At 39.3% G+C, this 70,852-nt stretch overlaps 4 protein-coding genes and 1 long non-coding RNA gene across 8 annotated transcripts; 3 read left to right on the plus strand and 2 right to left on the minus strand.

The window, feature by feature from the left end:
- Nucleotides 1–3,615: 3,615 nt before the first annotated feature.
- On the plus strand, nt 3,616–24,648 carry LOC149118284 (uncharacterized). The gene is made up of 3 exons (XR_016208290.1): nt 3,616–3,890; nt 4,303–4,338; nt 22,556–24,648. It is a non-coding gene; the product is annotated as an uncharacterized LOC149118284 (long non-coding RNA).
- LOC110045679 (fibroblast growth factor 17-like) lies at nt 4,335–13,173 on the minus strand. Of its 2 annotated transcripts, none has more exons than XM_020751287.2 (5): nt 12,872–13,173; nt 12,588–12,636; nt 12,301–12,478; nt 10,192–10,295; nt 4,335–7,049 (listed from the first exon to the last, which is right to left on the minus strand). In XM_020751287.2, the coding sequence occupies exons 1-5, from the start codon at nt 12,970–12,972 to the stop codon at nt 6,600–6,602; spliced, it is 882 nt and encodes a 293-aa protein (XP_020606946.1). In that variant the 5' UTR covers nt 12,973–13,173; the 3' UTR covers nt 4,335–6,599. The 2 variants fall into 2 exon arrangements, with proteins under 2 accessions (XP_020606946.1, XP_020606945.1); XM_020751286.2 differs by having other exon boundaries at nt 12,579–12,636.
- A 756-nt stretch (nt 24,649–25,404) lies between the features above and the next one.
- On the plus strand, nt 25,405–32,429 carry LOC110045680 (fibroblast growth factor 18-like). The gene is made up of 5 exons (XM_020751288.2): nt 25,405–26,326; nt 26,496–26,535; nt 26,627–26,789; nt 28,192–28,298; nt 30,453–32,429. The coding sequence occupies exons 1-5, from the start codon at nt 26,274–26,276 to the stop codon at nt 30,900–30,902; spliced, it is 813 nt and encodes a 270-aa protein (XP_020606947.2). The 5' UTR covers nt 25,405–26,273; the 3' UTR covers nt 30,903–32,429.
- Nucleotides 32,430–38,333: 5,904 nt separating this feature from the next.
- On the plus strand, nt 38,334–52,586 carry LOC110045681 (fibroblast growth factor 18-like). Its single transcript, XM_020751289.2, has 5 exons — nt 38,334–38,720; nt 38,825–38,924; nt 39,009–39,177; nt 45,493–45,596; nt 51,301–52,586. The coding sequence occupies exons 1-5, from the start codon at nt 38,623–38,625 to the stop codon at nt 51,574–51,576; spliced, it is 747 nt and encodes a 248-aa protein (XP_020606948.1). The 5' UTR covers nt 38,334–38,622; the 3' UTR covers nt 51,577–52,586.
- A 5,377-nt stretch (nt 52,587–57,963) lies between these two features.
- Nucleotides 57,964–68,284, minus strand: LOC110045725 (uncharacterized). 3 transcript variants are annotated; one of them, XM_020751347.2, is made up of 2 exons: nt 67,982–68,284; nt 57,964–59,284 (listed from the first exon to the last, which is right to left on the minus strand). In XM_020751347.2, exon 2 carries the CDS (start codon nt 59,133–59,135, stop codon nt 58,377–58,379), a length of 759 nt encoding a protein of 252 aa, XP_020607006.1. In that variant the 5' UTR covers nt 59,136–59,284; nt 67,982–68,284; the 3' UTR covers nt 57,964–58,376. The 3 variants fall into 3 exon arrangements, with proteins under 3 accessions (XP_020607006.1, XP_089149452.1, XP_020607005.1); XM_089293326.1 differs by lacking the exon at nt 67,982–68,284 and adding an exon at nt 62,213–62,233; XM_020751346.2 differs by lacking the exon at nt 67,982–68,284 and adding an exon at nt 59,472–60,765.
- Between the last annotated feature and the right edge of the window lie 2,568 nt (nt 68,285–70,852).

Below are 70,852 nucleotides of genomic sequence, written 5' to 3' on the forward strand. Positions count from 1 at the left end.
CATATGCGTTGTAGAGAACTCAGCAAGTGCAAAACCGAGGCAGACACAATTGAACAGTCAATCGACAAAAACGCGCTCTTGCAACCGATTTTCTCCAGCTTTTCACTTTTTTTAGCCTGATTTGTACCATGAAAACTGAACAAGGGAACACGATAATACTCTCAGCGGTTCTTATCAAAATTTTATAAAATTGATTTTTTTTTCCTACAGTGTTAAAATTTAACTGAAAGAGTAAATATATTGTGACACGATTCCCACAAGAAAAAGTGTCAACTAGTTACGTTGTGAATGTATTTGACACATTTTGTTTTACAATTTACCTAATTTTTAGCTCTCACCCTTAACCTCCTGCCATGTTAAAGGCAGTCTGCTGTGGATAGCCATGGATCATCTTCAGCTCGTAAATATAGAGGAGGGTTAAGCTAAGAACGACCTCTTCCCACTTTCAAATTTTAGATGTAGCCATTTCTTGCTTTCACATTTAGTAAGTATGTAAGGAAAATAACCGCACCCTCAGCTGCCTCTCTTCTTCTGCTAACTGGCCGCTCATTGCGTTTGGCAGGAGAGTTGAGCGTGACAACTTGGTACTATTATTAAAAAAAAAGGGAATTGAGTAACTTACTGACTGCCTGTAATAACCAAAGGGCTAGAGTAGCCAGGCAGCCAATTTAAGTAATAATATATTTATGTACACAAGTGAAAAATTGTGACAAAAACAAGCAATTTTTAAAACTTCATTTAAGAAACCTTTAGAAAACTGATATCTTACATACTATTGCTTTAGTGCACCTGGCACCAGGTCACTTCTTCAGTTCTGTTTCTTTTTTTCCTTTCATCAAAATGCGTTTTTGTTTGGAGGTGAAAGGTTTTTATCCGATAACTTCTGGGAACTGGTTCACTCTTTTTGAGTGGGGTGGAGAGAAAGATATCACGCAGAAACCTATTATCCTTTGATGATGTGATGTCTGTGGAAAATGTACCTCCCAGTTATCTTCTTTTTGTTTTTTCAAATTGCAAGCTTCTAGCTTCTAAAGTTCAGAGCCCCTCTCCCTCACCCTTTTTCTCTCTGATACGACTCGCCTGTAACAGTCTAGTTTGAACACCAGTCCGCTCCTGGTCCGCTCATATACTATTCAAGCAACACCAGTTGCTATTCCAGCGTTCCTTTGGTTCGATATCGAGTGTTTTAGTATTTTTTTGGTTACTTACCAGAAAGAAGATGGTGTTCCATGTTCTCTTCGAAAATAATACGTGCTCAAAGGTGTACGGAAAAAATCGCCATAGTGGACGCGCGAGCGCAACGTAAGTGCGTTCAGCAGTTTTTCTAGACCTGAAAAGTGCATCTTTTTTTAGAAAACATAAGATCTCCATCTTTTATTTGGTTTAGAATATAGCATGAAAAAGCGAAAATATTTACAACTGAGAAGGGCGCTGATTGCTCCAGCAACACAACATCCCGCACATACGTGCTATATAACTTTCAACCATTTTATCTATAAAAAAAAAAACCTAATTCTCGGGCAGCTCCAGTAGCGAATATACAGCAGCTATATTTTAAAGTTATGTGTTAACAGAGATATTTAAAAAGCTGGACAAGAGTTGTAATATTCTATCCATACTGGTAATGTTAGCGTCGCAGAATTGTATGTTTGCTGTGCAGGAGGAGAATATAGGGAGCGGCTAATATGGTTCCGGCCTGTATGAGAACGTTTTAGTATATTTATTTATCAGTAGTAAAACTAGCAACCTTTGTGGCATTATAGGTGTTGAAAATGGAATCCGTAAAATAGGGTTCCCACTCCACTGATAAGAAATCAGTGGGGAATAAGGGATGTTGTGTGTATAACAATAAAAAAAATTTAAGAAAATGAAATGTTAATATTAATGGTTAAATTGAGCGAGTGACCTCTGTAACACAGCACTCTCCAGCTCAATTACAGATTAAAAGAAGTAAATGAAATGAAATGAAATAAGGAAATGTTAATAGGTTAACCGAAAGCAACCATAAGTGTGAGATGGTATGATATGAAAAGCAAGGGGAAATAGGTTCCTTTAGGTTAGGTTCGGGTTTGGGAAAAGAGTAAAAAGGTTTCTTGGGATTTCTTGGGGTTAGTTTTAGGTTTGGGAAAAAAGGCAAAAAAGTTTTTTGGGTTAGTTTTGAGTTTAAGAAAAGGGTAAAAAAAATTTATTGGGTTTGTGTAAGGTTGGGGAAAGGGTAAAAAGGTTTCTTAGGGTTTGTGTTAGTTTTGGGAAAAGGGCAAACAAAGTTCCTTAGGGTTTGTGTTAGGTTTAGGTAAAGGGCAGAAGAGTTCCTTAGAGCTTGTGTTAGGTTTCGGGAAAGGGACTAAAAGGCTCTTTAGGGTTTGTGTTAGGTTTTGCGAAAGGGGCAAAAAGATTCCTTAGGATTATGTTAGGTAATATAGCTTTGGGAAAAGGGCAAAAAATTTTCTTACAGTTTGTTTTAGGTTTAGGTAAAGGGCAAAAAGGTTCCTTAGGGTTTGTGTTAGATTTAGGTAAAGGGCAAAAAGGTTCCTTAAAGTTTGTGTTAGGTTTCGGGAAAAGGACAAAAAAAAATTTCCCCTAGGGTTTGTGTCAGGTTTAGGTAAATGGCAAAAAGGTTCCTTACGGTTTTTGTTAGGTTTCGGGAAAGGGGCTAAAAGGTTCCTTAGGGTTTGTGTAAGGTTTCGGGATTGGGGCAAAAAGGTTCCTTAGGGCTATGTTAGGTTTTTTAGGTTTGGGGAAAGGGTAGAAAGGTTCCTTGGGGTTTGTATTAGGTTGGGAAAAGGGCAAAAAGGTTCCTTATAGGTTGTGTAAGGTTTGGAAAAAGGGCAAACAGGATAGATGTTGGTTGAAATTAAAAGTGCAGTGTATTGTTGGGGCTAGGAGGTGGGGATTGTAGACAAAAATCATTTAAAATAAGATTGAAAGATTAGTTGCTAAATTCTGCACTAACATTGAGGGACCAACAAACTGCAATGCAGCCATGTCAACCACAAGGTAGTACAAAAAAAAAAAAAAAAAAATGATAATAAATAAAATAAATAAAAATGGTTGGTTAAGTGTTAATCGGTGTGCAAATGTTGAGGGACCAACAAACTGCAATACAGCCACGTCAACCACAAGGTTGCACACAAAATAAATAAATAAATAAAAATAAAAAACTAAAATAAAAATAAATGAAAAATTGAAAAGTTAATCGGTGTGCAAACGTTGAGGGACCAACAAACTGCAGTGCAGCCACGTCAACCACAAGGCAGCGCACAAAGCAAAAAAAAAAATTTTTAGAAAACCTGAGTGTAAAATAGTGCACTAACTGTTGGAGGTTTGATGAAGGGTATCATAATGGTACAAATAATTTAGGGGTTTGTATGGGTGCTTAGGGTGGGGTGATAAATTTTCTCTAACAGAAAAACAAATATTTTAGTTGTAAATATGGTGGTGTTATTTAAAGGGATTAGCTATATAGGTTTGTTTAAGCTGTGTATGCAACATGAGAATATGTAAAATAGGGGTTGACTGTAAGATAATATAGTTTGGGTAGTGGGCATATATTAAAAAGTTAAGTTTTGTGTATAAGGGACAGTATATTTGGTCAGTTGGTTGTTATTATTTTCGTTTTGGTCTAATAAAAAAATGTAGCCACTCAGTGTTGTGCAAAATTTAATATAGTTGATGTAGATTGTGGTAAATCAGACTGTTCTATGTAATACAAATTTATAAGTGATTATGGATTGATCGAATCTCTTTTCTCTCCATTCAGATAAAGCCACTGACCATGGTGAATGTCAAAATAAAACCAGATGTGGACCTTGGAAGTGAGGTTTTGTACAATGAAATCAATGTGCCTCGCTCTCTTTTCTCCTTTGGAATGTGAAACCCAATGTTGAGAGGTTAAGATCCATTTTGCAATTGTATGTTTGCTGTGTGTATAGGGAGCGGCTAATATGGTTCCGGCCTGTATGAGAAGAGTACTCAGGGTACTCCTCACACGTCCGCCCATGACGTTATTTGAATTTTGCACCTACTGCGAAGCAGGCTGTACATTCATAATCACTATGTAATCCGATGAAAAGTATTTTTTGTCCGTGAAATTCTTCAGGACGTGAAGAAGGGAATCGCTCTGTGAGTGATAACCTTAAGTGTAAAATTCTCTTGACCACGAAAAGCCTCGCTAATGAGCCTTGTCTGGAGTCCATTCTGTTGGTGACTTTGCGCAAAACAGCGCTCAGTACGTGTAGTACAAGTTTCGTATGTCTGTAGAGCGTGATTACAGTGAATTGATTATCATTCCTTTCTTTTAAGGTGGTGACCGTAAGAAGTTAGTTACACAAAAGCCAGGTATTATGTCTTTTTATTTTAAGCGTTCTCTTCTGGGCAATCGGCTGAAAAGCTATTTTTACATTATATTAACATTTTTATTTTTACACGGGCCAACATGGAGAAGTGGACTCAGTCCTAACAGATCATCTTTGCTCAAGCATAGTTAATAGAGGGAAATAGTTAAGAAGCCCAGTAAACATCAAAGAAGTAAACAAACAGGCTAAGATTTATGTTGGAAGGTCCTTGACATCTTTTGTTTTAAGCTCATAGACTATGCATGAATTACATAATCGAAATGATTCTATTGGTTAGTTGTGTGAGCACACGTAACCACCTTTTGTATTTTGCCAGGTTTTGTGCAGGGTCAACCCCCAAAATAGCCAACAAAAACATAGAACAAAGAACCTCGCCAGGTTTTATAACCTTTTCCCTTTATTAACTATGACTCAAGTGCGCTACTGCTCAACAAATCTCTAAAACGGTAGTACCTTATGTAAAATATGTTTTGAAGCTGTCCGCCAGTTCGTGGGTACTTGCGGCTGTCTATTGCGTTTAAGTTCGTTTTGTTTTTACTTCAAAAAATGCAACTTCCATGGCGTCATGTTAACAGAACTCTTGAGTTATTTTGTGGTCGTAACCAACGTAAAGCTTTGCAGTGTGCTGGAAATTATATATTTTCATAATACGAATAGAAGAACTCTTGTCATGATAGTTACAAACAACTCGACACCGAGCTTAGGAAGACAGTGGTTGGGCATTGAACGCAATCCCTTTTAAGACTTCTAGAGCCTCTCTCTTACTGGTTGGCTGAAGTTCTGAGAAAGTGAAGTTACGTTTCAGACGTCTTAAAAGACCTGGAGGGGTGTTTTCTAAAGTGTTCTGATGATCAAAATGCGCCCACAATATATTAGGTTCATTTTTCGGACATAAGATAATAATACAACTATTACTAAAATGATATCGCTAATTCAACATTTTCTTGAGCCTAACATTCCTCACCCTCCCCTTTCCCTCGCCATGCATTTCTACATCTATATTTAAGAGATAAAAGTTTCTAAACTTCATAGCTTTTTTTTTCATAGGACTCGTGTTGAGTAACCTATCTTCTTGAATGAGTGCGTGAAAGACAAATAAAATTCCGTAAAGATTATTTCCTAACACGAGAAATAAATAAATAAATATATACGCTCTCATATATCTGTCCTTTTTCGATATTCAGTTTATATATGTGGTACTTAAAAGATCACGTTAATGTTGCACAAACCTTCAGAAATGCTGACTTTTTTCGGCTCTTACTTATGAAAATGAGACGCGCAATTAAAATTTAAAAAATAAATGCACCAAGTAAAGCAAAGTGGTCCCAATTAATTTATAAAGGCACTAAAATATGCCTACCTTATGCTTTGTTTAAGAAGCTAGAATTTATGGTTATCCAAGTTTTAACAATTACAATTTTTTACATAGTTATAGTTAATAGTGTTATTTATGGTGTTAATTACAGCGCACGAAATTTTAGGTGTAAAGTTTTAGGTGTATTTACTCTATATTTAGGTGTAAATACTAATTTACAAATGTAATCTTTCAAGATTTCGCCCAGACCAAAAACTTGCCAGATTGATTTTTCACTGATTTGAATGGAAGCTCGAAAAAAATTCAAGACGTTTCTGTGGTAGGCCAAAGAAAGCAAAAAAGTACACCTGCTAGCATTAAACCATTCAACTACTAAGTTGATTTACTGTGTTTAAGAAAAAAAAAAGTTACTTTTATTCTTTGTCGCCAACATTTTTTTAAGTAATAAAAATAGCCTGACTAAGCTCATTTTTATTCTCAAACGTCAGTCATCTATGAAAAGGGTCTGCTGATGGTAAAGTTAAAAAAAATGTGGTCAAAAGGACCTCAACCCTGAGATGAACATCAAATTTCTCCTTAGTGTTCTTGAAACTATTTTTATGATGATCCTTTGGAGTTTATGCTTTTCAATCGGAGCGTGAAATGACGTCCCAGTTCACCATTGCACTGTTTCCTGATTACTCGCAGGTCCAGATCAAACGTTCAACTTCCCATGAGACGAACTAAACTGAACTTAGTCTCATGTGAAGTTCGACGTTTTTCCTGGGCCTCAGGACCTTATTTTAGATCCTACTTCTAACACTTCAAGTGAAACAAACAAACAAAAAAAAACCATCACCAGAATGAGTGCTTGTTGGATGACGTACTGCTAACATTGAAGATTGGATGTTGATCTTTCTTAGTTTCTTAACTTATTTTCAGTATTCTATCTATAGTGTCTTAACAGCTTTCGTAGGGGTGCTACTTAACTCTGTTGTGGTTGTATTTCTCGGCGAAGCTGTGGTCTTTGAAGAGTTCGTCTTAGAGGCATCTATTCTCTTTCTCAACTTGCGCCACCGCTTGAATTCTTTCCAGGTCTTAAACGACACAGTGATCTTCTCAGAAGGTTGCGTTTTTCGGTAAAGTTCGATTGTGGTGCCTCCCTTTCTCCTGTTGATCTTGTACTTTCGTGCTCTGTAAAGCCTGATGTTTGATGCTCGTTCTATGAACTGCACAGCCTTGACTCCTCCGGATTTCTCTGTCTTCCGCACCTGCCTTGGTCTCCCTTTTCTGGTAAAGGCCACGAGGCTGTCGTTGTATTTGACGGAGCTGAATTCTGTATAAGCGTTTTCAGCGACGCGATCCGTGAAAAAGCAGTTATCCTTCCACTTACCCCGCGCCTGTTAAAGGATATATCAATGTTAATGCTTTGATAATACCATTCAGTCAAATAAATGGTCGTTCTGCGTTAAATCACTGAAACTCTGCTACGTGGTAAGATGCGTTCACATGCCAAGGGGCCCAGAGAGCTGCAGCTACCGGTTTGGGGGCGCGGAAGCGTATTGTACTCTCCTTGGGTGTGACGTCCCAAATAAATTTGGCGGCCCATTTAAACAACTGCAGGTGTAGTCTTGGAGCAGAAGGCCCCTATTTCCTTTGCTTAAAGTGTAAAGCAAAAGAAATAGGAGCCGTCTACACTCAGGTTTCTGCAGGTGGAGAAACAAAACGAGGACAGTGACATGCAAAGTGGCTCGCACAACGTAAATTCTTGTCAGTAGAGTTTGATGCATTGACGATTAGAACACTGCACCTCCCAGAAAGGACGTATCGTGATCACGCAATTTTCTTCGTAAACCAAACTTAAAAATAGCAGTTTATTTAGAAATTAAAAAGATAAAACATTTATAGAATATATCTGGTTAATCCTGTCTTAAATATCTGCAAAAGAATAAAACATTTCGCTCCTAGGCAGTATGATGGATTTGCGATCATTTTGACCGCTCTTCTCAGCGATATTACAATTGCTGTTTGATACGGCGATGATTCTGGGTATTCATTTGTATGTCTTATCATAACAGGACAAGTTCAATTGCTAGACGGCAACAGCGCAGCATTGTACTGCAACAGGCTCCACTCCAAGAAAGATGCGACCGCCACAAAACAGGGCAAATAATAGTCAAACTCGAGCCTTGACTGAGCTGTGTGTCGGACATCACTTAGTATTTTCAAAAGTAGTATGTTGGAATTTGTGTATTTGTTTTTCTTTCAGTAACCATGGCTACATCAAAGAATAGCATAGCCCGCCAAAAGAGCCGTTGATTTGTCTACTGACAGCTAAAAGCTGGTAGTTTTGCGAAAATAATTTTTCAATTCCTTTGGCCAACCAGCCAGAATTCCATCACTCTGTTAAAAATGCGTGTTACTAGTTACAGACGACAAATGCTGCTATTAATGCTGATTCAAAATTGTGTTATTTCCTTTAGCAAACTATCACGCATGGTAAACACCTCCCACGCTTAAAAGTAAAAGGAAATCGGCATCATAAGAGACATTAAAAAGATTAACTCAGTGTACAGCGGAGATTTTGCGGTACCTAAATTGAGCCGTTTGAACTTTCCGGGCGGTGCTTTCTGCCTATTGTGTAGAACTGTTGGCTTGTTTGAATGCACTGGTTTTATCTCCCGTTAAGGTTGCCCCAACTTCACGCTGTTTATGTGGGCAAACGGGCGTGATTTCAAACTGATTTCGTCTGTGTCGTGTTGTGTTTGTGTATTTCGAAGCACGAATTCGGTGTTCAGACTTACAGGCCCGGACAGGTATATGAAAATAATTCCTCCTTCTCAAAGATGATTTTCAATGCTTCGTAATTCTGAGCCAAGAAACTGCAAAAAGAATGTCTGTGTAATCACGTTATGGTTAGAATGGCGGCAGAATCTATCTACCTACCTGTCCTGGGCCTCTGGTGAATTACTAGTGAAGGCGAATAAATCATAAAATTTCAGTTTAAGATACAACGATAACAAGTATAAAAGCTGACCAAGTTCAAACATGAGGCTGCTGTTGAGAAAAAACTTGAAATGCTTTAATTTGCAAAAGACAGTGTAGGAATTTGTCAGCAGTATGAAGATTTTTTAGATTTCTTTTTCAGTTACTAATGATTCTCAGAGTGAAACCTCTGTGCTTTAGGTAAATCGGTAAATGTCGGCTTTAGAACATGTTGGAATTAGGGTTGGACAATTGGTTCACTAGTTCATTCAACCTTAACACTCGCTACTACATTTGCTTTTATGCTTGTTATTCTAAGATGATGACGATATTTTCCAGGCGATCTCGCTGCTTCTAACTACCGTCATTGCTTTAATTTAATGTCGTAATTTCTTTCACGAAGGTCTCAAAACTGCCTATTTTCCGCTTAAGTTTCAACAAATTAACTCTTGCAAGAGTCGTATTAATTAAATGCTGGCTCCATTTTCTGCGAAAAGTACTTTACAGACGCGACCCTAATTGCATTTTCAATAGATCCTTCAATTACTTTAAAATAAATCGGGGCGTCGTCATGTGGAAAATGAGTTGGTGAAAAATGTCACGTTGACGACAAATTGCGGGGCAGGGGTTACCTCGGCCTAATTACTTTCTTCGGGACAAAACGTTGCTTTGCGAACGTTCACCTCACGTGCGTCATAAGGCTTTATTTATGGCAGAAAGAGAGGAACCGGTAAAGGTGTTGGAGAGACGGCATTCCCCAAATTAACGTGCACACACTACATAGGCGTACACCATCCCGACATGCATGGCATTCCTTTTGCATTCGTTACAGTGAAAGCGACTTACGTCCGCAACTACTAGTTTACAGGCTTCTAAACAGTCTTGAGTCCGCTCAAAAGTTCGAGCGTCAGTCTATCATCGAAAGACTGTCTGACACTAACTGAAGTAAGTCCTACAAAGAAGAGCAATTTAACAAATGAAGTGGCTAGGCGCGGCCGCCAACGCAATACCGAACTACGGTAGTTTAGAACTTGGAGTAATTTTCACGTTTTGAAAGACTTGGACTTGCGCGTGGAGGAAGGAAACTATGGTGGGAAATACTACCGATGAATCTTGTTTCCTTCGATTTAAATCACTTTTTAATCCAAAACAACTTATAAATGAAAAGGTTGTCACAGTTTTTCTCGAGAGTAGCTACGTCGGTGCGTAAGTAAGAATCGACTGAGTTGTCATGAATGAAAATGCAGTCCAGTCCTTGAGCTGACTTACATCAGAGTTGACAAAGACACCTTCTCTTTGAGGGGTGATTCTTTTGTTTTTGCTCACGATGTGACAGTGTTTTCAAAACATAAAACGAAAATAGATTTAATCACACAATTAGAATAGCCATTATAGGGAAGTTCCGGTTCCAAAAACGTCCTGAACAAACATGACATTAAGAACTCTTGCCAACAATTACTGAGTCGATATTCTCATTGGATCGTTTGTTGAAAGCTTAGTGCGAAGAAAAATGTGTGATTTTTGCATGTTAGATCCTAAGAAAGGTTCCAAACTTACCCTCCCTCTCAGCCTTCCTCTCTTGTCCACACAGAGATAATAGTTAGTCGCTGAGCCGCGGATGCGAACTCGCCCAAAACTTACTGATTCGATCACCAACTTTGCTGTAATAAAACAAATGAATAGGATCAGAACGCGCTGGCAAAAACCACGTTTGTTCATAGGCCTTCTGCGAATGAATCTGTCACTCATGTTTTATCGCCTCTTCAAGTTTTGTTAGTGCGGCTACTTTACACGCACAACTTAAGGGAGACCTGCTTTCAAAAGTGACGATATATTATATAAATATTATACAAATAGAAGATACATTTCTGCTCTGTCCAAGAAATCAGAGCATAAATCAATGGTGATAATGGTGCATATTAAAGCAGTTTCCATATGTTACAGGAAATATGTGGGTTTTCATTAAACAAAGACGGAGCTTCTCCGAAAATCACTGTCTGTAATAACGAGTCGAGTTCTCGTCAGCATAAACGCAAGCATGGTTATATCAGTGAACAAAACTCAACTACTCTGAAGTAGCTTTATTCCTAGTCAGCAGGTGTGTTGACCTGTGTGTTGAAAAGAAGTAGACATGGACTTGTCGATGTTGAAACACGTAGATTTTACACAGTGAGACGCTGTTACCCCAACATTTAAAAACAGGATAACATCGACTTCCAGTGTTACAGAGCTCGCACCAAGCACGCAGCCAGCTGCAGGTTTCTGTGGTTTCGCCCCCTTGTCCCACAACAAAACAAAATCAATAAAAGCGGTCTCAAAAATGGCAGCTACGTAAATCCGCTCCGTCAAGTTTTTCTTTGTTGTTTGCTTTATCGATGAAAGGTTGGAATTAGAATGTTACAGTCGATAAATTCGCGACTTTTGAATGTGTTCAAATGTTGTCGTGTATCTGGGTAAAGGGGTCAATTTTGTGCCGAGGCAAAACTTCTATATTTGTTTTAATTACTTGTCGGCGCAGACACAAGTTTGCTTCATGCAGTGAAGATAACTATAAAACAGCCTCGTGTGGAGTAGCTCTTTGTTGCCTGTCCCGAAATCTCTTTCATGCAATTAACGCAAAGAGGATTAAGTATTTGAAAACGGGTTCTCGAAAGGTAACAATGAACCAACCGCAGCGAGGCGTAAGTCTGTTAACTAAAGACTCATTCTAAAGAGGTCGATTAACCACCTCATTTCCAATAAGCTAGACACACGGAGAGAAACTTCCTTTGCAAACTGTCCGACACGGTCATTGAAAAATTCTTTGAATCCTTCTGCTTTCAGATTTGTGTAAACAGAGCACCCATAGGTTGACAATCAAATAATGTCTCGTCAAACAATATTGGAACCCTTGAATTTTTTAGCAGGTACTGTCGAAAGGGGTTGCTTACTCACAGGCAGGTCAATGAACATACACAGTTACTTTATTTGAAGCGAGCACGAATGCTCCTAAGAAAATAAAAGTTTGCTAGAGTTTAAAAATAACCAATTCTTAATTTGTGCTTCCTTTCAAAGAACCTGCCTTCGTTCTAATAATAGCAACAATTAACCTTGTACGTATGCGATAACTCGAATTACAGAAAAGAATGCGAAAAATTTCGCCGTTTTCCGAAACCATGGACAAACAGTCGTTTGCTGTGATTTTCGCAGCGTTCACTCACGTAAACCTAACCTCAAATTAAGAAAGAAAGGGAGAACAAAACATTCTTGTGGTCGAACTAAACAAAAAGGAAAACCATTTAAATGTCTTTGCGATGAGTTCACGCTCATGGCAAACAGAAAAAAAGCTAAATCAACTAACTTGGAATATCACAAAGAAGACAAATTATGCTAAAAACTACTTAGCGAAAGGAAATTAACGTTAATTTCGAACAATGCTTTGCAAAACAAATCAAGCGAAAAAAACTGATTAGACCTTTTCACGCAGAGGAAAAGGAGCTCAGTGTACTGCAAGCGATTTGGGAAGCGTGTGACTGCCGTAAAAAGCTGTCAAGTTTCCGAACAGAAGATTAAGACACCGTTTTTACAATAAGCATAAGGAAAGGCGACAGATAAGTAATAAACTCCAGTGTAAACAAGTTTTTACAATATAATTACACAATAACATAGCAGTTTTCGAACTGGTACCGTATTTATCTCCGTCTTCACCGATGGCGTCTACGCTTCTGTCTGCCTTGATCCTAACATGGCGGCCACTATTTCTCGAATACAACTGAATGAATCTGCGGAAAGGTAAACTTTTTGTGTCGCTTTTCATCTTCTGGTCCTTGTAAAAGTAGTCGAATACTCTCTTTTCTTCCGGTTTCTGGGAAGACGAAAGAAGAAGGAACGATATACTTAATAAGTTTGAAAATACGTGAGAGAAAATGCAAATGCATCTAAAGTTTTTTATTAGTTTCCTTTACCTGGCTTACCTGATGATTAAAACTGCTTTCCTGAGCGAGACCATCTGGCAACAACAAGCTGAAACAAGAAACATGACGTCAATAAAGGATTTGCTAGATTGTTAAAGTACAGCAACCGCTGTTTATTACTTAACCAAGTGAAAAATTGTTGATGCTACTTCAGGAAGGCGCCATTATTCATTTGACTAGGCGCTAAATTCTAATCTTAATCGATCTCGTCTTCAAAGGAAGCTTAAAATCGCTCTTCTTTTCAAAGCCTTGAAGTGCTACAACAACCAGCTGTGAATACTTACTGAAGCGCGAGGAGAGTTAACGCTCGCAGGAGATTCAACCCGAAAGCCATACTGCACTGAACTGAATGGCAGTGGCGTGCCGCGGAGAACCCTTTTATCATGATGCGTCACGATTACACACCCGTTACGTATACCGGTGAATTGCGCGCCTTTGGTACGGTGGGAAATCAGCGAGATTGGCCGCAAAGAACAATTAGGAAGTGTTAACGGAAATGTACGACAAGTGTAACCCACTCCTTCTCAGCGAAGGAAGGAACCGAGCCAGTGGTCTATCTAGGACGATTCAAAAAAACAAAACGAAGTCAGATTGCACATGTATAAACGACGGAGACACAAATCTTGCCCATTAATAAGGTGTGCCCCTGTACTTGCTAAGAACAATTAACTGTAAATGTAATTAAGATGCTTATCAAATCTTCTATCGTCGGCCGCTGGGTTTGACCTTTCTAGGTGTCAATCTAAGCTTTTTACGCCTTAATTAAATTTTAAATGTTGAATTGTTATGCACTGCGGTCGAGAGAGGCTCGATGACATGGGTATTAGACGCAAGTCTCTTGTGCCAGCGATTTGCGGACCACAGCGATCAAAGGGACGCGGGTGTTAAAACGCGAGTTCAGAGTAAATTCTTTCAAGCCCATTAGAGGCAGCAGCGGCGACATGAAGGGCTCGTGTGGATAACCTATCGATTAAGTCTCGTCTGTTATTGGGCTAAAAGAACAATATGTCAATAAAAGTCCCTGAAAGCGGCCGACTTATTTCAGTTAACAACTTGAAAAAAGAAGCGGATGTTTGGAAGATTAGATGACCGAGCGATATCAAAAGATTTTTCTTAGCTTCATTATTCAGCTATTTAGAGTTTGCGAGTTTGTTTTTCCTGCAGGCAACAAAAGCTACAAAGCTGTTATTTCATTCATTGCCTGCCACTTTTGTCGTACAGTTTTAGATTTTGACGGATTTAGGTCGATTAACATTTGTAACAAAGCAATTTAAAAGCGTGAAATGCAGTTAACCTGCCACTAAAGTGAAATACGAGATGGAGGATTATGTACAGTGAGATAATGGTTAGAGTAAATTAAAGCAGATAATAAAATGTCCAAATTATTGGCTAATATACAATGTGAACCAAACAAGTTACAGAATCCCACATCATTGCTGTGTTACAGCTCATTAAACTGTGTAAACAAAAAGCCAAAGAAAACCAATATCCTCTTTTTTGTCTTATCGAAAAGTGCTATCATCTGTGCGCGCGTGTCGCGGCCAACATTCCGTAAGAGGAAAAATTAGCCCTGAATTTTCCTTTGAACGTTCTTGAATAAGCTTGGTTAATATGACAGTTTACATTCCTTTCAGTGACTAGAAATGATATCTCGGAAAGCACACCTATGAGGGCCTCCGGGCGGCTTCTCTTACTGAAATCTAAAAAGGTGACAATCTGCACTTCCTTCCATCCTCTCGGAGTGCTACCTATAGCCGAAAAATCTCAAACCTGTACAAAATACCTCGAAGAATTTCCCTTCGGCAAACATGCATCTTAATGGTTGTTTGTCAGTTTCTTTGCAGTGGCTCTCGCCGCAGAAGGCTGCGACGTAAACTTAAGGAAATCGCCTCGCAGCAGTGACGTCACCGGGCTTCTAAGGTCGACTTTGGCCATGTAGATGATGTCCATAATTGATTTGCTAAGATTATAATCTGTATGTCTTTATTACTGTAATAAGGTGGGATGATTGCTGAGTTTATTGCACTCAATTTAGATGGTTTGCCTTACGTGAAACAAACGATGTTGTAGAGTTTTGTTGCCGATTGGAGAGTAACACAGAACTCGAATTAATTGGATATTGAGAGGTTTAATTTTATCTTCAAGTCAGTATAATAAAAGTACAGGGCGTGAACACTTATCTGACACAGGGAAATTTTAAACTTGGGCCTGTCTTGATTTCTCAGTGCTTATCACCGAGAAATGCCTTTGCAAATTATCCGGGTGTAGAACCTTTATCTTGTGCCGTTAAAAGTGAGAATTTACAGAGCTTGTCTCCTCCTGCAGTTTCACTGGCTCCTAAAGTCTTCTTCCACATACAATCTTGGCACCGGATTATCCGGGAGACGGTAAATCAATTGAAAAAGTATAGTTTTTCGAGAGATCGTGGTCTAATAGGATATCGCAAGGTATTAATGACAAAGTGGGGGAGGGGAGGGGTGGTGTCTTGACAAGGGAACCCGCAGTTAACCTGCTTACGAAAGAAAATCCTTTTGACGAAATATTTATTACCCCGTTGAAAGTGTTCTTTGTAGCTTGAGCTACTTTGGGGAAGCGCAAAATGTTAAGTAGTTACAACGTTTAAGTCATAATATAATACTGACAAGGACAGCTCCAAGGTACTGTATCCTCCTCCCCCTCTCCCCCATTCACTGAGCGATACCTGTTATGATGCTAATGTAATTTGCAACATTGCAACTCTCTTCCGATCTCTCTATACGTGTTGATGTTCGTTAAACGGAACTTCGTTTTCTCTTTTTCGTATCTCGGATGATTCCAGACAATTTAGTTCGTCAAAGAGAAGGCGCATTTTTCAGATTTCCGCTCTGGTCACCCAGCTATCACCGATAACCGCGTATCGATATCTTCGCGCACAGGAGATTTCCGAAAGGGTAATAGGCCAACTCGTCGAAGGATACAACAGATTTGCTAAGGCCATCATAAACTATCACCTGTTATCTCAACTTCTCCCAAGGAGCTTCGAGAAATTGCAGACTTTCTTCTTAGAATGCTCTGAATATTTTGTCCTCTGGTGGACACTCGATACGATGGCGGGATTATAATCCATTTTACACACAGTTTTATTTCACAGCATGGGCCCATTTTCCTTCTTGGAGGGTCATTTAAGGATTTTTGTGAAAGAGAAAACTGCTTCTTCGGGAGACTCGAGGCGCCAAGTTTGAGCTGTGACGTATATTGTTACGTGGGAATTCGTTTCGTGAAAAACAGAAAACTAATTCCAAGGTGTCTCTTTATGAAAGATTCACACCACATACTTTTGTGACTCTGAATTTAATATTTCAATATAGCAAAGAAAAGCTGGCAAGAGTATTGCCATTGAACGATATTTGAAATCCTTTTATCGGTTTTATTTTAAGAAGTTTTACGTTTTAGAGTAATACGTTACTAAGCTTGGTCTTTTGTAACCAACATTCACCCGTTAGACTCATCTAAATCTCAAGAGCTGAATTAGTAATAGACCTGTGTGTCATACTTAACGTCCCATGCGTCGTGGTCGACTTTCAAAGTTTCCTTCTTTCAAAATCACGAACGAGATAGTTTTAACGATAGCAACATTGTGGGGGCGTGCAGTGTTCTCGACTTGAAAGTGTCTTAATGATGACCAAATCATAATACGCTGATAATGAAGATTATAACAGCTAGACACGACTAAATCTGATAAAATAGCTGTCGCAATAGAGTAGTGGATAACTCCATTCTGAAGCTTCTTTTGCATCGATAAAGAACCAAAACACAAGAATTGTGTTGTCTATGACTGCCTGTCACGGCTGTGCGTGGAAGGATTTGGGGTTTGCCAATCTTTGGAATGTTTATTTTCGAAATCTGTGCTGGGATCTTCCTGGATTCTGGGTCTCTCTGAAGCTCTCCTCGTTGACACATTTAACCACAAACAGGTTCCCAGAAATACTCAGACCCGTACGCCTTGTTTGTGAGAACAAGATCTTATCATTTTATAACCTGAAGCCAATAACTCTTTCATGAGGAAAGATAAATCTTGAAACTGGAGGAATGTTTTGGTACCCTTATTTCTTAATACAACTTCCAACGAAACAAGCTTAAAACATTGCCGTCCGTCTTTTTTGGGGGAAAGAAGATCTTTTCATTCATTGGAATTCATAGCCATTAAGCCAACAATGCGGAATTTTATGTCAGCAAAACTATTCATCAGGTGAGACGCAGATGTTTACACTGGAGCCACAATTCTAAAGACCTGTCGATCGCATTTAGTACAAATTGACCAAGATAAGGAACATAAAACTACCCTGGAGGAATTCCCATGCGAAAAAGGCGTGGTCATAGACTTTCACCATTGCTCAGGGGCAGTGTTTTTATTGGAAAGTGGCCAAAGCTCAGTCAGAACAATGGATTTCTGATGATTCTTTTCCTGTCATTTCTAATTACGAATTCCTGAAGACAAAATTATTGACGGTCATATGAGGTTAAATCCTTCCTTTGGTAAATTTGCAAGACCTCCACTTCACCTATAACTGATGTTTTAATCGTTTTCACTTGTTTCTGTGTTTATTTCAGATAATAAAAATAATTCTTGAGATGCGCGCGGTTAAATCCAACTCAGACGATCCGTACTAAATTGCCAAAGGTCTCAAAACATCAACAGACAGTCGGCCATGAGCGATCGATTTCTTAGATACTAACTCACTTGAGAGCATTAAAACATTTGAAAAATGTTTACTTTTCATTTTCCCTGTACCAAACAGATTAAGCCCTTGACCGTCGATATGGGGCACTTGTTCTTAGAATCATTTCTTCCTGCCAATATGAATTTCATGGATTTTTGTCATGAATTTGCACCATTAGACATGGCTACCAAGTTGCACCATACAATGCGTATTTTCGCCTCCCTTATTGGAATTTCATCAGTGAGTTTCGAATGAATATATCAGAGAGCAACAACTTGAAAAGCGTTCAACATAGCTCAATTTCTGGCCTCTTAGACAACTTGGCTCTAGAAACACACACGTACTTGAATTTTAGAGGATTAGCTCTTCTCCTGTGTGAAAACTAAAAAAACACAGCGGCGGTATCGGCGTAATTTTATTTAGCCCGCGCAGTTAGCGCTGCACGCGTGTTACGGACCATTATCACAGTAATTTCCTTCCACTATAGCAAACATATTCAGCATGCTATTTGAAGTAAAACTAATATTTCCAATTTCCTATTGAACCTGCAAATAGATTTTCGGCTTCGACTGTTTTCCTTTAAACTTCGTGCCGTCACGTTTTTTGCCGAAGACCTTTGCTTTGCGGTAAGTCAGGGAATGCCGTCATAAGCCGGCCGCGCGGCTGTGTGCTAAACACAGATGAAATGTTACTATTCTTAAATCAAGTTCCTATTCCTCTAATAGAGTTAATGGAACGGTTCCTTCCGATGTGATTCAATGAACTGCTAACAGTTCCTATTTTGATACAATTTGGCCGGTTAGCGCATTCATCGAATTGACAAATATGGCCTGGCCAATTTCTAGGCTCTCATCTAGCCCATAGGGCATATTGAACAATGATTCATTGTGTCACTGAAGCAGGTAATGAACTCACAGTCAGCGATGTGACAGAATAGTTCAAGAGATTCTATCCACTCACATCACTATATTTCGCTTACAGCCGAAGGAGTAGTACATATCAGACGATGTCGGTCGGTTTATAGCGATTGTTTCCCTGACTTAAAGACCAGCCTTCTTTCCCGAACTGGTCAAGTTTTTCAAATTAAGGACCTTTAGATCTTTCATTTATTTACGAGCAACCATGATTTACATAGAATCGATATATCGATATATTGGTTTTGTACCTAAGGCTCAATAAACTGGTCGACTGTCGATTTAGGTGGTTGAATTTAGGCGTTAAATCATTTCGTGAGGTCAGTGTCAGAACTCATTAATCCAGCCACTAAAGTCTGTAGAAGCATGAACCTGAATATCTTTCAGTAATAAATAAAGTTCTCCACGTAGCGATCTCTCTCTATGGAAAAAGGGTATGATTACGGACATTCACTGATAAATTCAGTGATGGAGTATATCTGAAATAGTATTGTAATATTGTGCTTCTTGTTTATAAGTTTGTACGTTATGTAACGATCCCCTTTATTTACGGTCTGCACGCGCGTTCCTCACAGTGCCAGATAGAGAATATATTTTACTTATCGGGACAACTTAAACTCAGTATGCCTTTTGATACTCGAGAGGAGAAACTCCCTGCAGAAGCTTTTGATCACTTTTTAAAATTCTGAATTTACGTTGTTATCTGTACGTACCGGTGCCTAAATTATACAACACATAGCTTACAATTGCCATCGTTTTTACATAGCAATGAAATGAGTCTTCTACTGACAAAACAACCTTTTGCGAAAACACCTTGTCTCACAATGATTTGAAATTTGTAAGCTTCTACTGTTTTTTTTTTGTTTTTTTGTTTTTGTTTTTTTTTTGCTATTATTGTCGTTTGAAATGTTTTAGGTAAGTACCGAACCACCCTTCCTTGAAGACATACTTTTACGTGTAGCACCCAAAAAACTATTTTTTGAACAACAAATTCCAAAGATAAGCTCGAATTTTGTCAGAATTCGAAACCTTTTGCGGTCTGATCTCTCAGATGGTCGAAGGTCAAGAATTTTTTGAACATCTGCATTTTACATATTGTAAACCTTAACAAAACACTCCCCAAAAAAAGTACTGTACCATAACAAACTTAAAATAGCATTATTGTTATTATTATTTTGCCAGGCTTCTTATCAGCAGATGCACATGTATTTTCTACACGGGAACAGTTTTTCGGGTTCTTTCGTACAAAGAGTGTAAACATAATACACAAAAGCATTGTGAGGCCTTGTAATGTTCGGGAAGTGTCGAAACAAAGAAGGTCATTAACTAACTTATAAATGATGTGTACCGTGTTCTGCTCGAATAGAAACCAGCTGCAGACCCATTATTGATTAGTGGCCCGAAAATTCTATATTATAATTTTATTTTCAAAATGGTTTTACAAAAACTAAAATGGTCCCAAAATAGATTTTGTACATGTTTTTATATGTCGTGCAAACAAACTGAACGCAAATTGGAATTCCATGCCAAGAGACAGGCCTTCGTGTTTCAGACGATAAAAGTGGCCCATTTGTTCGTTTTTCCTTCAGAGCTAAAACTATGGAAGGACTTTCCTTGAGTTGATTGTCATCGATAACACAAAAAAAGGAGCGTCTTTCATTCGGTGAGAATGTGCACTCAGGTATTGAGTTTAAGTCTTCCTGTCCCAAAAACATATGTAAAAACCCAAATGAAATAAAGTTGATACTGGCAGTACTTTTGTGCACGTCTCATAAAAATATATTGCATTGTTATTTGACATTTAAAAAAAGGAAAGCTACTGAAAAGTTCTTGCAGGCGTTGGGGTTTCTTAGAATATTCCGTAAAACAAATGATACAAATTTAGTTTAAGTTTCTTTTCAGTGTCGAGTTGGGGAGGTTTATCGATTTTTGAGACGTATAACTGACCGAAGAGTTTACGAGGAGTGCCAGAGTATGGCAGGGAGTATGGCATAGGACTTCACCAGGATGGACAGTTCTCCATTGATATTATTATCCATAAACAAGTAGCCGATTATTTGAGATAAACAGATATGGTTGTTTAATAACAAAAGTATGACAACAGAGGTTTGAATTCGTTAGCGACACTTCAGAAACCTTTACGTGAGGAGCCAAGAATAAAGGGAAGTTCTTTTTACAGATCACGAGTGTATATTCTCCAGCAAACTGACGAATATACAGGTACAATTACTGATTGATGAATTTTTTGTCCGATGCCTTAGTTTTCCAAAATTAAGGGAGCTTATTGACTCACTACATGACGGTTGCCGGATAGATGGCGACAGTTTCAAAGAGTGAGTTAACCCTGCTCAGATTTTTTTAAACAGATATTTTCCTCAATCTTAAAAGATAGCTCAGTTGTAAAGTACCTGACCCAAATCTGTCATGCCAACAACTAATCATTCAGCCGATAACGAGAGGGTGATAGTTACCCGTGCGTTTCCCAGTTCTATCCAATTTACAGCACATCTAGTCACCCCATTTCTCAGGTCTTATATTTGCTGCATTTGAGATTCAATCGCGAAGTCTAATGTTGACGAGTTAAATAAACTGAGATGACTAATCTCGACTAGTCTCCATTCATTTCCTATGAGAAGATTTGATTTTTTTTTACTTACTGGTAAGTCTCCCCTGGGTAATAAATTGTAAAAGTTCATGTAGCTATGCACACTTGGTAAATGTAGTATAAGTGAAATTATGGCAAGAAAAGACGTCTAGCAAGAGACGCGAACAGCACAAACTCAAAATATTAGTTTCTTACATTGATTGTCTTGTTTTATTGAAACTAATAAGCAGGCTTAGCATTCCACACTCTTAGAAACCAATTCAATAAAATTGTAACGTTAGAGTTCCCTCTTTATCAATTGCGACTTAAAATAAAATGTTTTATCCTAAAGGCTAATGCACTAACGTATCATCTTTTTGGTTGCTGAAAGTGTCGATCGTGCATATACCGTAAAAAGCCTCACAGTGCTAGAAGAGTAAAATAAACGCTTAAAATTCCGTGGGAGATTCTCTTGATCGATAGACAGTTTTACCAGGGTCACTTATTTTGGTCCATGGTTTATGGGTGTGGCTGGGAATTCGATAGAGAGATGTCCAGTTTATAATAATAACTCAGTCATGAACTGAACAACAGGAAAGATTTACAAGGTGGTAAGTCATCAAGAAGATAATGCTTCACCGGTGATAAAATTATCCCCTCGGTGATTTCAGAAATGAGCTTTTGCGATCAAAAGGGATGTAATTTTATTAGTTCGATTAAAACTAGTTTATCTTTATCGATGAACTTAATGTCAGATTGGGCAATTTAATTCCACATGGAACGTATAACCTTAACTACTTCAGAGATAATAATTTTTCCCGCGATAAAAAAAAAATGTTTGTTTGGTGTGGTGCACGAAAGTCGGGCGTTTAATCATATGAATGACGGAGTTTAACACCGAAAATCATAATTCTTGGTGGGAGAACTAAGAGGAAACTGATTTGAAGTGATAAGTTTGGCTTGGGGAGTCAGTTTATTAAGAGAACTGAGGTCTTCTGCTTAACTAACAATGAAATTTCTATAACAGCAACGCGGAATGTTTCAATAATCGATTGAGTGGCACATTTGGCAGATAATGGCATTTGAAAATAAGCGGTTTAAAATGTGATCCACCATGATGGATAAATGATGTAAATACGTCAATTCAACCTTCAGATCATTACACACGACAGATTAAAACAAAAGCCTTTAACACTTTATGCAGATCGCGAATGTTCGATTGTTGGTCTCTGGAAACCTCAGTTGCAGTGGAATCTGATCATTCCTTCGACTTGATTCCTAAAAACTTCAGTAAGAGTAAGTTAGGAGCAATGATTTTTATCCCAGTTGACGTTAAAAACTGTGTGTGGTCTTAAAGGTTTCGTGAGAAATTGCGGTAGTTGTCGATGACGCCCAGTGAATTCATCCCTTGTTAATTAAATTGTCGAGGTGGGGCATGTTAGCTTGGTTTTGATCTTTCATCATTACGCTATTGTGGGTAACCAATTGACACACTCGTTTTGAAGAGGTCTAAAACTGCTGCATGTGGATTAGATATGAACACCCATGTGGGCCAGCGGTGCTCCCTTCCCAGTTTAATTTCTTTTGATTGCCTTACATGTATCTAAGTTTAAACTTCTCAACTAAAGAATTGAAAAAAAAAAAAAAACAGGCAGATATTTCGTGTCTGGTTTCTAGAGATTTTTGAAAGTACCAGTTGAGAGATTTTAAATTAACGGTATCCTCTTCTTGATTCTGCTATCCTCCTGACTCGCATTGTATTGCTCACAGATTCCTGGGAATTGAAGATTTTCGCACGCAAATTTAAAGGTAAGAAAAGTCATTTTCAATTGCTTTTCTTTTCTTTTTTTTAACAGAGGGACTAAAATTTCAACTTAAATCTGCGTTTCTTTCTTAAAACCGAGTTTATGAACAAGTTGAGGCTGTTTTGTATTTGATCTTACAGTAAGCAATTGTTTTGTCATAATGAAAAGTAACAATGCTTGGATTTGTATCTTAGATAGCTAGGGTCTAAGAGGCTAACAATAATTATGAATTACTAAAGCCACTGGCCTCATCTATCTATCTACGCTGATTTCTCTGATTTTTGAAGTGCTTACTCATACTTATCAGCAATAAAATATGTCTCACTAAGTACAGACGGAGGCAACCACATGTAAATAGCACGCACGCAAACGTTTACAGTGTGGTCTTTGGATAAAACCAATTCTACGTACGGGGTTAGGAGAGAGGTATCATTATCACCCCATACGGTCCCATACTTGATAATTTTCTTAATTGTCGTCACTGTGCGCACCCTTTCAAACATTCCCACGCGCTCGCCGTCCTTAAAAGGAAACTGACATGAACATGACCTCGAAAATTCAATGCCTAACTGAGACAAATTTTCATAGATAAAACTGAAATTTATTGGTCTACTCTTGTTTAAAATTACTATATGAATGCACTTAAGCCTTAAAGGAGTGTTACGATGAGTTACGAATGTACAATGAAGATTCATGTCAAATTGAAAAAGCCTGCCAGCTTTTTCAAATTCCGTTCACGCGTTGTGGATAAATCGCTAAGAACTTATTTGAGTTCGCTATCTTGAATTCGCTCTCCTTTAATAATTCACTTAATGTATTCATTTTACTGTTCCAGAAGAATTTCGTGTACGAGTCAGGATACTCAATAATAATTTTATTATTTTATTTTTTTCGCTCACCGTGAGTCGACACAGAAAGGAAAGAAACTTAAATCAGTTCTTCATAAAAACCAAATTAACACTCAAGTCATCCTTGACCTTCACTGAAGGTTGATTAGAAGATGACAAGATGACAAGCTCTGGGGAGAAGCAGACATTTTCCGTTTCTACTCATAAACAGATATTTTTCTCCCGGAAAAATCACTCATGAGCTTCATACAAAGGTTAACTTTGGGTCATTACTTGAGGGTGCGTTAATTTGTAAAATTGTCTGAATTTTTTTCAGTGCAAGGGATAAAATATCACACATATATTATAGCTGTATATGCTTACACACCGGCAATGGATTTGCTACAAAATGGTATAAACTATGTGGCCTTGATTTCCTCCAAGAAGGGGCCAACTTTCAGTTTATGTATGCCCCTTTCGCCTTCCAAAAGCGTCTTCGAGTTCCAAATATATTAAGAAAGGTAATTTAACCACCGTTAATTTTGCATTTTGCTTTCCTTTCCCTTGTTATTAAGTTCTTGTTAGACGGTAAGATTAACTGTAGAAACTGGCATGTTTCGTAATTCATTTTCTGTTCCCACCTGCGTATATAACTTTGCCATCACCTCCTCTCCCTTGTTACGTAGCAGGTGCTAATAACCTTTCCCCCGTAATTTTGATAATATCACAACTGAAAATCACAACACTAGGATTACGCTGGATCGTCCGGCGGAGCACGAGCCAGCTGTAGTGAGTCAAAAGCTCATAACATCACTTAAGTTACTCTCGGATGCACAGCTTTTAAGAAGTTGCTGAGAACCTGGAGGACTACCGAGGCAGAACGTCAGCATTTGATCGTGGACTACGCGGATTTCCAAAGACTTACAAGATCGGTGACAATTTGCAGATTTTTTTTTCCCCGGAAACATATGCCTTCTTTGCTCTTCTTTGGTTTACTTGGGTCGAGATTTAAGTAAATAGTTTCTGGTTATTAGCACAGAATATTTTGTGAACTATGCAACACTTGAAAAGAAAGAGAAAAAGGAAAAAAAGCTCTGTTCGGATTATTCCTTCAACCACTAGCAAAAGAAAAACTTCAATCAGAAGCCTCTTATTGTAAGTTAGTTTTGCTTCTATGCAGCAGTTTTGACCCAAGAGTATGGTTTTCATGGTATCCACTATTAATAACAAATTACAGAAAAATAGAAATGATGGCCTTATATCTTTGTTGCACCAATGTAATGCTTTCATTGCAGTTTTTATCCGGCTCTGTCATGGCTGAATCCAAACACAGTAAAGAGTTTCCGTTCAAGACGTTCTACTTATCTTTGCTTATCATTTTGAGCCAAAAATCAGTAGACAAATGAACGTCTAGTTTTAACTCCTTTGTATTAAACTGTTAGAGTCAGTGTAGATGATTGCAAGCGGACTGAGTAGCGCACAGCACTCTGGGAAAAAAATAATTGTAAATTAAGTCACGCAATCAGCTAAGCAATTAACATCAACGTGTGGGATAGAGTTTATTTAAATTGGAATCATCGCGTTTCTAAAACCAAAACTACATCATGAAGAACCACTTTAAACAAATGCATGTAAAAACGATTATTTTTTTGTGGGGAGTTTACGAAACGTAGTCTTCTAAAACAGTTTAACAAACTTCATATCGACTTCGGTTCTATTCCATTCGAAGATTTCTTTTGGTACATAGGTTTGAGCAAATAGCACGTTCCTAAAAATAAAAAACCAAGAGGGAGATGACATGACCGCAAAACAATTATCGGTTTCATTTTCATTCTTCGTATAAATAGGCAATTTTAACCAGTCGATCAGAGAGTAGTCTTGTAAATGTCAGACCGTCAAAACGGTTTAAAGGTTTAAATAGCTCAGACAAAAATCTTACACACGCAAGTGAGAGAACCTTTAATGTTTATAAATTAACTTATTCCGAGCAAATAAGCTGGTATGTTTTCCTAGAAACTCACAGTTTAGTCCTCTAGCGATATCGTTTGGCCTCGAATGAGTTCTATAATGCTCATTATCTCAGCAGGATATGATTGCACCCTTGTGATTTCTCAATGGCTTTGCGTGTGAACACTGTAGCCAAACAGCAGGTACTGCCTTCTTCTTCCTCTAAACGATCGTGAAATCAGTGCGCAGGGAAGTTGATTGTGTCTCCGAGGTGCCAAGTTTCATTAAAATTTATACACGTAACGTAAAAAAAACTGTGACAGCATTGGATCGATCATGCCTAATTTTCCCATAGAAATTTTCGTAAGTGATATGTTGACACGTTGTTTACGCAGTGATGATACAATAACGCTCATCTACCGCCCCCCTTTCACGCCCATCTTAATTCGTTCTTAAATGGGATAATTGAGCCAAGTTTTTAATGCTGTCACGTCAAAAGTTGGCATTCCAAGCTCCGATTTCTCTTCAAAATTCAGGCGTGATAACGGCATGCAGTGGAAGTCGTGTAAAACGTGGCGGCGTTTTGTGACGACTCAATTGTTCCATTTCTCCCGTGTTGTTTATTTAAGGAGACCAGACATGCCCACCTACCGCAACTCTAATTGTAAGCGATTACCTTAATTAATTTTGTTATCTGCATATCAAAAATGGTACGTACAAACTCTCACCACGTTATAATGGGACAAAAACGACACAAAAAAGAAAGGCGGCATCCTTGCGGTCGATCACAAAGGGTATAATTGAAAGAGGACCAAGGAGTGTGGGTTTTTGGAATGCTGGACATTTTTCTCTCCTCTTCGCTGTGTTTTTCTCGATCGGCTGGTAACTCGCGCTCCAATTTGAGACAAAATGAATGTGATGTCTACAGCGACATTTAAACTTCACCTGCTGTTGTTTTCACTGTAAGTATAGAGCAGCGATTCGCTTGATATATACAAGATGTTGCCTTGATTTCGCATCCAAAGGATGTGAAAGGAACACTTTCGATCTTACAGTCGAATTTTGTGCGATTTTTGCGCCAGTAAAATCGATTGCGTACAACATCATTTAACTTCTGATATCTTTTTTAAGGATTTGTCGGATTGCCTTCATTTTGGGAAGAAGCCACGAGGTAGGAGGACTGAGTTAATTACTTATTGTCTCATTCAAAAATACTGTTAACTGGCGTTAGATAACCATCGTGTGTATAATGGCAACCACAGGAATACTACTTCAGAGACCACGTCAGGGCAGAGAGAAGAAGAAGCGATACGAGGAGCCTACCTTTCCACCGCGAGACGCAGCTGTATTCGAGGTCCAGTCGGAGTCACCTTCGCATACATGGAAAGCGCATCGACGCTCTAGGAAGAGATGGCGACAAATACGGTAGGCAAAACTCTGGCGTCGCTCCCGTAATAAACATTAAAGTCAAAATTTCCAGACGATAAGCGGATAATTGCCTCACGGTGGAGAACTCAGCAGGGAAATGGCAACTTCGAGTTCACGAAAGCCCCATCGCAAATTCTCACGTATGAATTGTAGTACGTAGTTATTGTTTTTGCTGTTCGTTGTGGGCTGTTGGTAATTGACTTAACTAATCGCTTGCGATGCAAGTTGAAAGGGTTAAGACTAAGATGAAACCTAACGTTTCATTTGACACACTGAAATAAATGGCGTCAAACGAGGTAAAGCGATTACGCATATCAAGTGCTAAAGTTACGTATAGCAGCGCATCATAACAGTGGATCATGACATCGTTTTCACACGTTTCACAAGAGGCATTTAATAGGATCGTATCCAAAATATTCTGTAGACAATTTTCCAACAGTGTTACTATTTTCTGCTTCCGTTTAGAAGCACTACCTATATTTATTGCTTTATTCTTCAGAGCTTACCAGCTCAAGATAAATAACCAGTATTAAGCGAGGTTTCGGGAGCCGTTTCAAAAGTTCCGAGCGCTACTTTTATTTGGTGTGAAAAGCACTTCATTTACGTAACCGGTTCGACAAGCGCTTAGCATGGATAAATATGAGCTAAATTTTAGCAGAGCAATGTTAAAAGCTAATGCTATCATTAAATTGTGGGAAAAAGCATGCACACGGCATTGACAATGTACTTTATTCCGGGTTGAACAGGATGGGTAGCTGATGACCGAGAACAGTGCACTGTCTTAGAGCGAGCCTTATTAGCGGCAAAAAGTCTAATCCCTACAGAAACACTAAGGTCATCGCATAAGGCAAGGAATTTAATCTATTTATGTCCAGTCAGCGATTGTTTGCGCTAAAGCGGCGCCAGGATATAACGATGATAGCTTTATGAGATCCCAATCAAGCCTTTTAGTGCAACTCTGTCAACGCTGGGGGTCTTGGCAGCAAGGAATTTGCCTGTGCTTTGCTGGACATAACGTGAGCCTTCCTAAGGTGGCGCATACAATTACAAGAACCACGTTAAAGTAGTAACAATACATTATTTCAAAATAAATTTGGCAAAGAATTGTGCAGCAGCTTCGTTCTCCATGTAGCTAATTTAGTTTCTTTTAGGGTATAGAAACAGTACAAGATTCAGTGAAGCGATCATGAATTGAGGTCGGAAAGCATGAAGGATTAAGAAGCGTGTTATCCCAAGTTGATAAACTGTAACACGCATCATAAATTAAACTGTGCTTAGACACAATGTGAAAGTTTCCGAAAGAATTTTCTGAATTTAGCCTGTGTAAACAAACAGAAGGAGGTGTTTGACAAATTAAAAATGGCCGCTAACTGGTGTGTCCTCTCTTTTTTGTTTGCAGCTAAGTTGGTCATCGAATCCGACAACTTTGGGCGAGTACGGATCCGCGGAGCGTTAACTAATTATTACCTGTGCATTAAAAGGAACGCAACGTTGATCGGACGAAAGGTAGCTCTTATTACTTATGGTTATTTCATTATTTTATGCGCCCAATGTTTACAAAATGCTGTGTATTCTTTGTTAATAGGAAGGATTATGTGCATGGGAATACGGCAAATTTGCATTAGAAGCGGGCCCGGGAAGACAGTTTTTTCTGGGAAATTTCGTTTTTCCGGCAAAAAATTAAGATCTTGCATCTTAGGGGTGTCTTTCTACCAAGGTGAATTTTGAATTGAGAAACATTGCAATCAACTCACAGCAACCTGAAAGAATTACCTCGTATTAAGATGCCCAGATGTTTGGATATGACTGACACATTGTCAATATAGCCCACGCATGGGAAAATTCCCTGTAGATAGGACAAAAGAGAGTCAAACGGATTTCTTGAACATGTCAAAACGTGTATGGCCACCTGAACTTCCAAATTATCTTCTTTGCAAACTTTACGCTATTGATGCGAGTGTCATACGGTTTCGTGACAACAAAAGATTGGTGTCAAGGTCAGTCCAAATTTACTCAAACGAACTTGCTTTTCTTGGCCGCTCATTTCAACAGCACAATTAACGGTTTTGTACGCAGGCTACATTTACGAGCTAGCTCGAGCTAATGAAATTTTGCATGATGTCCATCTTAAGTAGCTATTCACTTTTTTCAGCAATGGCACGAAGACGCCCAAAAGATTACATAGTTATCTTATCAGTTTCAATAGTCACAACCCTCTAATCTTACTTAACTAAACCAATAAAAATAGTTGAAAGTTCTTAAAGTTAAAAGGCGCTTTAATTTTAATCTCGAAACACGATACACTTGCTAGAAGTACTGGTTAGGCTCCAACTGTTATAAAATAGCTGTGTTCTAGCACAGGGCGTGTTTTAGAATGCTTTTAAAAGCGTTTATCTCGCAATTTACCTTTACCTTTTTTTAACTACAAGTCAAATTCCAAAGTAAAATTACAAAATTTAAGAACACACAACCAGAAGTAAAAATGCGTCTCTGAGGGAAACGTCACTCAAAAAGTCAAAGTAATTACAAGAAGATTTGCCTTTGACTGCCCTTCAAGTTCAAAACATGAATTCTCCCTCAAATGATCATGACAAAATTAGATGTTACTCGGTGCCAAAAATGACAGCCATGATTACACGCCTTGAATGCTGAACCTATTATTATTTAATTAATGACTTTGGGGTGTCAGTGCACCTCCACGTTAGAATATCCACATCACCGTCAAATTTAAATAATGCTCAACCCTCATTATGAACAAAAAACAAAGGAGCAAATCGTTTTTCTCCAGCAAAATAACATGGTTTACCCATTTCAAAATTATATTCGTCTGACACTTGAGTCTCCAGTTAATTTCTAAATCTTTGCCCATTTCCAACTTTTCAGTTATCAGTTTGGCCATTGTCAACTATAAGACAAATGTTGACCGTCGCTTGCCTATTAGCCAGGTGTCCCTGAAAATTCTGTCTACTTATAATTAAGTTATTCAGATTTTGCTCGTTCAGTTCTAGATCAAAGCGGGTTAGGTAGTGTTCAGTCGGCAGTTAAAAGTTTGGCCGTTCAGTCGACAGTTTCCAGACACTCACCCCATACTTTTTAGGGAGGCGTGGTGGCCTCATTGTTAGTGCGCTCGTCTCTGGATCAACCGGTCCGGGTTCAAGCCCTGGCCATGGACATTGCAATGTGTTCATGGACAAGACGCTTAACTCTCACAGTACCTCTCTCTCCACCCAGGTATATAAATGGGTACCGGCGAACTTAATGCTGGGGGGTAACCCTGCGATGGACTAGGATCCCCTCGAGGGGGGAGTAAAAATACTCCTAGTCGCTTCACGCTAAAGAAACCGGGATAAATTCCGGCCTGATGGGCCACTTGGTTCGTATGCTTTACCTTAAGCCAATTGTGTTGTGTCCAGCTGATAAGGCTGTCTCCGAGAACTAATTAAGAGCGTAGTTGTCTTTCTTTTTGTTCCTCTTGGAGGGTGTTTTCAAGTAACATAGAGCTTCTTGTGAACAAACTAGCGAGACAATTTTCGAAATTTAGCGCACTATAGAGAAGTTTACAAGTATTTGTTTAAACCAGCACCATATGTAATTCCGTTATACTTTCACAACTGAGAATTTATTTAATGTATGGGTTAAAAGAGAGGTTCTTTCTTACAGGCCACTAAGTCCAAAAGATGCGTCTTTTACGAGAAGTACGCGGAAAACCACTACACCGAATTCCTTTCGGCTTACAACGAGAGCTGGACGATAGCAGTGTCAAAAAAGGGCACGATGAGGCCTGGACACAAGGGACAGAGGGGAAAAAAACCCGTTCAATTTATTGAACGAGCTTCAAAGATCATTATTCAAACAAAAAATGTCCAAGAGTCACTTTATCACGGACTTCGTGATCACATTGAGCAGCTGCTGCGCGCGTACAGAGCTAAGGAAGGCGATAATAACAAAGAAAAGACAAGGAAAATGCCACACCCTGGCTACCCAGAGACAAAGAAACAAAAAGCCAAGATTAAAAGGAGAGAGAAGAAAATGAAGTTGCGATCTAAGAACAGGTTGCTAAAAATGCTTCGGAAAGAGCAGCGCAGGGAACAGAGGAAAGATAAACCCTAAGTACTGCTATTTCTTAACCTTGTCCACTTGTTTTAGCCTGTACTTTATTCTTCATAAATAACTGCCACCCATGATTCTAGAAAAAGCGTCGAAGAGACCAGCTTTCCTACATGTAATCTTTCAAGCCAACGATTCTGTTCTCTCAATTTACGAGCCTGGAAAAGGTCACACCAAAAGAGTCTTTAGTCGAAGAAACTAATCTCTTGGCATGAGCATGATCATGCATGCTTTAGGCGATGTTCTTCAGTTACTTAGAGTCTTCATAATCGATCTTTAAATTCGTTACATAAATTTAAGAGTGGCTAAACAAAGTTGGAATAGGTGAAGTACAGGAAAACTCCTCGTTATAGCTGGATTAAATTTATTATCAGTTTAGAATAACGAGCAGAAATTGCATGGAGACAAATGCAGGTCGGACGGCAGCACGACCGCTGAAAATTGATTTGACAAAACGTGGAAGAGCTATGGGAATTTGCATAAGTTTGTTATGACTGCGGTTGGACTGAAAGCAAAGAAATCATTGTGTTACCGCTGCGCAAAGTGCAACGAGCCAATCAGAACTCGAACGAAAAACTGGCAACTGGTGACATGGCAAGCGCGAGGAGTGCCATGCGTTGTTAATGGCGATTGGCGATTGGTTTTGTTGTTGGGTTTGGCTTTGCACAGTGATTAGTTAGAGCACTTACCACGAGTTAATGGCCAATTCCCTCTACGAGACGTGCTTGCAGGGAATCATGGTAAGTATATCCATCATCTTGGACTGGATATTTGTTTTGATGGATACAACTACCATGTTTCCCTGCAGGCGAGTCTCATAGAGGGAATTAGCCATCGAGGAGACTTATGAACCAGTTGCTAAACTCAGCGAGAAAAGAAAGAAATCCGAAATGCGTCAAAAGGCATCATCAATCTTGTAACTGCACCGAGTACCAAAGAATTCAATAACGACGCCTGACTATGACTAGGCTGCTTAATTTTAATTGAATTACTCGGCGTTTGCACGAGAGAATTATTATTTTGTGCTAAAAGGCAACAATTAGATCTAAATTAAACCATGATTGGTTATTCATATGTTTGTGCTCGTTGGGGAAATTGCCTTGGCTTTGAAATACTTTCACTTAGAGAAGAATATTGTCCTCTTTAAAGCTCTTACTTTTTGACATAAAAAGCGACTTTCGCAGATGGCGTGAGTAAAGAGTGTTGCTGACCCTTGAGTCGTCACCTATGTCATAACAAACTATTGGTAAAAAGGATAGGGCTCGATAGCGATCGTGAGTGCGATTATCCGCCATTACAAGATATGGATAATCATCATGGATGTTAAGTGTAAAATTCATTTCTATAAATAATTCCGATGTAATTCTTTCCACTTACATTTGCACTATATTAGATCATAAATGTACGGCTTATTGATGTTTTTTTGCTTTGTATAATATGAATTTACTGTATATTATTGAGTGACATCGAAAACAATGTTCCAGTTGAAAACAGCGACTCAAAGTAAGAGTAAATCTGAGTTTGCTTGTGTCTTATGTGTACAAAGTTGATATCTAACTAGGGATCTAACGCACTTCACAAACGAACACCAGTAATGAGGTAAGAACTACGTTCGTCCTTTATCTATTGTCAATATTATACCACAACAAATGGAAGAGAAGTTAAAGGGGAATGACCACACACGCTGGCAACAATCCGCGCAGAGTATCTCAAGGCCCGGCCTCAAAGATGCACAGGGAACTATTACTTAAAAGTATACCGAATTAACGACTTAAAAGTTCCAATAATGAAACTCAGGACTATTTTTTTCTTACTTAATTTGGCTGATATTTTACTGAATCTTTATTCAACTGGGTGATATTGTTAAAGAATGATCGTGGGGGGAACGACCTCTTCCACATGCAAATGGACGTCTAACATCTATTTTAATCCTTTTCTTTTTTATTCATTTTGTAACAACGCTATCTCTTACACTTCTGAACCTGAAACCCTGCTTCGGCTCTTTTATATTGACCTGGTAGAAACTGTCAATCAAGTATCAAACTGACACTCCGTACCACGAAATCTAGGCTTACGTAAAGGCCTGCTCAGTCCACGCTAAGTAGTACTGCGCTTGCGCACGAGAATCATTTCCGTATTTTCCTTCTATCAAATAACAAAGTTGAAATCTTTTTCATGTTCTCTAGGATTCCAAGAGAGTCTGACCAAAATAAAACAACGAGAGTGACAAAAACTACAAGAATTGTTTTTCCAGAATTTAATCAAAATATAAGTCACAGCAATGTACGGAAACACTCAAACAAAGATTGTTATGCAATCTCTAACAAACAACAATTTCGGTCAGCTTATTGAAGAAGACAGGTGGTCTTACTGGTTAGGCCTTTTCAATATTTTAATGTTTTAAAAGTAGTCATTAGTTCCAAAACAGAAATTAATTCAGTAAGTGTTAAAATACGTGTTACAAGAGTTCCTCTGAAGGAAGCCGACTTTTTTAAGTGTTTCTGAGGATAAGTACCTTTTCTTAATTAAAGTGTACTTCCATTTACCAAGAAGTGTGAGGTGAAAGAAGATATTTAACATTAGGTAAAACTGTCCATATGCCAGTGATCTCCACTAAAGAAATAAGGTCTGCTGTGACTATAGTTAGTAGAAAGTATAACTATAAATTAAGAACAGAACATTCCAGCAATAGAAATAAAATATTCCTGGAAAAAGGCCGGGTAAAATTCCTTTTTAGTATTTGACCTGGCCAGAACACTAAGCCTAAACCAAGATAACCGTCCAGATTACAATAACACCAACTACGAAACTTAATGAAACTCATTCTCTTCGAGCTAAATTAATTCCAGGTACACACAAATTAAAAAATTACCGAGTTTTTCCGTCGAGAATTTCCACCAAAAGACTTTCTCTAAAATATTCAATTTTTGTTCTTTAATAATTTAGAGAAATGGCCGAAACTTCGATTTAACTGTACAACGGAAGGTGACAAAGAGGTTCTCACCTTTAAGCTCACCATATGCTGTTGTTTTCTTTCGACTCTCATGAATCCAAAGTAATCTCGGAATTAATTAACTTCCTTGATAAACCAGTCTCGATTCAAAGAAAGCTGATGTCATAAAAAAGGGTGGGAAATTTTGAACATCGGGTCTGATTAGTTAGTTCAAGCCCCGGGGGGACTCCTATATAAAAAGGAGGGGGCTGCTCATCGGAAATTTAGAAAAGAACCCCTAAGAGTTACCAAGATCCTGCTTTGTGGGCGTGGCTTCAAATTCTTCTCACCCCTTCGAGGTACCAATTCTGAAACAATTCATTTACTGACACTCATAATTTTCAATAACGATAAAGACGATGCTTTGAATACCTTCGATCGCGTAAAGTTGATTGTCAAATAAATTATCTCCTATAATATTTTTTCTGCTCAATACCCTAAAAGGTACTGCTATGGACCTTTTGAGGCTGAACACCCTGAGAGGTACCAAAACCGCTTTTTCAACCCCTAAAGGTGCGACGAACATCCCTGTCCTTTTTATATGAAGCCTCCCCCTGGAGTTCAAACTCTTTGCACGGGTATCGGTGAATCTGTTGTAGAACACGGCAAGGATCCAGCATAAAAGGAGCAATTTTATAGGTTAGCACGTTTAGATTACCAAATGTTTCAGGCTCTATAAGAATTGCGCACAACAACTTACTTACACGTGCGTGTTTCTGGCCTGTCTACTGGGCTTTCTCTTGCGCTGTATTTTCGTAAAATTTGGAAAAGGCCATAACAACAAAGGCGTGTGTCAGACAAACAGTTTTCTGACTAATCTTTATAACTTCGGGGACACAATCAAATTCACTGATACTTCCATGCTGGGAAAGACTCCTCTTTCTCTTCTCGTTGCATGATTTTCCAACTGAGATATTCCAAGTTAAGCTTTAAAGTTGAATCGACTTAGTTGTTCATTTACATTTCATATATTAGTACTAAATTATCACGTTAAAGAAGATCACCAGAGTTCTTATCCTCGGCTTGTAAACTTTCTCTTCTCAGTGTCCCTAAGCAATAGCTTATCCTGAAGCACTCTCGCACTTAAAAAAAAAATATTTTATAAAAGTCGGCTGGACAGAAATCATGCTATGGATTCCGCAATAAATTCTTATGTTTTGATCGTGAATTTCTACCAGTCACACTCGTCGAAGCTAATTTCAAGTTAAATTTTGCACACGACGGAATCAGCTAAAAAATATATTTGTTGTTAACCACCGCTAACGTGGTAAATTCGAAAACAAATTCCTAGTCCACATAGAAATTAGCCCGCAATGCGCCGCTGGTCTTCCCGCTGACTTCCCCTCCGACCGGACACGAGGGAGCAGCGGAAACCAAACCCATTGTACGACTGGGAGAGGCAAAATCACGTTCGCATTTTGGATTTTAATTTCTCCAAGATAATCCTCATTTATCTTTATAGCATAGCTGTGGTCGTGACTCTCTTTGCTAATTGTAACAAGCTTTGCAAGATCCCCGGCCGTACACACGTATTTCAGTAATCTTTAATTCTTCAATGATTATGTTCAGGAAATAAATAGAACGCCACTGGGATGATCACTCTTCTGCCGGTGCTGTGCGAAGGGTAATACAACTAGTCAGCAACGTAACACAAAGTATACCATGGGGTTCCACGGCAATATTTCAGAGATGGTTTTGATCACAAGGAGCTACAAGGAGAACCATTGTTAGCCCGCACTGGAATGCATTCCTAATCAGCCGTCTCTCTTATGGCTATGGACGATGAGAGGCGACTGCCGTCGTGTTGTCTATTATACATTATGGATATCAATACAACAAAAGTAAAGTGATCTTAGAACTTACCATTATCCTTGTCGGATACTTGACGAAGGAAGCCTCATCTGGCATCAATTTTACGATGTTCCACTCAGGAATACAAAGCGGCATCAAGCAGTTGAAGCACTGTTGTTTTGACGCAAACGTTTTGAGCGCGCTTTCTATCAACTGGAATACTCGTATGTCCCACCGACTTGGTGTGAAATACCGGTTTATCCCGGGAGATCAGCCACGCATTCGGCCCTTTGCTCTTTGATTATTGGCGGTATAATTCACCGTGCCCCCATAAGTGTGGACCAATGCACTCTAAAAAAACTTCGGCTGTTTTGGTCAAAGCTGAACGGCTTCGCTTTAATAAGTGAATAACACAGTCCTCCATATAACGATCACAGTCTCTGTTTCTTTTCCTTTCAGCAGTCAGCCTTCCTGTTGTAATTTTAATACAGATTAAGTCTAACCGAGAAGGATTTTGAACCATGATATTTCTGGCAAAATCTCGAAAATTAAATCATCCTGTTGGTTATGCGTGATTATGCCTGCGGCAACTAAGAGGATAAATTCACAACTTCCTGGTTGTCTCTTTCCGACAATAGAACGTGTGACATGATGAACTCTTTAAACAGATGTCAGATTATCCCAATGTTCCACGACCAAAACTCACTCTCATATATTTGCATAGTGACCATTGTTATACATAGATTGAACAGTCATTTATTCTTCAGTTTCCCACCATACTCGCGCGGTTTCATTTATATCCTGTTCAGACCTAATCTGTTCTATAGCCTGCGTGCAGACGTGATATAGCAGACGTCTGCACCCAGGTTATCTGTTCCATAACTTTGATTGTCTTGTGAGAATAAAGAGTTTCATAATGAGGACAGTAAAACAAATGCTGATCAAGTCCCGTATCCAATCTCATCTTGGGTGGTCAAACTACATTTATATGACCTTTTAAAAATTGTAAAACTGCACTGCGGAGAGAGAGTGGGAGTATTAATGTTCTTCAACAACCTCACCATGCAGAAAGGGAACAGGTCGCACGCGTCAATTTCGGAGAGACCAAAGGAATTTGGCAAGGAAAATGTTCGTCTCACAAAGCGCAGATTTCTCAATCAAAAGCCACTTCTTGCCGAAAAGCTCACATCAACACCATGTGTGTCTTGACAGACAACTAGCTAATTGCGCGCCTTGCATGTGAAAGTCCCCGTTTCCACAAAAGAAAACAATTTGTCGCAACAGATGCATTGTATTAAATTGAATAAATTGTTCGGTTGTTCATTCAGAACTACATTCAAAGCGTAATGGCTTTTGCTTTTAAAGGTCTCCCAGCCCTATAACCCGTTTGGGAAAGAGGAACTGTGTATAAAGACTTTTCGTTTGACTTCATCCAAATAATGGCGAAAGGGAAGAGGAAGTCGGTATCTCACAGAAGACCTGAGCGTAGAGAAAAGAGCCTAGACTTAAGGTGGGACTATCGGAGTCTCAAGGATAACCCTACCGAAAACTCCAGTTTGTACTTCATCCTGGCAGAGGACAAAGATGCTCTCAGTAACAACTAGTTATCCCACTCTTAGATATGTTTAATATAATGAGACATACTTTTATGATAATACCGGCGACTCATTTTGTTTTTCCAAAGACAAGATTTAGTTTGGAGCACATATAGCATTCAACCACCTTTACCGGTATAATTCTGACATGTTACAAGGCTTCAGGTATCAAGTGTGTAAAAACAAGAGCGCTTTAGCACCGGAAATTGCAGTTGAAAAGGTTACAGATAACAAGGCTCAGGAGAAACCTAATTGATTAAGAGGCTGTTTGGACGTTTTTGCATAAACACGAAGTGAGAGAAATCACCGTGAGAATTTTCAAACCGCTCTGCGTTAGTCATCAGTCGAAACAAGATCCTGCTTAATCCCATAAATAATTGCAAAACAACTTGCCAAATCGATCCAAAGCTTCTAGTTCTGTTTTTAATTTAAACTATCCTTTTAGATACTTATTTCATTAACATCTGTTAAATTATTCAGAAAAGCACCCGGCACGTTGCTTCAGGCATGTTTTGCCCGCATTTTCTCGCCGCCACGTGAGAAAAATCGAGACGGGATGTTTTTGATCAAGATCGATTTTTTTTTCCGGAGGACCAAATCGAACCCGGGTCCATAAAGAAAAAGGGAAATGTGTGGGTGCGTAAACGGTTTGTAAATCAGACTTAAATAAATCCTTTTTCCCTGTCATTTTTGTTTTTTAAACTGGAAGAATAAGCTTTGTATAGTCAAGTGCTCTTACTTAATAATGCAAGACGATCAACTGTATAATCTTGTTTGTTTGAGAAGTACTGTTTGAGTGGTGAAGAAGTAGTGTTCCGGCTCGCTTTTTTATGATGGAAAGTTCGTTACACGCAGATCAGTTATCATGATTGCGGCGATAAAATGAGCAAAAATTATTTCGTAATTAAAGAGTCATTTGAATCTTCAGCTGAGCATACAATTATATTACAGTTTTAAACCTTTGTGAACGTTCGTTTGTGGTACGACAAAAACAAATATTTTCTTTCCTGTAAATCCTTCATTTCAAACTTTACCACATAATCCGGGTTATTCTTTCTTTGGTTTTAAACTTTTGTATTTTTGGAACGCCGCCCTCGAAATTTATCCTTAGAAAAACAATTTGTCATACTGCCTAAACAATGGAGACTTTTCTCTCACTTCAGGGGTTAAACGTAACAGGACACCGTTAATAAAAATCCCACTGCTATCGCTTCTCATCTGCAAGCTTCTCATTTACACTCGATACGGTGATAAAATGTCGGCAATACCTCCCACTTACGACCTGCAACGAGTAGTATAAAAGCGAGCAATTTGTAGAGACCTCGTTGATTCATCTTCACATCGGATGTCTTTGCAAGCTTCTAGTCTGGTTTGTACTCTCTGCTACTTTGCGATGAAGGCAAGCCTGTCAACCTTGGGTATTTGTGGTCTTATTTTAATCCTGTAAGTCTTGACAATTTGAAAACGTCCTGTTTCAGATAACCAGTCACACGTGTGTTACTAATTCTTTCAGTCTAAGCTGATAAAAATCTCCATATCTCTTTCAGCCTTCCAGAAACGTTAAGCACCAGTCCTGCGGCTAATAGCCGGAGCTGGAAAACTAGAAGCGGAGAATCGCTACCTTGTCCTACAAACAAGTCCATTCCGGTACGTAAGACACACTGATCAACACCTTCACTTACGCACGATAAGATCTTTAACGAACCTTTCTTTTTCCATTCGTTATTCCAGATTTACGAGAGAAACATGTGCAATTTTGTTGAGAGTCAAAAAAACCAAACGGACAACAACAATCATCCTGTGAAAAGAACTGTTCAACTCTTTTCGAGAGCTTCAAAACTCCACGTTCAAATCATGAAAACGGAGCTGGACGCTCGCGGTCGAGACGGCTCAGGATTCGGTAAGAGCATTGGAAGTTAACTCCTTTTATGATCAATGATTCGTTTATGATTGGTAGTTGCGAATTAAGGTTCCTATTAATGGCCATTCATAGTTTGTATTTTAAATAATTTAAACTCGCATTGTTTTCTTATTCTATCAGTGATTTCTTTGGGGTATCATAAGTTGGCGGATGCTTTCAGAGAAAACATTTATATTCCAGCTAAACTAGAGCAATTTACTTGAGTGACATTAAGTTTCTCGACGTCATAGGCGTAAGACACGTTTGTGTTACCTTCAATCATTTTGTTCTCCTTTGTCGACGTTTCTTTATAACATTATGATAAATATCGTGGTAACCGCATTTCGTGATTAGTGCAAATGTTGAGGGTCATCTGGGTACCACATGGAAAAGCTTCCTTGGAAGCCATGCGCTCACGAGAGCTGAAAATGTGCTTTGCTGTGAGCTTCAAGTACGTTTTGTTCTTTAACAAGGATATTCAAAAAACAGTATCGTCACAAAGAACGGATTCTGCGGCTTGTTCCATTCAATTACGCGTCACGTTTCTTCAAGTAAGTGCGAAAATGTGCCGCTATTGTTTACAAAGTAAAGCGAATAACCGGCGTCTCTCAGTATGTGCATCTTCTTCCGTCAACAAAGCAGCACAGAAAGTGAGAGAAAAACAGCTAGTTCAAAAGCCTCTTTCCAGAAAAGTAAAAAGGAAGAGGTGATGATTTTTCCTATTCGATTAAATTTTGCCGGTTTTAGGGCTGGGTCGTTACGCCACAGGGATCGGAACCAACTGGACCCCACATGTTTCAGTTTTCCTCTCGGCCTCTTCTCTTAGAGTGGGACGTTTCGCGTGAATGCGGTGCCTGTCTCTTTTGAAATTGTCGTCTAATGATTCGTGAGTTGTGGTTTTTGCATTGTTTCTTCAAATGCGTTATCCAAACTGATGTCTTGCCAGATGGCGTGATGATGCTAGATGATAGAATCATAGAATCTTGAGAAAGGTTATCGTGACGTTTGCCTTTGTCCTTTCTGCAACAGGAAAGATCTTCAACAAAACAGAAAGCCATTTTCATTTAGTCAGTACCGCCAGGGGTAGAAAAATACCAATCTATCGACAGCGACGAAAAAGAAATCTAAAGCCACGAAGCAAAATAAATTTCAAGCCACAAAGCTCTCTTCATCAAGTAGTGTAATTTAGTGTAAACTGTTTTGGCTGATACCCCGGAGCGAACGGTTAATTATTTCTGCTTTCTCACCGTTATATAACTGTATGCGTCCGAAAAAACGTAGTTTGGGAAACGATGTTGTTCAAGATCTTTTGTCACATGTAGCCAGTAACTGTGTTTTCGTCTGAGGCGTTTTTCTCTATATTAAGCATTGATATCACTGTTTATTCAGCTAGCCTGTACTAATAGCCTGACAAAACGGATCGTAGGGTGCAGTCATTTTTGCGGGTTCAGTTGACATTATAAATTCTGTTGTAATGGATATCGTTTTGTCCAACAAATCATGAGCGTTCTCAGCTTAATTCATCTTGAACGTTGACATTATTTTCTCAGTTGTTCGGTGTTGGGAGTTTTGTTGAGTATCCGCGCGACCACTGCACTGTTTCACCTGTTTCGCTTCTGTGATCATTTAGACAAAGCTTATGACTTGCGATTTTGCAGCTGCCTCTCGCTTTGAGTCAAAAACAAGGTCATATTTTTCATTGACTAATTTTGTCCGGAAGCGGAGCGAATCTCTTATAAAGTAAACTAATAGGAGTGATGTGCTAAGGAGGAAAGAATGATCAAATTAATTCCTTCTGCTATTACACACAGTGGACTTTAACAGTTCCTCTGACTTCAGTAGATTCAAACTTAAAACAAAGAAAATCATCTCAAGTTTACTATTATTATTGGCGAGGATAAGAATAAAAAAAAAAAAAAAGCAAAACAAACAATACCAACCACTCCGTTTCAAACTGTTTACAGGGCATGTCTGATCATGACGTAGAGGGATAGGGACAGGGGGAAGAGGGCGGGAAGGAACAAAAATAACCTGCCCTGCCCTATATGGCCTATTGGTGATACCGTTACTCAACCTCGTTCCCAGGGTCTCTCATCTTACCGCCCCCTGGAGCGAGCGAAGAGAGACCCTGGTTGGGTCTGGTCACGTGCCTCTTTGACAATTAAGAACATCAGGGAGGGGTCCTCTGTAATCAGCAATTTGTCACGTTGAGCTTTGTCGAATTCGAAGTATCGCGCTGCGACTGCCATTACCCGCGGCGTTTATTAATACTTAGTTTTCAGGCTGAAATTTCGAATAATATCTATTCCAACGTTTACCTAAAGGTTAAGCAAGTCTGTCTCGAGGCAATTTAGTGGTCTTGATTTTCAGTGTTGCCGTCTTACCCACTGGATTTATGGAAAGTCAGTCATTTCAACTGTGGACGTGGAGCAGCGCAATTTCATCCCGGAGTAATTGTTGTTTCTTCTTTGAATGCACTTGATCAAATTGATGTTCAAGGAATATTTTAATCTTTGTCCCTGGAGAGCCAATACTTAGAGCCTTAAAACATATCTTGCAATAGAAACGAACCTAAACAAAGTATAAGCACGGCATGGCAAATTTATACAGAGGTGTCACTCTGAGAAGTGACGTGCAGTTTACAGCGGAAACCATGCAGACCTGCGATCTCTAAAAATATGCTGTAACATAATCAAACGACTCCACTCTACTTATAATTTCCATTTCTTCTAATAACACAGCATAAAAAGTGCCCCTCAGAAACACGCGTGAAGTAAAGAAAGGTCGAAAGATCGAAAATTAAATGACAATGTGCACAATTGTCACGAACCGTTGGAGTCACGTACACTAATTTATTAACGACACAATAAAAATTTTCTTTTTCTTTTTCTTCTTCTAGCCTCCTTTCGGTCGAAGATAAATCCAGTTTATCAGCAACGACGGCGAAATGCATACCGCGACGAGTTCGTTGTATTATCCTTCGCGCTCTGCAAAGTTCGGGGCGCCGACGGCGCGGTGAAACTTCAATAGATCTTTTCAACCTTTGACGCTCCTTTCGAAGTGACCTTAGCTTTCAGAGATCAATTAAAAGGCCCTGAATTCTCTAGAATTATTTAATCGCCGCTCACAAGACCTGCACTTCATTCTGAGGTAAAGCTGAGTCAAAGATCTTCCATACACAGCCTCGGTCGCGGTGTGTAATTCTCCATTCGCCTTCTTGAAGAGATTTTTACAATATGTAACGTCCTTCACTGAACCATACAACCTTCAGCGACTTGGATTTCCGCTATTAGATGATGGATAAGTTTTCCTCGGCGTTTGCAGAATATTACCGCCAGACATTGCCGCAGAACATATCGTTCTTGGTTTACTTTGGTGACAACACATCCCGCACTCCCGTGGGCTAAGTATAGACAAAATTCCTACTAGGCCGCCCATCCCTTCAATAATTTAATTGTCATCTCCCAGATTCTGGGAGACACGTGACCAGACCCAACCAGGGTCTCTCTTCGCTCGCTCCAGGGGGCGGTAAGATGAGAGACCCTGGGAACGAGGTTGACCGTTACTCTCCATTATCGTTATTCTCTCTCTCTATTTCTGTTTTCACTCTCACGCCTGACTTTTCTATGCTGTGCAAGCAAAGCACTCACTGAACGTGAGTGGAAGAATTTCCAGCTTTATTACAAACAACCGTGTAACTCAGTGAAAAACGCAGCGGGTTCAAGATCAAATTAGTTCTCAGAAAAGTTATTTTATTCTGAAGATGAGGATACGGGGAATTTTGCATTTTTTTTGTATTATTTCCACTATCCGCAAGGAACATTTTCCATTGATCTGCCACATTATCAAATTAAAAAGGAAAAAAAGCTGTTGTAATTCCAGTTCCACGCGACGAGGTATCCTGCAAATCACAAAAAGTCACCTATCGGTAAATAATTTGAATTCAAGGGGAAAACCGATGTATTTTTTAGTATTTCTTTTTGATGAAAACAAATTCAGTAATGGATTTGCCTCAGCATAGCTTTTCTTTCAAACTTGACCGTATGTTACGTTCCACCAAATGGACCACCGAGTTTGGTCTGTACAATTTGAAAAATAAACAATGGCGGGTATCTTCTCGGCATGAATTAGTATTTCCCTGAAACATTGCATGTTGATCAGATTTTCAGACAGTTTTTCGCTGACGGGAACTCATGATAAACTCGGACACATATATGTCGCCAGGCTGGTCCACTCGATTTTTATCAAGGGAGCAGATTTAACCTATGCAGCTGAAGGAACCTTCGTTAGGTTGTTTTTGCTTCTGCCATCTGGTATACAACTGAAAGTTGTCGTACTTATAAACCCGCCCCAGGTGGAGCAACTCAGCAAAGTTTTATACAGTTAGGCTCTGCCAAACCGTCACACAGTTATATGCCATTTTGTCCGTAAGGTAGCCCTGTCGAATAGATCCCACATCATGGTAACCGTTTTAAATATTTACAATAACAGCACTACATCCTTTTTCTATATCCTTGTTTGACACAATTTGAAAGGCCCTTTTAATCAATAGCGCCTAAATTGAATAACAGTTTTTCCTATCCTTTTTTAACCTTCAAATTCCCATCCATTCCCCTATAAAACCCAAGGCTGAGAAAGATACTCTTTCGGTTGAAACCTCCCTAATTAGTCCATCAGAGGGAGTAATCCTCCTCGCAGCTACATCCCTTGATTCCCAGTGCTTTCATAGTTTGGCCCAGAAAACAATTTTGGATTTAAGGTAATTCCCCTGAAATAAAACTGCACGTAGATTTTTATTCAAACTTTGTCCAATGAAGATTTATCATATGAGAACTTAAATTATAAAATAAAAAAGGGGGATGCCCATGCTCGTTAAGAACCAGTAAGGCATTGAAAATGTCCCATTTTAGAGTTATTTAATGCTTTTTACAAGAACGCATTCCAAGTTATTGTAAACTCTTTGTGAGCCAAGACTCATGAAAACACGCCTCAAACTACAGTCAATACTTGTGTCGGAGACAAATAAACTTTTTAAGTTTGATTTTGACAGACAGCAATATCCTTGTTAAAATATTGGAACCAAACTGCTTGCCACGGCTATCAAACTGCAAAATAGAAAAGACTACAGTACAGCTGCTAGTTTCCTTATTTATTCAATTTTCAACAACAGAAATCCGATCAGTCTTTTCTCCTGCAAAGCTAATGATTAGTTGATTAAAATGACTGGAAAAAAAATTGCGGGTGCCCGAGCTCGATCGTGAGCTATAGCCATTTTTCAACTAACAGAACTCAATATCAAGGCAAATCCGCCATGTTTTCAATGTGCGCGTGCACGAACGCGCACTAATGACGCCATAAATTATGCGTAGTAAGGATGTGCAATGCAATACAGGGGAATGACCTTAATCGCAGCGTTAGACCTGTAGACCCTAGATCTAGATCGTGTCAATTATGAATCCCTCTTCACCCAGGATCGATGGCTTCCGACAAATTTTTGAAAATGCTATGAGGAAGTGTGAGATTCCATGCCAAGGAAGTCTGAGAAAGTTCTATTTGAGGAGTAGCAAATGGTGATACCTAGTGTGACTTTTTGATACAAAAACCGGCCTAAGTTAAGCACTTTTAGTAGTTTGGGATTTTTAAGCGCAGACTTATAGATTCTCATAAATAATTATAGATTCTCGTAAACATACCAGAAGAGGTCAGTCCGGTGCTACCGATTACTTGACCATTGTACCACCGAGAAAAATACTTTCTTGTACATTATCTTCATAACCAACGAAACAACGGCCGGTTATTTTTTTTTTATTTTTACTGATTCGTAGTAACCATAATTTGTTTTCACTTCCCCCCTCCCCCCGCTCAAGAAAAAGCTGCTGAAAAAAAGACTTAACGGCCCCATATTACACTATCCACGAAATTATCGCCCGTTAGTTGAATACTACAAATTCACTCTAATGTCTTGCTTTATTCCCATCGCTTGTTTATATACGAACTAAATTTCCATTGCAAGACAGCCGTGTGTTTACATGGTTAAGTTTTAAATCACCTGGGGAGTAGAGGGTTATGAAATAATGCTGTTGGACAGCTCTATTTTTTTTTATAGAAGTATAAGTTTATATAAGTTTAGGTTTGTTTAAATAACATGAACATAATCTCAATACGTTGTTACTTTTTCATCATCGCTCTTCAGACAGACAGTGTTGGTTCTCGGTTACTTTAGATTCATCTTATATTCTCGTTGTATTTTGATTGCTGTTTTCATGTTGTATTCCTTTAAAACCACCCTGACATCATCCTGCATTCATTCTGTAGCGAGGCTGGTGTTGGAGTCTGACAACTTTGGTCGAATAAAGATTCGAGGAGAGAGTACAAATCGCTATCTCTGCCTGAACAAGAAGGGTGAACTCGTTGCCAGGGTGAGAATTTGGTTTCCCTTAAAGGCCATTTCTTAGTTTCCTTTTGCCTCTGCGTCCAAACGATTGTCCGTGCAAAAATATCCATACAAAAATGTTTCCCACAGAAACGTCTATTTTTTTTTAGGCTACGCAAACTCATATTTGTAGGTCCCGTTTTGAAACAGAGGCGAAGGGTAACTTAGAAATGTGCTATTGTCTCTCCTTATACAGTTCATGCAAGCTCGCGTATTTGGTATCACTGAAAACCCTGGCTTGCAATACATAGTGTGACAAATGTTCAGTCACTGTCGAAGGCTGAAGCTTCTCGTTTGTCCAGCCATGCTTTCTCTCTTTGCTCGAACTGCCCTGGCGCGACTATCTAAAGAGAGACTAGAGTGCGGACACACCCACAAGAGTTGTTCGTTACATGAGGATTACGCTGAACAATTTGTGATTACCATGCATTTTGTGGAGGCGCGGTGGCCACATCGTTAATGCACTCGACTCCGGATCGAGCGGTCCAGGTTCGAGCCCTGGGGCCTGTTTCTTGAAAGTCCCGGAAACTTTTCGGGCCCGCAAAGCCATTTTTAATTCATATGTATCTAAAATAGAAAGGTGTATACGCCTGAAACTTCTTGTATGAAGGAAACTTCTGGTCATATTAAGAATATGTAAATAAACAGTTATGTAATCATAAGGTTTGAGATTTTGCTACGGCTTTCCGGGTGCGAAAGCTTTTCGGGACGATCGAGAAACGGGCCCCTGGCCGGAGGACATTGTTTTGTGTTCTTGGCAAGACACTTAATTCTTACAGTGCCTCTCCCCACTCAGGTGTACAAATGGGTACCGGCGAATTTATGATCACTGCTGAGGGTTTTGATGAATGGAACTTGCCGTGATGAGCTTGTCTCTCAGTAGCTGAAATAAAGCTACCGTATTGCTGCTCTCATGGGTGGCGCGGTGGCCTCATGGTTAGTGCGCTCGTCTCCGGTCAAGCGGTCTGGGTTCGAACCCTGGCCAGGGACATTGTGTTTTGTTCTTGGGCAAGACACTTTACTCTCACAGTGCCTCTCTCCATCCAGGTGTATAAATGGGTACCAGTGAACTTAATGCCGAGGGTAACCCTGAGATGGACTAGCATCCAATCCGGGGGGAGTAGAAATACTCCTAGTCGCTTCATGCTACAGAAACTGGGATAAGCCCGGGCCTGATGGGCCACTTAGCTCGTATCCATGCTTTACCTTTTGTTGCTGCTCTCATGAAATGTAAATGCATGCGAGCATGACTTCGATTGGCTATCAAGCGTCTTTCACCACTAAAAGATTTCAACGCCTCCTTGCCGGTCATGGCTGCTTCTTTTGATCGACTCTATAAGGTCTTTTATTGGAGATTTCGCCATTTGACAAATGTAACGTCTTATGCATGTGTAAATTTTCTCGTTGTACAAGAAACACACTATTAGCTAAACATCTTTAAACATTTCTATTTTTTAACCTGTTTATACAGACCAGAGTGGTGTATAAAAACAATCCCTTTTCATTTTTAAAAGATGTGAAATGAGGCGGCTCGGGTGAACAAGCCTTTCACTACAGGGGTGGGCCCATCAAAAAATTACAAAGGTTCGAATTTAATTTGTTAAATAGATACTGCATATCAATGCAATCTCAAAGCTGCTTTTTAATTAAGTTTTGTTCACTGTTATGCTGTTCAACATGCATCAGTATTTAAGTGAACAAGACTTAAGGCTCACTTAAGCAGGTTAAATGCTGCGAACAGGTGCGAAATACATCGAGCGTTCTTCCCCAGTTGGATAACTCGAGAATGATAGCAGATTGTACTAGGTGTAGCAGATAAGTGGATCCCCGCCTTACGGACACCACATAGATACGGCCACCTCATTATTCTGGTCACTTTATTCTGGTCCGAACAAAAGCTCAGTCAGTCATTTTCTTATTTAACGAACCCCTTTAATACGGCCATCCCGTTAAGACGACCGGATTTTTGTGGCCCTTTGGTGACCGTTAGTGACCGAGGATCCACTGTATTTAGAAATGTTAGCCTGCGTTGCATGGGTAAACAGGGAAAAAGTACGAGAGTCCTCCCTCCTTCTGCCCCCGCCCTCCCTCCTTGTTTCCCCCGTTTTACGCCCGCTATGCTGGCAATTGAAATGTTTGTGGTTACTAATTTTAGCAAGTCATTATACATCAATTTTATGTCAATAAAATCTCCTAGTTCGAAAGAAATGATACCCGCTGCGAAAAAAAGAAATGCATGTATACAGTCCCCTAATTTTGGGCTAACCTCCCAGTTTCTCCCAACTGGTGGCCCAATAACGCATCTCCCTGAGAGCGCCCCTCCCTGAATAAGTGAGAATGTTATTTCCCATAGTTTAAATTACATAAGACTTTCAGTATTGCAGTTTGTAAATCGTAACGGGAGGAAGACTAAATTTGCCCCAGTAGTCTTTTCAAAATAGTTTCCATTAATTAGTATAATGAATTAAAAATATACTTGACTCACTCCAGCGCTTTAAAAACAGTCAGGCTGAAATTACTCCGGTTCCCTTACTAAGCAAGCATAAAAAATAAGTAGAAATAAAAATAGTCCAGTCATGGAGATTGCCAAGGAAAACCTAAATTTAGAAATAAGCCGCGGTGCTTAATTGAGGAACAGGGCCTTTGCCAGAAAAAAAAAAATTATGACTGAGGCAACTTTCATGGTTAAATTCTCTTCCTAGGTATTTAGAGTGTTTATGATGACTGTAAAGAATAAAAGCAACAACAACAACAAAAAGTGACTGATGAAAGCTACAGCCCTGAGGAGGTTCATTACAGTATGGTGATCTCAAACATGTGCTGCGCTTGTTGAATAAGCCTGGCCATGACGTTAGCAGAGCACATGTTTTAGTGAGGACACTTCAAAAGCCTGTCATTTCAGACCTAAAACGAAATGTTTCAGATAATATAATTAATGCTTTCATCTCACTGCACGAGATTCTATTCATGTCATGTATACCATGGATTGTTATCCCACGGACAGCTCGTGCGCTTCACGCTGTTTCACGCAATATATATTACGAGGGGCCAAACTCTGTAAGAAACAATATGTTACGGTGGCTGATCGACTCATCTCAATCCATAAGGCTGCCTCATGTTTCCGCATAACACTCTTTTTTATCCCCCCAGCCCATCATCTATTGTGCACTTGTTTCAAGCCTGCCTTGGGTGTCAGGGTTGCAATGTTTCATGTTCTTGGCTTGGTTGGCTGCTCCTCAGCCGCTTCGCTATTGTTGACTTCTACTGGTCGCTGCGCTAATCTTGTATTTTTACAACCCCCATGCGTGTGATGTGGGCCGTCAGGTAGTTGATCACTCTGATCGCAGCTGTACGCCCATTGTGAACAAATATTTGGCAAGAATTCCCTAACAAAGAATTTACTATGAATGTACCAAAAAAAAAATTAAAAAAAAAAAAGAAGAAGAAAAACCTCACAGCACAGATGAATTGGACAGACAAATCATTTAGTGGTCAACCAATTTTTTAATTTTCTGACCTTCGGCGCATGTCTGCAGGACACCCTTGTTCTCAGAAACTGATCTTTCGGCTTACACCAGTGTTCACCATTTCAATTAGTGCTAATAAATCTTTCCGCATTAAAATTATGTATATTTAAATCTCAAGTTTCTTCTCAAAGTATCAATTAGTGGTAACCGAGCCATACAAAACAATTTTACAAAAGAATTCATCGCGAACTGGATTGAGCCCTGGTGTAAAACTTAATGCTGATGAGCGCGAATTAACAGCTTAACAATTGAACATTTTGAGACCTAAAATTTGTTGTTCTATCGTATTTTTTTAACCAAGCTTACATGTACTCCACCATATACTGTCTCGCCGCTGAGATGTCCTGTTATCCATTGCTCATCTTCGCAGGGGATTTTTAAACATGTTAAAAGTAATTCGATAATTACTTGTCTGTCCGTCAAGGCAGAATTACGATGCAACCGAGGGATCAGACTGTCAACAAGCATTAATATGGGGGAGCGCGAGGGTCGTGCCAATATGATCTCTAGCAAATTCGCGACTGATTAGTTAAAAGAGACCGCTCCAATTTTAGTGCAGTTCCCTCTTGGTGATACCTTATAGCTGTTCGCACTTTAGTACATCAACATAGTTGGGTGTAAACAGGTCTTTTGCCAGTTTGTTAGAAAAATAATCAGTCAATTTTAAAAACTGCAGTGGAGTTACACAGGTGCAATGAAATACAACCCTGCCCTTTTTGGGGGAATTTGTGAAAGGATCGTTGCTGTGGTGAAATCCTCCATGGGTGCTTCTCAAAAAATTCAAACTTTCCTGGAAGTTACAGTAGCAGTCTAAAAATACAACCTCTACGATCCAAAATTAAACAGTCATTATCCATTTTGACAATGATCTTGAAAACCTGTTAACAAGCCGACACGTGAAGATTTTCATCTAATGTTTGTCCCATATGGAAACTACCTGACAAAGTTTTGACTTTTACTCGAGATAACGATTATGTAATATCTTTACAAAAGTGACGAGGTTGCCCGACAATACACGAACTGAAAAGCGAAAATGAAGCGAGATGATTGTATTGTTAATGGTGAAATCGAAAATTCAAGAAAATTAGAATAATTTCATCAGTCCAGGTTTCATTTTCCATTGCTCCTGTGTTTTCCACAGCGAAAAGAGGATTAAATTTTTCTCTCCATGGTGTTTTGTAGGGGAGGTGATTCAGAATTCATGGAATTTACAATGAATCACCATGTCATTAGGGTTGTTTTTCGCTCAAATATGAACATAATTTTTGAAGACGTACCACCCAACCAATTTCAAGCAGATCTTTTCAATTCGTCTTAGGGCGATGATTAAAATATCTCAACATACCCTTTTCATCTGAATAGATAGTTATGTATTTACGGGATTGGTTTCTGGTGCTAATCTGGTGTCGTCGCATCTTAACCATTTTTAGAATTTCGCCAGAGTGGTGCCTTTTCCATGTGTGGGTAGCCCTAATTATTTTTTAAAATACGTTATAGGACTGACGTAACTTACAATTACATTCTTTTTTCCTATAAGAATTTTTTTTCTTCCGGCCCAGGCTGAATATTCTTATTTTTTTGCCGATTATATGCTTCATAGGCTTAGACGGTTTAGTTAAAAACATAATTGTATTGTATTTACAAATCATTTCAGCTCCCAAATTATACTCTTTTCAAAATCTCAGCCTCGGGTTTATTCTTAAAATGTTCTTAATTAGAGTTTCGCAAATTTCAGCCTCGATGTTCTTGTAACATTTATTTTTATCTAAAAAAGAATGTACATCAGCACGTCGTCACGAATCAAGTAAAGTGGTATTTCTCTAACCTTAAAGCGATTGTTGAAGTAAGCAAACGTCTTAGTACGTTTTATGTCGTTGTGCTTATCGTTTCAAAATGTTTAGAGCTTTCGTAATTTCTTAATCCAAACCCACAAACAACTTCTCCTTACTGGTTTCTATTCCTTTACCATGGCACGCGTGAGGAGAATTCACATCAAGAATTCTAGTTATCAATTGATCAATCTAATAAACTTGCGAGCATTGCAAGTTTGTTAGGTTGTTAAGACAGACATTGCAAAATAAAACAGTTAGAGTTGTAGAATTACAAAAGTTAGATGAATCTCCTAACAGCCATTTATTTTGTCCCACTTAATGAATTATCCAGGTGAAAAAGCAAAGATTTGCCACAATGAAAAGATGTATTTTTGAGGAAGAGATCACGTCTGAAGGGTACTACCAATACAAATCTGTCAGGTATCCACAGTGGTACATCGGTTTCTCCAAAGGAGGGCGCGCAAGGAGCGGAAGCGTGAGCGCCAAGCGGCAAATCTACCGTCATTTCACACCAAGGTCGTTGGGGAGAAGAAAGCATCGCCGAGAGGCCAAAATTAGAAAAATCATCAAGTTACTTCGGAAGACACTTCATAGGAGACGGGCATGAAGATGACAACATCGCCACCTGGAGCTACTACGTAGGTCTAAACCGCACGTGCACTGAAAACGGAGAAAACAGCTTCCATTTTAAATCGAAGCCTGTGAATTTTTGGGCGCAGAAAGGACCTAGCCTGAAATGTCAGTCCTCTCCCACCCTCAGCCTAATCTTCTCGCCCGGCAATCAGGCTGAGGGCGGGAGATTACTGACATTACAGGCAAAGAAAGGACCCTGCTTTGTCATTGAAAAAGAAGTCGCCTTTTAAGCAACGGAACATTGTTGCTATTTAGGTTTCGAAGTTAGAGTAAAAACGTTTAACGTGTTAGAAGCTTTGCATGAAAGTTACTTATGTATGATTGCTCCGCAAAATTCTCCCCCAAGCCTTGACTACCAGAAATTTTTCTCAGGACAGTCTTGCATCATTACGCCGTTTCCACGTGAAAATCCTTTTTATCCTTGTTTGCTTTGAGAGTGCGTCTATTATAAAAAGCTCATTAAGAAAATTGCAGTTAGAAAGCGAGGCTTCAGGGTGAAACAAAACTCATCTGACTTTCATTTACTGAAGGGCCGTATAACTGCCTGGCATGTCGATTCGAGGACATGCCAAACATTACAATATAGAATGTACTAAGACACCTACCAATCACAATAATTAAAATTTATAAGTTATATTTTGTTCCCTTTCTGTGACATTAAAGGAGAAAGAATAAGGAAACCAAAACTGTGTCGAAAGGGGGAAAAATGGTACCTCTCTAAGAATCAATCTACTGTATCAAGTTGGATAAAATTCTTTCAATGTTGGTTCTTACAATTTATCTGCAGTCGAGGGTCTTCTTTATTTTCGTATTGTAGGGAGATATTGGCTAGTACTAACTTTTGTCAAAAAGTTAGTTAAGAGTTGCTCGCAAACTGCATGTAGTTCACTGAAGTAAATGCTTCGAACGTTCATATATTTATTTCTATATATTTATCCTTCAATACTGTCTTTTATTTAATAATAACCTTTCGGTGGAATGGTGGCCGTTGGCTATTTGCTTTTGATAATTTTTAGTGCTTCTAGATTTAATTGTCATTAATGCGTTCGTCTCCGGATCGCGCGGTCGAGCTCTGGCCCGGGACATTTTGTTGTGTTCTTTGGCAAGCCACTTTACTCTCACAGTGCCTCTCTCCACCCAGGTGTGCAAATGGGTACCAACAAATTTAATGCTGGGGGTAATCCTGCGATGGACTAGCATCCCATCCAAGGGGAGTAGAAATATTCCTAGTATAGTAGCTTCATGTTACAGAAAAGCATAATAGCACTCTTGGTAAAAGCTTTTTTGTAATAACTTCATATCGATGGAATCACTTAACTTTCACAAATTGCGTTAGAGCTGCTTCTCATTGGTTGTTGGAAAGGAAAAGGTGTGTTTTTCAACCAATCAGGAACAAGACCAAACCCAATCGTGACTTGTATGCCTGTTTTCCAGCGCTTTTTCGCGCTACAAAGGCAATCGTTACAGAGTACGTGGTAAAAGCCACACTATACCTGGAAGTGAGAGAGGATTCCAATATGTAAAACTTGCATACATAACCTAACACGTTATTTAGCCAGGGAGGTATGACGTTTTTACAGCTCTAGCGTTTCAAAAAACAGCTCATTTTGCGTACATGCCATGTTGTTCGTCTGGGATGAGTTGGGGTGTTTGTTAGACGTCACAGCAGACGGCTTCCATGATGCAGATAACCGATAAACAGGAACCAAAAACGGCGGTATTGCTAGAAGAAAGGGACCTCTTTCCAATCTGCTTTCAGATAAAGATTCGAAAGATATCTTATCGGAACGGAAAGAATTTTAACGCACATGGTATCAGTCAAGGCTTCTGCGCTATCCACAACAACATTAATTTTTGGAGCGTTCGAATGCATGGAAATTTCTCGTTTTGTTCTCGTTCTCGTGTATTCACAAAGTGTTTTACTGATGGCAGCAGACGGTTATTGTATCCAACGTGCCAGTAAAGTGCTTGTCTTAAGTCTACAAACTGTTCAGCTTCGAAGGTGTTTTTTTCTCCGTCACCATCTTGAGTTGTTGGTAGCCTTCCGGTCTTCCATCGCGGTTTCTCAAATATTCGAATACCTCAGTAAATCCTTCTCTCGAGTTTCCGGATTTTCGGGCCAAGAAAACACCCCCTGAATTAACAACTTAATCCCTTGTCAATTTAAAAAACGAAAAAAAGAAAACAAAAAACAAATGTCAACGCAGTGTTAGCATTGCTTCTCTGCTATAATAGCAAACACCACCAACAACAACCTGGAGGAACGCTCTCGTTTGCACAAGCCAATCTACTGATTACTCAAAATCTCTTTTTAAACCACCCAGGGAAACGCCGTAACTAGGGGACCCATCCATCTTCATAATACCCATCACTTCTTTTGACGTTTTACACCAGTTTGGTCAACCTTCAGTCTACAGCTCCATGATCCCTGTTTAAAAAATATGTCACGTGACGTCTCGACATGACTATGCAAAAGATTACGAGGAGGCATTTCCGAACACGCTGACCACACGTTTCTTTAGAAGTCACGTGCACGTCGTTGGACTCCTCAAAACGGCCACCCTGGGTACATAATTCGCCTTATTATTGACCATTAGTCGTTGTGGGGAGGTAGTGATGCAATATGACACCACACATAACTCACGATGGTACATACAGGTAGAAAACAATCTTAACAAGACTGTCACTATTCATTAAAATCAGAGGATCCTGAAATTATAAAAAAGCTAGGAAGACGTTTTTTTTTTTTTTTTTTTTTTCAGCAAAGCAAATAAGTAAAATTGGTAAAATATTGTAAATGATGTGTTCTCCAGGGTTCCTAATGATCATCAAGGTTATTGATATCGCTAGAGTAAAGTTGTGTTCGCAATTCAGCTTTGGAGCTGCTGTGATTAGCATCCCCCAAGCCTTGCTGATTATGAACAGGCTTCTTTCAAGTCTGTGCTGGCGTAGCTACACTTTCCCCGCATGTTGAATCTGTGAGCCAGGTTGCTGCTGCAAGCTGTTACGAGGCCTTGTTATGCATACGGGGTAAATGCATAAGGTAAGCGAGATTGCCGTTAAGTAACAAAAAGATATCGCGTAGTAATTCTATAAAAGGCACTTAATTATAAGAAAGACTGCAAACTTAAATTATGTGCCAAAAGTCTGGCATTTACTTGAAATCTAAATTCTTATCTGACAGTGGTATATCCGGGTCAATGATTTTTATAACCTTATTTCCGCTGCTTTCATTTTCACCGCCATAAATATATCACGTGCTTGAAAGCTGGTAAAGAAAAGCAGAGAGCGAATAAAACTATGGCCCCTTTGTTTGGCTCGCTAGTATCACTTCTGATTGTCAAGGAAGGAAACACAAATATGGTGATCCACAATTCGAATGTTTTTGCAGCAAAAGGTTTAAAAAACTATTTATACTAAAGCTACAGATTTCAACAAAGGTCTGTTTTGACCTGTTTTCTCTTACTCTTTCTAAGCTAAGGCTGTACTGTGTGCTGCTGTGTGATCCTATTGTTTTCTGTATATGTATTATTATTGTTTTTAGTTTTTCCATTTGTCTTTTTTGAATTCTTCGCTATTACAAAACCGGACCGGAAATTTTTCCTGCACATAGTTCGACTGCACTGCAGAGACTGAGGTTAGATGTCAGCCCACAGAAATATGCAGCAGGAAGCTTATAGAGAGTCACGTTAATTTCATTAGATAACGAACTTCCTATCTCTCAGACTATTTACAGTAATTATGCAAGAGATAGGGAATTTTTAGAGCTTTATGCTCGACCGCAACGCGGAGCGAAACAAAGCTATGATTGTCCGCTTCGCTTTCTGAAGTTGATTTTACCATTCTTCCGAACGGATGTGCTTCTCGAATAATCATTGCCGCAAAAAAAACTTGTTACTAGAAAGCCATTGAATTCTCAGTGTATGGAAGACGACACGCTTGTTATGAAAAAGAAGTGACATGCTAGCCTGCGGATTGGAAATGTGGCGCGAGTTATTAAGTACGATTTCCTTATTTATCAGACAATCTAGAAAAAAGTGAAAATCGGTAACTGGAGAACAAGAAATTATGGTATTATCAATATTTTAGCGATTGTGGCTCATATCGGATCATTTTGCGGCTTGCAATGACGTCTGATTCTCTAAAACAGGACTCAAGAACTTCTCGGAGGCTCAATTAAAATTAAAAGCAAAATTACAATACCGTTAATTTTTCAAAATATTATTTTTAACGAAGTCCTTCATTTTCAACTCTAAGAAGCAGAATGTCTTATCGAAAAACTGATAACTTGCGTTTGCCAGCAGTTGCTAGAGACTTCAGTTCCCTTCACCCTACCTCAATATCATCAAACTTCCTTTAAGAGTGAAAAGGTCTGCCCTAATGGCTTGTCTTGCGGGCAACTTGTAATGAACCATTTCCTGTTAATGGTTTATTAAACGGAAAAGTGACTCGCCAACTCGTCATTGTCCATCAACTTTTCTCACGCCGCCTTGTCAATATAACGGGAAGTGTCATTGTTGGAGCGAGCATCGCCTGATGTTATTCTTATCATGTTTATTTTTTCGTTTTTGCTTACAGGGTAAATTTTGTCCATTGAAACGCGACCCTTTACACCGTTTCTGACAAAAACGTTTTTATTCATTTCAAACGGTTCTTTGCTCGAAGTAAATTTTCAAGGTTCAAAGAATTCTACACTCACATGTGCTTTCTGCATCTGATCACGCCAAACCATTGTGTTGAAATCTTTTTTTGTACTTTGTTCCTTTTTGAGTCGATTTACAAACTCATGTTGAAATCCTCGTCCTCTCAGCCTCTTGTAATTGTTCACCTTCATTAGCAATGTCAAACTAACAGACACAATCAAAGAGACGAGAGGGAGATACGAGAATAAGGATTCGATTTTTCATTTGTTTTCGTTACAAATAACACCAAGAAATCACGGGTAAACCGGAAAACGGCAAGATGGTTTGAAGATCCTTGATCGAATTCCTTCGCTAGCTCACGAAAAATTTCTGCAAACAGACTGCTTTAGTTGAACATGTTTTGTTTGGAGCATAAAAATTCCGATGCAAATTCTGACGAGAAAAAGAGTACATACGTCTCCTTAACCCAAAATTACCAAACAAATGTACGCAAATGAGTCGACAGCGATTCATAGAAAAATTCACTAAATATCGACTTTGCCAACACGATGAACAACTTTAAAAAAATGGTGAGGATAAACTTTGCCCGTTGTCTGTTCTATGTGTAGTCTCCTAAACTCGTCTTTTGCCTGAACTCGGTAGAAGCGAAAGGTAATTAGGTACATCAATCAGCATGTTTGACCTCTATGAAGTTTAGGGTATCGTGAACTCGTGTCATGAATATGGATTTCTCAAAAACCGCAAAACACGATAACTTTAAGTAGTAAGTTCTAACTAACGTAGCAAAGTGCGCGCGTCCGTACGTTCTCCGCAGTATAATGAATGCAACATTAGCCATCATGTGATAGCTCTTTCTTGCTGGCTTAAATTTGACAGTTGCGATAGAAATTTCAACCACAATTAATCGGTTTATAAGTCAGGAATTTGTTTAGCCACCAGCCGCCCCAGTAGCAAAGGCCTAGGCAATAACTTAAGTTCCCAAATAATTTATCCAAAGTTACAAATCTTATTGAGCTCTTTGCGAAACAAAAGGATAAAACAACAACAACAAACATTCGCACTTCGTTTGGAATTAGCAATACTGCGAAAAGCGCCTCGCATTGGGCAAATCAACAGAATAAATAAAATACTCGAATATCCATCATCTAATTTAAGAATTAGAAACCTGGCTGGGTTTTCCAAGCGAAAAAGTTTGCGGATTTCGCGAAGAAAATCTTTATTGCCGAGCCACAGGGCCGCGATCTCAAGCCACATGCATTTAACAGAAAATATCAGCAAGTGGGCTGTGATAAATGTCTATAGAAACTTGATAGAGGGCTCGGTCCGGATGAGACAAAAATCACATCTCCTTAGAGCTCAATATGTAAAAGAAGCAAATCAATATTCTAAATAGGAAATCTCTGAGCGAAAAAAATTGACCCGAGTCACCCCGTGCCCGTCAAAACAAGAGTGATTCTTTCCGAGATTTAACCATGCTGTGCAGCGATACGAAGGATTCTTCAGTCCTTGAATATTGATATTACTACTTGTAGCTTAGCGCCGATGAAGCCCGATACTACAAGCACTGTGAATTCTAGCTTATCACTTATAAACCGTGCATTCGACGCTTAAAGAATATCGTTGTGTTGCGTTCACAATTTGTTTTGAGCGATACAAACTCCGTTGCGCGGGAGTTGAGTAACAGTTAAAGACGTGTATACGCTAACCATCAAACGCTGTAAACTGTACAAGAATTTTTAATTGTTTATCTCTGAGAAAATTCATGTACACAATTTTTCAGTTTGTGGAAATAGTGTCGAAGAATCCAATTGGGGAAAAATTGCACAGAAAAGCCACAAAATGGCTACCAGGAAAACGCTGTTCTAACTTTACTATCAAGTCGGCTACTTAGCCAATGTTATTGACAACAGAAGGTAAAAGGATTTAATTTTTCCCCAGAGAGCTTCGCATAATTATGCGCTGACTATCACAGTTATAAAACAGAAGGCCTTCTTTAAACAAATTTGATATTTACAAGGAGGGTATAAATAAGGCATATGTATTTGATAGACAAATTTCAATTTGAGAGCTCGATACGAACCCGCTTAGCTAAATTATAAATTAACCCGGGCCCCGCACTGTTATTGACACTTCAGACGGGATCTTTGGGTCTTCTTTGTCGCTGCCTACTTGCAATTTTCTGTCTTTTATAACATACACATATTTCAGAACATCCTTTAAGAGGTGCATAGCAAAGGAGGCAAGGTAGAAAGAATGAACAAGCCGCTAAGCACCCCCATCTACCGATGCAAGATTTACGAGGGGGACCGCAGGAGCACGGGTGTTCTGCCGCACTGCCTTCATTGAAGGAATCCTTTGAGCAGTGATACAACACTGCTTTGACCCCGCACATACAACTTGCGTAGTCGATTAACACGTCCACGTCCCGTTTACAGCAAAACAACTTGATATCGTCATCTTCATGATGTTTGCATTGGAGTACATTACCGCGACACATCGGTCGCGATTGCACCGGTGTTGCCGGCCCTGTGGGTCGCGGTTGTGAAGTTACAACTTGTGACGGTGGAGCGCGTAAAGTTCCTCCCGTGTGCCTCCTAACAAATGCGTTGAACGTCCTGTTAGTAGCGGGTGTCGATAAACGGAGTCGATTGTCACGATCCGCGACTAAGATGGGTTGGCGAGGTGTAGTAGCCGACGTTCGCTTGGTAGCGGCCGCGATAACACAGTAATCGGAGTGATATTCATCCTTCTTCGCTATCGTGTCAATTTTGCTAATAGTATTCTGTGGTCGTATGCGATGTTTTGAGTCGTTTTCCACGCTCCTTTTCTCCCAAACAATTGTCTTTTCCAGTGGGTTCTCGTGAAGAGTGACCGCTGTCTCTACCGCCATCAAACATTGATCCCCATTCAAATGGACGTCTCGTAAAACAATTTGGATTAATTTCGCCGGGATCAGGCGTCCTCGAAGTCACCCACATCCAGCGAATGAATTCCGAGCGCCATCATATGGCCACAGCGAGCGAGAGAACGACAGGCGATCTGAAAAATTAAACCCAAAGTACGTTGAGCAAATGAAAACCCTTGGGACTAAATGAACATGAATAAAGCTTTCATCAATTAACATTACGTTAATCAAAATACAGTTTATATATAGTATCAGAATGCTAGAGGTGAAGGCCATACAGCTGGAGTTCCCGCAGAAAAATAATATACAAGTTTTTCTCACCTACACCGAAGATAGAAAAGATTCAGTCGCCTAATTGAAAACTTGCACGATTGATTGTTCTCGAATGCCCAGAGAAATCGAACAAAAGTTCCGTGTTGCCAATGTACTGCCAGCACGCGCAGGAAATGAAGGAATTTTTCCGCCAGTAGTCCGGATTCTTACTGATCGAGACATTGGCCAGTAAACTTATCCATTCAGCCAGCAGATAATACCAACTCGCGTTACACTTCGGCTCGGCCCGCGTGGGTAAGCACAATTTTTCAACCCTGCTCGTAACGGCTCACGGCTTGCGAGCGATCGATGACAACGTTGTAGGACACGCGTGGAGCACTCGAATGAGTTGACAATGCAACGACTGCCTTGAGCCACAAAACGAGCTAATGCAATTCACCGCCCACGAACTAAAGCCATATCTGTGTTATTGTGATTTGTGACGTCACTAACACGCCCCTTCGCTGGATTTGCTTCGCTTGATATTTACGTTTTCCTCGTTCGCGTTGTGCGTGGTAAGGAAAAACGGTCAAAACGACAACCCGTGTACCTTAGGATTACTCTAAACCTTCGACTGATGTATAGCTAATACCGATCGCGAAATTTTCCACGTTCGCAGTGCAGTCTGTTTATCTGTTTATTAAAACGCCATATTGCTTGCTGAAGACAGTCTCTCTCAATGTGACTTCCGGTTTCATTCTGGTCAGAACAAAGGCTGCAGACAAAGGGTTTGTTCGTGTGTCTTTAGATTTACATAATGAACATACTAAACATATTCTGCAAATTGCTTAAAAATCCAGAGAGGTTTATCATGTCTTGCCTGCGAGCTGGTTCAGTTGAGTCTTGTACCGGTTTTCGTCGATTTTTGCGTTTCTTTTTAGGGTTCTCAGTTAACAACGCGTTTTCCTTTCAGCTGTCAACTTTTTGAAAACATTTTTCTTGCATTAATTTTGCGATCAAGTTTGACGGCGACAGGAGGTTGGATGTTTGTATTTCTTTCTTTACTTTGTACGTGCGGTAAGAGAAACTACAGGACTGGATCTAGCCTTTAAGACACTTGATATGGATGTAATTGATGACCCACGTTTGGGGGGGTTCCAGTCGCCCTTAATGAACATCAACCACTATGCCATCAAAACCCTTCACTTCCGATGTTAGTTTCCGATTTGTGTGATGGGATTTAAGCTGACAACTGTGTCTGTCGAGAAACCAGCAAGCACTCGAGAAAAGCGACTGCGAAATTAGAAAAATCCAATATGTCAACTTTCAATAGATTTAATCATCTGGTGGAGCGCTTTCAAGTCAGGCGCATGCAGATGAGAACAGACCGTCATTTCAAGTCCGGTAACCCAACACTTGAAAGTGGCGTATTGGCCTGGAGGGGTGTATGAATATTAGATGCCTTGAGATCTGCTCTAAGGCTAGCGTTTGGGAAAGCAACTAAGCCTTTACAATCCTTCTTTCCTTGACTTGGGAAAGAGAAAAAGGAATTTTGTTTAGGAAATGTCCAGTTATTTACCAACATTTTCAAACAACCAAAGAAAACGATATTGCTTGACTTTCACAACTGAAAAAGAACAATATACACATTTGCATCTCCATAAACAATATAGTTTCCGGTCGTCAGCTTTCTCGCTTTTTTCCAGTACGTTCTTCGAGATATTTACTTTCGATCAGGTTAGAGCCTAATGCAATTTTCTAAACGTGATCGTAGACTTCTTAAACAGATTTTGCTTCAACCGGGCCGATCTCTTTTCTAAAACTGCCGAAAAACCGAGTCCTTTGCACTTCAAAAGGAACCGAAAGTGCCAAAATGTAATTATGGCTCAAGAAGAGTGTCCGCGTCTTTGTTAGGGGTTTCCTGCTTTGTCCATAGGTCTATTTTCCTTCAAAACAAACACCTGCTTAGGGGTTCGTGACGTTGAATTAACGCCAGCAATCTCGTTGCCAATTATTTTGCGTCTCCGCGAAGCTGAGCTGCGAAGGAATGCCACTGTGTGTACACAAGCAAATTAAATTCAGGCGACCAAATGCGACAGAACTTGATTCAGCAAACATGGGGGGCTTTTATGAATCAACTGGGATGACAGTTTGGATGAATCGTAATTTCAGAGCCGCGGGGAGCGTAAAATAATAATTGCTTGTGCGTGATACACTAAGCGCCCGACCAAATAACATGCAAATTTTATTTTCGTTATTTGTGGGTACACAGGGTACCCAGACTATGGTAACAACTTTCTCTGGAGAACGAACAGACAGAGAAATTGGTGATAAAAAAGATAAACTGTAGGCTTTCCCTACCGACGTGAAGATTTCATTAAAGCCGATTCTCGCGTGTTTTCTCATACTCATTTCAATATCTTTCACCATTTACGATACTTATCGTTTCTTTTACTGCAAATGAAAGTCGAAATGAAAGAATTTTGGAATCAGTGGGAAGCATACGCCACTGATAGAGCCACTTGGTACTTTTGTTGTTCGCCTTCAATAAGAAAAACACAACTGTACGAGATATATTTCTTATTTAGATAGATATCATAGTTATACAGGCTAGTCATACGAATATCCTGTGAAATGTTCCTCTTCTTGTAAATCAAAGGTGATACCTGGCTTATGCACGACCCAGAGCACAAATACCAGGTGCGTATTCAATAACCCAGTGAATTAATCCTAATTTTCTATTGGAAGACTCGTGCACGATAAAGAACCAAATAGACATTGAGCTCTATTGAGACCATCATTAAACCAACCTGCCAATTTGCCTGTCTCAGTTTCTTACGTTGAAAGAGTAGAAGTGTCTTGGGCTTGTTTGGAAGATTTTTTTTCCTTATTTAACCTTTTATTCTTATTTAACCTTTTATTCTAGAGAGATAACACTCTTTAAGGATCTGTAGAGGTCGATTTACATGTATAATTTAAGTCGATGACATTAAAACTTGCCAGACTGAAAAATACTATGATCTATTGTAACTGCATGACTACAGCCAGTTGTCTCAAAATGTTGTTTGACATAGCTCAGAAGAACCCGTTGAAGGAAAAACAAATTGGATTGAAAAAGACATGAATAGGGTTATGATAAGTGAGCACTGAAATATCTAATCCGAGATCCGTGAAGCCAGAACAAAATTAAAAGCGATCGTGTAGGGTAATACAGATTGAACTCAAAATCTTTGCAAAGCCAGTATACAACTAGGCAGTTAATTTCATTCATATCAACACAAAGTGGAAGCTTATTGACGAGGAGATAAGTGGCATAAAACATCCGATAAAACAAGTGTTTATAGGAAGTAGACAAGGCATGGACAATTTTCTTAACACGACGACGTAAGGCCAGGAAATAAGCAATTTTTTGTCTTTTTTAATACACCACAGACGTTTTCATAGCACGTCTTAATTAGTTGATATAAAGGATTTATTTTATCAAGTTACTTATTTGTGTACTGCCGTTTTCGATCCTTCCGGATTTTCAAGTTCTTAAAATTTTTTTCAGCGATTAAAGTTTATAGAATGTTCCATGGTATGAAACATGATCAAGTAACATGCAGAAGACGTGCCCTTGTAGTTTAGTGGATCAGGCGTTACGTAATGCAAAGACGACTTAAGATGAGAGGTTAAAGTTCTTTTTCTCTTCTCTTGTTCTCACTGATCTCTGCTTCTAATGAGTTCTCTCAGCATTGCGCATGGCTGTGTCGACGATCAGTCTGTCGTTCAAGCCGCTGAAGGACTTGTCTCGCTGCCGCAGAATTCTTACTTTTTGCCACTAACTTGAGTTAGGAAATATTCTTTCATGGTCTTGATTTCTGTTAAGGTCTCGTGAGTTTAACAACAGTAAAACCTCCACAACTCAGTACATCTAGATCTCAGTAGAAGTTAAAGCAGTTTGAGTCAAACGAAAATCGTTTCCGTGACTTTGATTGTCTCAAAGGCATTGCCAGTCAAGTAATCGCCTCATTTAGAAGTTAAAAGACTAAGGGTCTTATCACAGTTAAGAACAGATGTCGAGTACCAGATTTGTACTGGCTTTGTAACACAAACACCGGCGGCATATTGGATTATCAAACACAGGAGATTTATCGCAACGATATTCACCGCAACCCAAGAGCAAAACTTAAACAAATTCCTTTGGCTCTAAAACATCTTGTTCACGCAAGGGAATTTGTGTAACGTCTACCGAATCGAGTGATGATTCTGTATTCCTTGTTCGTACGTTTGTCAGAGCTTGTTAAGGTGGCACTCCAAGACACTACAGCTTTCTCAGTGATCATACTCAATGTGTCCTCATTAAGTACTCGAGATATTTGCTTTGCTCTTTTTTTCTAGTACCGACTTTAAACAAACACCGAATTGCGCATGGCACGCCCTGATTTCTCGAGCAAAGTATCCGTAAAATTGAATTATGTCAGTCAAAAACAGCTACGAACAAGAAATCAACGACGTACAGCCAAGGCAGGGCTTTTGTTAAGAAACAGCCAGTCAGATAGACTTATGTAATCGACATTAAAATATTGCCGGACTTACAGGTGTGGTTAACAAGTCGTCAAGTAATTATAAATAAGTCCAAACTGTCTCTGGTTGAACCTTTTATGACTGACAGACTGTAGCCCGTGGAACTGAAGTAAACAAATGAACAACCAAAGTGAACACAAGCAGTTCCTTGCTTATCTTTTTTATTTTTGTAAAAGAGTGATGCCAAATCCGCACGCATGTTTTTACCTGCGGTGCTAAACTATGACAACAACCTTATTTCCACTCGTATATTGTAAATTAACGTTGTTCAACAGCCAAAGTACATTTTTTCAGTCATAGTTAATTACTTTTGGTTTGTCAGTTCAGCAGTTGCAAGCTTCTGTTGTGGATCTCCTTACCTCTATCTGTCTGTTGTTTTTTTATCAGTTGTCTGTCTAAGTGTTTTGTCCTGATATTTATTTGTTTGTGTGTGTGCTTTTTTAGTAGCTTAGTAGTTAAATTCAATCTCTGAATATATAGACTTTTCTCTAACTGATTGTTCTTTTGTTTATTAATGTTTTTAATTCATTTCAGTTGTCTTCAGTCCTGCAAACTGCGAACTGTCTGGCTGAAGTTTTTGGCCTATTCCCGTGTCTCTTTATCACATTGTGACCCTGTCAGTAATATAATCAGAGCTGGCTATCATACAGTCTAATATATGGGCGTCGATATAAACCTCGTTTCTGTAGAGTAACTTCTTTTCCTATTTTGCTGGTTTGTCTGATTGTTTGTTTGTTTGTTTAGCTGTTTTGTTAGCTCAGGTCTGATATCCATGCTGTCCGATTTTACACTTTATTTTGCAGTTGCTAAAAACTGCGTTGATCCCTCTAGCTCTGGATTATGTCTGATACAATTTACATGCATATTTAGTTTTTAAACTTTATTGTGTTTATCTATTTCCTTGACTCCTCCTGTCTGATGTCTCCCAGATCTACCTGTTTTACGTATCTTTGTTTGTTTACATGTCTTCTCTAGCTTCAACGTTTCTCTTATATTCAGAGACAGCTCTACAGCGCCTTGCATTATATAACTAAAAGTTGCAGTCATTTTTATTTTCCTTTGCACTTTGATTTCTTTACCAAGATGAGCTACCTGGCCCACTCGTTTCTGCAGCTGGAGAACTCACAGTACCCAGCAAATATCCCAACCCCAAAATATGCACAGATTGTACCCTCTAATGTTCACTAAGGCTTGAAAAAGTCCACTTGGAAATGTTAAGCGACTCAGCGTTGAAGGAAGGAAACGCCGAGAAGCCTATACTTGGGTTACGTTATTAGTGAATATAACCCAGGAGAATCATAAATTTCAGAAACAATGGGAAGTAAAACATCGAAGTGGCTTGAGCAAGAACTAGTCTGCGCATCTCACTAACTGCCTCTGCGCTTTGCTTCTCTCGCATTCTATCGAGGTCTCTCGGTTACAGTGTATATTAAATTGTAATAGTTCAAGAGACTAGATCATAGTCTCTCGTGTGGTTTAAACATCAGTCAAACTAGAAGTAGTCCAAGCTTTTGTAACTTGAAAAAATCCATCCCTGGAAAACACTCGGCCTCTCCGACTGCTTTGGGCACTGGCGAGCTCACTTAGTCCGTTTGAACTCTATAACAGGCAAACAAGTCTTTCAAACCGGATGAAGCTCAGTCAAAAATACCCGTCCGAAACAATTAAGAAAGGCCGTTATAACTCACTAGAATGCCATGAATATGGTCTAATCTAGCCTGGACGAGATTTAAACTGTCATAACTTGACTTCTGTCTGTCCGATTAAAAACAAGTTTGAGTGTATTTCTATGGGAAAATGAGGTCTTCGTTACTTAGATATACGCTCAGTCAATTACTATAGCTCTGTAAAATTATCTTTGTGAAGGAATACGCAATAATTCAGTGGCACTCAGATAAAGCAGTTGACGCAAGAACATGTATTCCGTGGGCCCAAGACTGGTCGGCCTACTTAAACAGTCTAAAAGGGGAAAGGAGCTAAAAGACTGCCAGCGCATCTTATACGACTATATAGATGACAAATTGATAAGAAACCATCTTGGCCACTAAGCCATGGCTAAAAGACGTTCAGTGAAAAATGACAGCGTACACTGCTCTGTTTCGAAGACGGTGGAACGTTTTAGGGTGTGGACGAGTTCAGGAACATGTACAACGATTGCCTCCTTACAAAACGTTTAAAATGATGAAAGACAGATGTAGAACACTGGCGTCTACAAGTAGCGTTAAAGGCGTATCTGTCCTTAAAGTGCACTTAACATCGCCTGAGAATTTGCTGAAAGCTTTGTAAGTTGATCTTATTATCAATTACCTGAAAATATCTATAGGACTGTACTAAGAATTGTATCGCTTTGACTTTTGACTGGAATGGAGTTTCAACTACTCCTTCTGCTTTCGTAAACATTGCGAGGGTCTGTTGAAAAGGTTCATCCTGCTTGGACGGTTTTCGAGATCTAAACAGATTTGTGGTTTCCATGCTGCACTCACTCATGATTTTGATGTAGCCAATGGACACGGCGACATTCCATTCTACTGCATAGCTGAGCAAATCATTTCCACGAAAAGGGGCCATTCCAAAGCAACACACATTACTTATTAGTTTTGTCGGCAACTCAAATTAATTGTTATCTCTCGCTGATAGATAGTTTTATCAAATAATCAGTTAGAGTAATGTTTAGCTGGCAAAAGAATTGAATCAGTATAAACAGTGACAAGCAATTTTCTAAACTTACTGAATAAATGAGGCGGTATAACTTCTTTAACTACTAAAATATCGTCCGCAATTCCTTTCTCTACTGCCATAATTAACTTCCCTTTCACACCTAAAGCGAATTTTGTCAGTCGACTTTTTTTCTTTATCAGCCAGCGTGTTCAGCTACAAAAACGAAAGTACTATAATTGCCAATACAGTTTAGCAATTAGTCATAAACTGATGATGATTGATGGAATCAACGGAGACAGAACTGTCGAGTAGAGACACTAGAGTACGTCTCAATATCGGTCAGTAACAAAATTAGTTACTGTTTCGACTCTGCTAGATATTTCCGTCGGACGGAAGAAGTTCACATTTCTGAGACATTTCAGTCGGAAGGGTTAGCATGCTAACTTAATCGATCCAACCTGAAACAGTACGAAAGAGTCTACGAACTGTTTAGGCGTTTTCCAGGCTTGAGCGGGTGCAGTTTCCTAAGTATACATGCATGCATGTGGCCAAGCTTCTAACTCTTTGATGGTACAATGTAACTTCTTCACGATTAATGACCGAAAACGTTTCAAAACGGTTGGACTAGCTACTGGAAGCCTACTGTATCTTTACAATGGCTCGCCTTCTTAGAATCAAAGGATTAAGGCAATGCTTGTATGCATGGTACTCTGAGTAGGTAATCCATTCCTCTGTATGTCCATTGTACGTCGACACCGGCGAAAAAGTCTGTCCTATCATCAGCAAAGGTATTAAATTCATGTAAATCCCGCTAGTGATTGTGTTGAAAGTCGACCCAAGGGCAAAAGTTGATTCGACACAGGGTTTCTTTCTGCTATACAGCTCAAGTATTCTTTCTTTGTTTTCGAAGAATGAAAATATCTCTTTTCTGACTGATGACACCTATGTGTTTTTATTCGCTTTTAAAGCCTCGCATTTTGTTTCGTTCACGAAGCAACACTCCCTGGCTCTCCGGCTTCACCGGGGATAGCTCAGTTTAGTGACGCGAATTTAGCTGCTGCTTCTGAACTTTTTCCGGCTGCATCTTATGCAACCTCTATTCTTTCATCAAAGTTGGTAAAATGTGCGTCTGCCCTGCATGCGTGATCTGTGATTAACGTTTTCATCATTACTGCCACCCAATAAGCAAAATCTGTTACATGGTTATGGACTTTGGGTCTCACAAAACCGACCAAACGACACCAGATTTCCGCTCTTTCGCGTCTACGAAGATCAGTTGCGCTTTCTTTGCAGCTTTGGTCAAAGTAGTGCATAAATTTCACGGTTAAAAAAAGATAAGGACTTCGATAACTTACCTTGCGTAAGTCTTGCTTGGTTGTTTATCTGGGTACTGTAATATAAAGTGGCTACGCTCCTTTCTGCAAGCAGTTAGAAAACTTTACAGAAGGCTTTTGGACTAGTGCAGTCTTCCGTTCGTTCGCAGTGATTAACCCACGACAACTCGCACAATACTTGATCGATTCATTGGTTGCCTAATTATGACATAAAAAGTTAGGAGACTTTTGTTTCAGCGAGTTAGGACCTTCGCCACAAAGAGCCCTATTCGACCGGAAGTTCGGTGAACAAAGACAAGCCGTGTACTGAGAGGCGGACTTTTCCCGCGCATTAATCACGCAAATTATCTGTGAACGAAGTTTAGCCAGGATGCACCTTAACCGGTGTCTAAAAATACCATATAGTCAAAGTTTTTCCATGCGTATCTGATGACGAAAAACATTGCCTTAAAAAACTAACCTTGTAGGTGCTGTGTGCTTAAAGTAAATTAGCTATCATTAGATCTTAAACGGGTAAACAACTCAGCTTTCCGAACGAGTTTTGAAAGTAATCAGGTGTGGTGCAAACGCAGCTCGTCTCGACTCTAAAGGAGAAGGGAGACATTAGAAAATGCGTGTTTAATGTTTAGCAGACTTCGTAGTCTTGCGCCCAATTTAGGGTTTATCGTAGTTAAATCTTTATGGATGCATTTCCATAACTCCAATTAAAAGGCTCAGGTATTGTCTTTTCGAGACTATCAAGTAAATGAATTCAAGGCATTTCCTGTTAGATGGCGAGTATTAGTGCAAATTATATTTGTAATTATAGAACCAGAAAACCTTTTGGCGTTTTGTCAAAAGCGAAGCACTATCATTTTGCCTTCAACAAAGTTCCAGTGTGACGTGCATTCGTTGTCCATGTTCATATCCTTTACAAAACCAAGTATATACCTTAACCATGAACCAGACCTCCCACTACATATTCACTAGCTAACTTGCATTTGCCATTGTTTTGAGAACAAAACAAACTCGAGTTTCCTGTTTTTCTTACTTTCTTTGTCCCGTTTCCTGTTTATCTTACTGGCAAGACTTTACGCTCTACAGAGATTACTGACTTAACGGTTCCTCAACATGATTGAAAATTTCTGCGAGTTAATAATAACCCTTTGTTTTTTTTTTATCTGTTGGGAAACAAAATTCGCTCATCCAAGTCCATTAATTTGATCAAAAGTTTCCCTTATTCGTAATTAAAAATCACGTGACCATACATGAAAATTGCCCAACAAGCAATTGCTTCAACATTAAATCAATATTTGCAGTAGTTGAAATCTTGCTCACTTCTTTGAGAACCAAGAATTATTGCAAAAAATTTTATAGCCAGTTATGATGAGCCAGTTATTATTAGTATGAGCATTTTTTCTGATCAAAACTCCGGACCTGGCAAGGGTGAATATTTCGTTCAACCCCTGTTAATTAATTGGGAGGTGTCAGAGAGATGGAGGGCGGTTCAACCTTGTTATACGAGACTTATAAGAGACAGAGACATGCCAAAATCTTAAAGAATGCACTGAAATTGTATTCAAGTCATTTGACAATTGAGAGAGTAATTAAATTTTCCCTTTGCTACTGTTGAAATTGGCAAAAACGTAACACGACAACAATTTAGCTAATTTTTTTCGTGGCGTACCTGTAAACTAGCTTTTTACAGGGGCACCCAACGACCGTTTTCTCTCTAATGCTGTTAGATGCTGTTTTAGGCTTTCTGGAGTACTTTTAAAGCTGTGTAGGTTAATTTTAGGTTGCACTAAAAAAATTTTATCTGTTCGGATATTCTAGGGGAAAATGAGTATTCTCGAATTTATTAGGGCTTTTTTGTCCATTTCCCGAAAACCTTAGGTCTTATCGCCTTTCCGAAAATGATAGCTGACCTTTTTTCGGTACTCAAAACGACATTTTCAACAGTCCGAAAACAACAGACATTAAATTTCTCATGTCACGAAAGTTCGAGGTGCCAATTCTCTCAAGAAAATCAGAGGGGATTAAAAGCCTTCCGAACAGATAATTTACCGAAACGATCCGTTGGGTGCCCCTGTTTTTAGCTAAGCGTACCGACCACGTTAAATATATTGATTGATTGATTCTAACATGCCGGAACCCTCTCTGGCATTGTTTGACGACTGTGACGTTAGAAACGTGAACTACATGAGTGGTTTCCTACTCATGCTAAAGTTCAAATCTTGTGAAAAGGAATATTGTGGAAAGGAATGTTCTTACAAATAAGTGAAAGCGTTGGATAAGAGGGATACACGAGACAAAAAGTCTTGGGCGCTGGTCTGTTCCCGATTTAGTGCAAGAAATACTGCAGCTTCGGCAAAGGTTGTCCTACAGAGGCGTAAAAACCATGCGTAACAATGCCGATAGGCATTATGAGTAGTGATAGTTTATCTTGGCTTGCATGATTGAAGCTTATGGTGTTTCGGTAAGAACGAAGGAAAGGGCATGAATACCCGTGTTTGTGTTGTCTTCTTCAATGACGCTAAAACACCACGAGCATCGATCGAACAACAATGAAACACCATTACCCATAATACCTTTCGACATTGTGTTGCACGCTTTCTAGAAACAGCTGTATACGCACCAGAACTCACTCAAGCTTCACTTAGAGTGTGAATAAAACAATTTGAAATTCAAGGCTTGTACTACGGAAATTGGGAGATTCATGACCAACGTTTCCACTACAGTAGTAGTGCGGGTGCTAAAGTTCTCTACGCCCCTGAGCGCCAGCGCTACAGGGACATAGATCTAGCTAACGGTCTAAAATTCAGTTACAACAATGCAGATGTATGTGTACATGAACATATACGAAATAGAAGTTATCACTAAACAAACCTCTTCTTGCAAAGTGAATGAAGA

The sequence above is a fragment of the Orbicella faveolata genome, unplaced genomic scaffold, assembly GCF_042242905.1.
Source record: "Orbicella faveolata isolate gen_17 unplaced genomic scaffold, um_ofav_v1 contig_1, whole genome shotgun sequence".
Classification (NCBI taxonomy): domain Eukaryota; kingdom Metazoa; phylum Cnidaria; class Anthozoa; order Scleractinia; family Merulinidae; genus Orbicella; species Orbicella faveolata.

What these genes read in the sequence shown, in the direction of transcription:
- LOC110045725 (XM_020751347.2), bottom strand. Translation starts at nt 59,135, where the DNA reads ATGGCGGTAGAGACAGCGGTCACTCTTCACGAGAACCCACTGGAAAAG.
- LOC110045680 (XM_020751288.2), top strand. Translation starts at nt 26,274, where the DNA reads ATGAATGTGATGTCTACAGCGACATTTAAACTTCACCTGCTGTTGTTT. An exon ending in CACCTGCTGTTGTTTTCACT is followed by an intron (nt 26,327 to 26,495) that starts GTAAGTATAGAG and finishes ATCTTTTTTAAG; the next exon opens with GATTTGTCGGATTGCCTTCA. An exon ending in CAACGTTGATCGGACGAAAG is followed by an intron (nt 28,299 to 30,452) that starts GTAGCTCTTATT and finishes TCTTTCTTACAG; the next exon opens with GCCACTAAGTCCAAAAGATG.
- LOC110045679 (XM_020751286.2), bottom strand. Translation starts at nt 12,972, where the DNA reads ATGATAAAAGGGTTCTCCGCGGCACGCCACTGCCATTCAGTTCAGTGC. An exon ending in TGAAGACGGAGATAAATACG is followed by an intron (nt 10,296 to 12,300) that starts GTACCAGTTCGA and finishes GTTTTATTACAG; the next exon opens with CAAAGTTGGTGATCGAATCA. An exon ending in GAGGAAGGCTGAGAGGGAGG is followed by an intron (nt 7,050 to 10,191) that starts GTAAGTTTGGAA and finishes ATCCTTTAACAG; the next exon opens with GCGCGGGGTAAGTGGAAGGA.
- LOC110045681 (XM_020751289.2), top strand. Translation starts at nt 38,623, where the DNA reads ATGTCTTTGCAAGCTTCTAGTCTGGTTTGTACTCTCTGCTACTTTGCG. An exon ending in TGTGGTCTTATTTTAATCCT is followed by an intron (nt 38,721 to 38,824) that starts GTAAGTCTTGAC and finishes TATCTCTTTCAG; the next exon opens with CCTTCCAGAAACGTTAAGCA. An exon ending in CTACAAACAAGTCCATTCCG is followed by an intron (nt 38,925 to 39,008) that starts GTACGTAAGACA and finishes TCGTTATTCCAG; the next exon opens with ATTTACGAGAGAAACATGTG.